Raw genomic sequence first — 66,389 nt, 5'->3', positions numbered from 1 at the left:
TTTGGGAACTCCAGGCCTGGGCCGCCCCAGCCCTTAGTTTTTGGGGGCCCCAGGCCTGGGGCGCCCCAGCCTTTTGACTTTGGGAGTCCCAAGCCTGGGGCACCCCAGCTCTTAGGTTTTGGGAATCCCAGGCCTGGGGCGCCCCAGCCCTTACGCTTTGGGAGCCCCTGGCCTGGGGCGCCCCAGCCCTTCGACTTAGGGAGCCCCTGGCCTGGGGCATCCCAGCCTTAGGCTTTGGGAGCCCCAGGCCACGGCGCCCCAGCCCTAAGGCTTTTGGAGCCCCAGGCCTGTGCGCCCAAGCACTTAGGCTTTGGGAGCCCAAGGCCTGGGGCGCTCCAGCCCTTAGGCTTTGTGAGCCCCAGCCATGGAACGCCCCAGCACTTAGGCTTAGGGAGCCCTTGCCTTGGGCACTCCAGCCCTTAGGTTTTGGAAGCCCCATGCCGGGGGAGCCCCAGTCCTTAGGCGTTGGGAGACCCAGGCCTGTGGCCCCCCAGCCCTTTGGCTTAGGAAGCCCCTGGCCAGGGGCGTCCCAGCCTTAGGCTTTGGGAGCCCCAGGCCGAAGCGCCCCAGCCCTTAGGCATTTGGAGCCCCAGGCCTATGGCGCCCAAGCCCTTAGGCTTTGGGAGACCCAGGCCTGTGAAGCTCCAGCCCTTAAGCTTAGGGAGCCCTGGCCTCAGGTGCCCCAGCCCTTAGGTTTGGGGGCCCTGACCTGGGGCGCAGCAGCCCTTAGGCTTTGGGAGCCCCAGGCCAGGGTGACCCAGCCCTTAGACTTTGGGGGCCCCAGGCAGGGCGCCTCAGCCCTTAGGCTTAGGAAGCCCCAGGTTTTTGGCACCACAGCCCTTAGACTTTGGGGGCCCCAGGCCTGGGGCGCCCCAGACCTTCGGATTAGGGAGCCCCAGGCCTGGAGCGCCCCAGCCCTTAGATTTTGGGAGCCCCAGGCCGGGGTGCCCCAGCCCATAGGCTTAGGAAGCCCCAGGCTTGGGACGCCCGAGTCCTTAGGCTTAGATAGCCCCAGGTATGGTGCGCCCCAGCCCTTAGGTTTAGGGAGCCCCAGGCCTGTGGCGCCCCAGCCCTTAGGTTTGGGAACTCCAGGCCTGGGCCGCCCCAGCCCTTAGTTTTTGGGGGCCCCAGGCCTGGGGCGCCCCAGCCTTTTGACTTTGGGAGTCCCAAGCCTGGGGCACCCCAGCTCTTAGGTTTTGGGAATCCCAGGCCTGGGGCGCCCCAGCCCTTACGCTTTGGGAGCCCCTGGCCTGGGGCGCCCCAGCCCTTCGACTTAGGGAGCCCCTGGCCTGGGGCGTCCCAGCCTTAGGCTTTGGGAGCCCCAGGCCACGGCGCCCCAGCCCTAAGGCTTTTGGAGCCCCAGGCCTGTGCGCCCAAGCACTTAGGCTTTGGGAGCCCAAGGCCTGGGGCGCTCCAGCCCTTAGGCTTAGGGAGCCCCAGGCCTGGGGCGCAACAGAATTAGGTTTAGGGAGCCCATGGCCTGGAACACCCCAGCCCTTCGGCTTAGGGAGCTCCATGCCTGGGGTCCCACAAACCTTTGGGTTAGGGAGCCCATGCCTGGGGCCTCGCAGCCCTTAGATTTAGGGAGCCCCAGGCCGGGGCGCCCCAGCCCTTAGGATTTGGTAGCCCCAGGCCTGGGGCGCCCCAGCCCTTAGGCTTAGGGAGCCCCAGGACTGGGAGGACCCAACACTTCTGCTTAGGGAGCGCCAGGCCTGGGGCACACCAGCCCTTAGGCTTAGGGAGCCCATGGTCTGCGACGCCCCAGCCCTTTGGCTTAGGGCGCGCCAGTCCTAGGGCGCCCCCGCCCTTAGGTTTTGGGAGCCCAAGGCCTGGGGCGCCCCAGCCCTTAGGCTTTGGGAGCACCAGGCCTGGGGCGCTCCAGCCCTTAGGCTTTGGGAGCCCCAGGCCTGTGGCGCCCCAGCCCTTAGGCTTTGGGAGGCCCAGGCCTGGTGCGCCCCAGCCCTTAGGCTTAGGGAGCCACTGGCCTGGGGCGACCCAGCCCTTAGACTTTGGGAGGCTGAGGCCTGGAGGGACCCAGCCCTTAGGCTTTGGGAGCCCCAGCCCTGGGGCGCCCCAGACCTTAGGCTTTGGGAGCCCGAGGCTGGGGGTACCCAGCCCTTAGGTTTTGGAAGCCCTAGGCCTGGGGTGCCCCAGCCCTTAGGCTTAGGAAGCTCCAGGACTTTGGCACCACAGCCCTTAGGATTTGGGGGCCCCAGGCATAGAGCGCCCCAGACCTTCGGATTAGGGAGCCCCAGGCCTGCAGCGCCCCAGCCCTTAGGCATAGGAAGCCCCAGTCTTTGGACGCCCGAGTCCTTAGGCTTAGGTAGCCCCAGCAAGGTGTGCCCCAGCCCTTAGGTTTAGGGAGCCCCAGGCCTGTGGTGCCCCAGCCCTTAGGCTTTGGGGGCCCTGGCCTGGGGCGCCCCAGCCCTTAGGTTTGGGAGCCCCATGCCAGGGTGACCCAGCCCTTAGAATTTGGGAGCCCGAGGCCTGGAGGGACCCAGCCCTAAAGCTTTGGGAGCCCCAGACCTGGGGCGCCCCAGCCCTTAGGCTTAGGAAGCCCCAGGACTTTGGCACCACAGCCCATAGGCTTTGGGAGCACCAGGCCTGGGGCGCTCCAGCCCTTAGGCTTAGGGAGCCCCAGGCCTGTGGCGCCCCAGCCCTTAGCCTTAGGAAGCCCCAGGCTTGGGACGCCCGAGTCCTTAGGCTTAGGTAACCCCAGGCATTGTGCGCCCCAGCCCTTAGGTTTAGGTAGCCCCAGGCCTGTGGCGCCCCAGCCCTTAGGATTGGGAACTCCAGGCCTGGGGCGCCCCAGCCCTTAGGCTTTGGGATCCCTGCCCTGAGGCGCCCCAGTCCTTAGGCTTTGGGAGCCCCAGGCCAGGGTGACCCAGCCCTTAGACTTTGGGAGTCCGAGGCCTGGAGGGACCCAGCCCTTAGGCTTTGTGAGGCCCAGCCCTGGGGCGCCCCAGACCTTAGGCTTTGGGAGCCCGAGTCCTGGGGGGACCCAGCCCTTAGGCTTTGGAAGCCCCAGGGCTGGGGCGCCCCAGCCCTTAGGCTTAGAAAGCCCCAGGACTTTGGCACCACAGCCCTTAGGCTTTGGAGTCCCCAGGCCTAGGGCGCCCCAGACCTTCGGATTAGGGAGCCCCAGGCCTGGAGAGCCCCAGGCCTTAGACTTTGGGAGCCCCAGGCCGGGGCGCCCCAGCCCTTAGGCTTAGGAAGCCCCAGGCTTGGGTCGCCCGAGTCCTTAGGCTTAGGTAGCCCCAGGTATTGTGCGCCCCAGCCCTTAGGTTTAGGGAACCCAAGGCCTGTGGCGACCCAGCCCTTAGGTTTGGGAACTCCAGGCCTGTGGCGGCCCAGCCCTTAGGCTTTGGGGGCCCCAGGCCTGGGGCGCCCCAGCCTTTTGACTTTGGGAGTCCCAAGCCTGGGGCGCCCCAGCTCTTAGGCTTTGGGAACCCCAGGCCTGGGGCGTCCCAGCCCTTACGCTTTGGGAGCCCCTGGCCTGGTGTGCCCCAGCCCTTTTGCTTAGGGAGCCACTGGCCTGGGACGCCCCAGCCTTAGGCTATGTGAGCCCTGGCCTCGGGTGCCCCAGCCCTTAGGCTTTGGGAGCCCCAGCCCGGGGCGACCCAGGCCTTAGACTTTGGGAGCCCGAAGCCTGGAGGGACCCAGCCCTTAGGCTTTGGGAGCCCCAGGCCGGGTACGGCCCAGCCCTTAGACTTTGGGAGCCAGAGGCCTGGAGGGACCCAGCCCTTAGGCTTTGGGAGCCTCAGCCCTGGAGCGCCCCAACCCTTAGGCTTTGGGAGCTCCAGGCCTGGGGCGCCCCAGCCTTTAGGCTTAGGGAGCCCCAGGCCTGTGGTCCCCCAGCCCTTAGACTTAGGGAGCCCCAGGCCTGGGTCGTCCCAGCCTTTAGGCTGTTGGAGCTCCAGCCCTGGGGCACCACAGCCCTTAGGCTTTGGGAGCCCCAGGCATGGTACGCCCCAGCCCTTAGGCTTAGGAAGCCCTTACCCTGGGCACCCCAGCCCTTAGGCTTTGGGAGCCCCATGCCTGGGGCGCCCCAGCCCTTAGGCTTTGGGAGCCCCAGGCCTGTGGCCCCCCAGCCCATTGGCTTAGGGAGCCACTGGCCAGGGGCGCCCCAACCCTTAGGCTTAGAAAGCCCCAGGACTTTGGCACCACAGCCCTTAGGCTTTGGAGTCCCCAGGCCTAGGGCGCCCCAGACCTTCGGATTAGGGAGCCCCAGGCCTGGAGAGCCCCAGGCCTTAGACTTTGGGAGCCCCAGGCCGGGGCGCCCCAGCCCTTAGGCTTAGGAAGCCCCAGGCTTGGGTCGCCCGAGTCCTTAGGCTTAGGTAGCCCCATGTATGGTGCGCCCCAGCCCTTAGGTTTAGGGAACCCAAGGCCTGTGGCGACCCAGCCCTTAGGTTTGGGAACTCCAGGCCTGTGGCGGCCCAGCCCTTAGGCTTTGGGGGCCCCAGGCCTGGGGCGCCCCAGCCTTTTGACTTTGGGAGTCCCAAGCCTGGGGCGCCCCAGCTCTTAGGCTTTGGGAACCCCAGGCCTGGGGCATCCCAGCCCTTACGCTTTGGGAGCCCCTGGCCTGGTGTGCCCCAGCCCTTTTGCTTAGGGAGCCACTGGCCTGGGGCGCCCCAGCCTTAGGCTATGTGAGCCCTGGCCTCGGGTGCCCCAGCCCTTAGGCTTTGGGAGCCCCAGTCCGGGGCGCCCCAGGCCTTAGACTTTGGGAGCCCGAAGCCTGGAGGGACCCAGCCCTTAGGCCTTGGGAGCCCCAGGCCGGGGCGGCCCAGCCCTTAGACTTTGGGAGCCAGAGGCCTGGAGGGACCCAGCCCTTAGGCTTTGGGAGCCTCAGCCCTGGAGCGCCCCAACCCTTAGGCTTTGGGAGCTCCAGGCCTGGGGCGCCCCAGCCTTTAGGCTTAGGGAGCCCCAGGCCTGTGGTCCCCCAGCCCTTAGACTTAGGGAGCCCCAGGCCTGGGTCGTCCCAGCCTTTAGGCTGTTGGAGCTCCAGCCCTGGGGCACCACAGCCCTTAGGCTTTGGGAGCCCCAGGCATGGTACGCCCCAGCCCTTAAGCTTAGGAAGCCCTTACCCTGGGCACCCCAGCCCTTAGGCTTTGGGAGCCCCATGCCTGGGGCGCCCCAGCCCTTAGGCTTTGGGAGCCCCAGGCCTGTGGCCCCCCAGCCCATTGGCTTAGGGAGCCACTGGCCAGGGGCGTCCCAGGCCTTAGGCTTTGGGAGCCCCATGCCTGGGGCGCCACAGTCCTTAGGCTTTGGGAGCCCCAGGCCTGGGGCACCCCAGCCCTTAGGCTTTGTGAGCCCCAGCCATGGAACGCCCCAGCACTTAGGCTTAGGGAGCCCTTGCCTTGGGCACCCCAGCCCTTAGGTTTTGGAAGCCCCATGCCGGGGGAGCCCCAGTCCTTAGGCGTTGGGAGACCCAGGCCTGTGGCCCCCCAGCCCTTTGGCTTAGGAAGCCCCTGGCCAGGGGCGTCCCAGCCTTAGGCTTTGGGAGCCCCAGGCCGAAGCGCCCCAGCCCTTAGGCATTTGGAGCCCCAGGCCTATGGCGCCCAAGCCCTTAGGCTTTGGGAGACCCAGGCCTGTGAAGCTCCAGCCCTTAAGCTTAGGGAGCCCTGGCCTCAGGTGCCCCAGCCCTTAGGTTTGGGGGCCCTGACCTGGGGCGCAGCAGCCCTTAGGCTTTGGGAGCCCCAGGCCAGGGTGACCCAGCCCTTAGACTTTGGGGGCCCCAGGCAGGGCGCCTCAGCCCTTAGGCTTAGGAAGCCCCAGGTTTTTGGCACCACCGCCCTTAGGCTTTGGGGGCCCCAGGCCTGGGGCGCCCCAGACCTTCGGATTAGGGAGCCCCAGGCCTGGAGCGCCCCAGCCCTTAGATTTTGGGAGCCCCAGGCCGGGGTGCCCCAGCCCATAGGCTTAGGAAGCCCCAGGCTTGGGACGCCCGAGTCCTTAGGCTTAGATAGCCCCAGGTATGGTGCGCCCCAGCCCTTAGGTTTAGGGAGCCCCAGGCCTGTGGCGCCCCAGCCCTTAGGTTTGGGAACTCCAGGCCTGGGCCGCCCCAGCCCTTAGTTTTTGGGGGCCCCAGGCCTGGGGCGCCCCAGCCTTTTGACTTTGGGAGTCCCAAGCCTGGGGCACCCCAGCTCTTAGGTTTTGGGAATCCCAGGCCTGGGGCGCCCCAGCCCTTACGCTTTGGGAGCCCCTGGCCTGGGGCGCCCCAGCCCTTCGACTTAGGGAGCCCCTGGCCTGCAGCGCCCCAGCCCTTAGGCTTAGGAAGCCCCAGTCTTTGGACGCCCGAGTCCTTAGGCTTAGGTAGCCCCAGCAAGGTGTGCCCCAGCCCTTAGGTTTAGGGAGCCCCAGGCCTGTGGTGCCCCAGCCCTTAGGCTTTGGGGGCCCTGGCCTGGGGCGCCCCAGCCCTTAGGTTTGGGAGCCCCATGCCAGGGTGACCCAGCCCTTAGAATTTGGGAGCCCGAGGCCTGGAGGGACCCAGCCCTTAAGCTTTGGGAGCCCCAGCCCTGGGGCGCCCCAGCACTTAGGCTTAGGAAGCCCCAGGACTTTGGCACCACAGCCCATAGGCTTTGGGAGCACCAGGCCTGGGGCGCTCCAGCCCTTAGGCTTAGGGAGCCCCAGGCCTGTGGCGCCCCAGCCCTTAGCCTTAGGAAGCCCCAGGCTTGGGACGCCCGAGTCCTTAAGCTTAGGTAACCCCAGGCATTGTGCGCCCCAGCCCTTAGGTTTAGGTAGCCCCAGGCCTGTGGCGCCCCAGCCCTTAGGATTGGGAACTCCAGGCCTGGGGCGCCCCAGCCCTTAGGCTTTGGGATCCCTGCCCTGAGGCGCCCCAGTCCTTAGGCTTTGGGAGCCCCAGGCCAGGGTGACCCAGCCCTTAGACTTTGGGAGCCCGAGGCCTGGAGGGACCCAGCCCTTAGGCTTTGTGAGGCCCAGCCCTGGGGCGCCCCAGACCTTAGGCTTTGGGAGCCCGAGTCCTGGGGGGACCCAGCCCTTAGGCTTTGGAAGCCCCAGGGCTGGGGCGCCCCAGCCCTTAGGCTTAGAAAGCCCCAGGACTTTGGCACCACAGCCCTTAGGCTTTGGAGTCCCCAGGCCTAGGGCGCCCCAGACCTTCGGATTAGGGAGCCCCAGGCCTGGAGAGCCCCAGGCCTTAGACTTTGGGAGCCCCAGGCCGGGGCGCCCCAGCCCTTAGGCTTAGGAAGCCCCAGGCTTGGGTCGCCCGAGTCCTTAGGCTTAGGTAGCCCCAGGTATTGTGCGCCCCAGCCCTTAGGTTTAGGGAACCCAAGGCCTGTGGCGACCCAGCCCTTAGGTTTGGGAACTCCAGGCCTGTGGCGGCCCAGCCCTTAGGCTTTGGGGGCCCCAGGCCTGGGGCGCCCCAGCCTTTTGACTTTGGGAGTCCCAAGCCTGGGGCGCCCCAGCTCTTAGGCTTTGGGAACCCCAGGCCTGGGGCGTCCCAGCCCTTACGCTTTGGGAGCCCCTGGCCTGGTGTGCCCCAGCCCTTTTGCTTAGGGAGCCACTGGCCTGGGACGCCCCAGCCTTAGGCTATGTGAGCCCTGGCCTCGGGTGCCCCAGCCCTTAGGCTTTGGGAGCTCCAGGCCTGGGGCGCCCCAACCTTTAGGCTTAGGGAGCCCCAGGCCTGTGGTCCCCCAGCCCTTAGACTTAGGGAGCCCCAGGCCTGGGTCGTCCCAGCCTTTAGGCTGTTGGAGCTCCAGCCCTGGGGCACCACAGCCCTTAGGCTTTGGGAGCCCCAGGCATGGTACGCCCCAGCCCTTAGGCTTAGGAAGCCCTTACCCTGGGCACCCCAGCCCTTAGGCTTTGGGAGCCCCATGCCTGGGGCGCCCCAGCCCTTAGGCTTTGGGAGCCCCAGGCCTGTGGCCCCCCAGCCCATTGGCTTAGGGAGCCACTGGCCAGGGGCGTCCCAGGCCTTAGGCTTTGGGAGCCCCATGCCTGGGGCGCCACAGTCCTTAGGCTTTGGGAGCCCCAGGCCTGTGGCACCCCAGCCCTTAGGCTTTGTGAGCCCCAGCCATGGTACGCCCCAGCACTTAGGCTTAGGGAGCCCTTGCCTTGGGCACCCCAGCCCTTAGGTTTTGGAAGCCCCATGCCTGGGGCGCCCCAGTCCTTAGGCGTTGGGAGACCCAGGCCTGTGGCCCCCCAGCCCTTTGGCTTAGGAAGCCCCTGGCCAGGGGCGTCCCAGCCTTAGGCTTTGGGAGCCCCAGGCCGAAGCGCCCCAGCCCTTAGGCATTTGGAGCCCCAGGCCTATGGCGCCCAAGCCCTTAGGCTTTGGGAGACCCAGGCCTGTGAAGCTCCAGCCCTTAAGCTTAGGGAGCCCTGGCCTCAGGTGCCCCAGCCCTTAGGTTTGGGGGCCCTGGCCTGGGGCGCAGCAGCCCTTAGGCTTTGGGAGCCCCAGGCCAGGGTGACCCAGCCCTTAGACTTTGGGAGCCCGAGGCCTGGAGGGACCCAGCCCTTAAGCTTTGGGAGCCCCAGCCCTGGGCTGCCCCAGCCCTTAGGCTTTGGAAGCCCCAGGCCAGGGGCGCCCCAGCCCTTAGGCTTAGGAAGCCCTAGGACTTTGGCACCACAGCCCTTAGGCTTTGGGAGCACCAGGCCTGGGGCGTTCCAGCCCTTAGGCTTAGGGAGCCCCAGGCCTGTGGCGCCCCAGCCCTTAGGCTTAGGAAGCCCCAGGCTTGGGACGCCCGAGTCCTTAGGCTACGGTAGCCCCAGGCATGGTGCGCCCCAGCCCTTAAGTTTAGGGAGCCCCAGGCCTGGGGCGCCCCAGCACTTAGGTTTGGGTACTCCACGCCTGGGGCGCCCCAGCCCTTAGGATTTGGGATCCCTGGCCTGGGGCGCCCCAGCCCTTAGGCTTTGGGAGACCCAGGCCTGTGAAGCTCCAGCCCTTAAGCTTAGGGAGCCCTGGCCTCAGTTGCCCCAGCCCTTAGGTTTGGGGGCCCTGGCCTGGGGCGCAGCAGCCCTTAGGCTTTGGGAGCCCCAGGCCAGGGTGACCCAGCCCTTAGACTTTGGGAGCCCGAGGCCTGGAGGGACCCAGCCCTTAGGCTTTGGGAGCCCCAGCCCTGGGGCGCCCCAGACCTTAGGCTTTGGGAGCCCGAGTCCTGGGGGGACCCAGCCCTTAGGCTTTGGAAGCCCCAGGCCTGGGGCGCCCCAGCCCTTAGGCTTAGGAAGCCCCAGGTTTTTGGCACCACAGCCCTTAGGCTTTGTGGGCCCCAGGCCTAGGGAGCCCCAGACCTTCGGATTAGGGAGCCCCAGGCCTGGAGCGCCCCAGCCCATAGGCTTAGGAAGCCCCAGGCTTGGGACGCCCGAGTCCTTAGGCTTAGATAGCCCCAGGTATGGTGCGCCCCAGCCCTTAGGTTTGGGAACTCCAGGCCTGGGCCGCCACAGCCCTTAGGTTTTGGGGGCCCCAGGCCTGGGGCGCCCCAGCCTTTTGACTTTGGGAGTCCCAAGCCTGGGGTGCACCAGCTCTTAGGTTTTGGGAACCCCAGGCCTGGGGCGCCCCAGCCCTTACGCTTTGGGAGCCCTTGGCCTGGGCGCCCCAGCCCTTCAACTTAGGGAGCCCCTGGCCTGGGGCGTCACAACCTTAGGCTTTGGGAGCCCAAGGTCTGGGGCGTTCCAGCCCTTAGGCGTAGGGAGCCCCAGGCCTGGGGCGCACCAGAATTAGGTTTAGGAAGCCCATGGCCTGGGACACCCCAGCCCTTCGGCTTAGGGAGCTCCACGCCTAGTGCGCGCCAGCCCTTATGCTTAGGTTGCCCCAGGCCTGGGGAGACCCAGCTCTTAGGCTTTGGGAACCCCAGGCCTGGGCCACTCCAGCCCTTAGGCTTAGGGAGCCCAAGGGCTGTGACGCCCCTGCCCTTAGGCTGGGAGCCCCAGGCCTGATGCGCCCCAGGCCTTAAGCTTAGGGAGCACCAGGCCTGGGGCCCCACAAACCTAAGGATTAGGGAGCCCATGCCTGGGGCGTCCCAGCCCTTAGGTTTAGGGAGCCCCAGGCCGGGGCGCCCCAGCCCTTAGGCTTCGGTAGCCCCAGGCCTGGGGCGCCCCAGCCCTTAGGCTTTGGAAACCCCAGGCCTGTGGCGCCCCAGCCCTTAGGCTTTGGGAGTTCTTGGCCTGGTACGCCCCAGCCCTTAGGCTTAAGGAGCCCCTGGCCTGGGGCGCCCCAGCCTTAGGCTTTGAGAGCCCCAGGCCAGGGTGACCCAGCCCTTAGGCTTTGGGAGCCCCAGGCCTGGGGCGCTCCAGCCCTTTGGCTTAGGTAGCCCCAACCCTGGGGCACCCAGCAATTAGGCTTTGGGAGCCCCAGTCTTGTGGTGCCCCAGGCCTTTGGCTTTGGGAGCCCCAGTCTTGGGGTGCGCCAGGATTTTGGCTTTGGGAGGCCCAGGTCTGCGGCGCCCCAGCCCTTAGGCTTTGGGAGCCCTAGGCCTGGGGTGCCCCCGCCCTTCAGATTAGGGAGCCCCAGGCCTGGGGTGCCCCCGCCCTTAGGCTTAGGGAGCCCCCGGCCTGGGGCGCCCCAACCCTTAGGCTTAGGGAGCTCTTGGCCTAGGGCGCCACAGCCTTTAGGCTTAGGGAGCCCCAGGCCTTGGGCGCCCCAGCCCTAAGGCTTTGGGAGCTCCAGGCCTGGGTGGCCCCAGCCTTTAGGCTTAGGGAGCCCCAGGCTGTGACCCCCAGCCCTTAGACTTAGGGAGCCCCAGGAATGGGTCGCCCCAGCCCTTAGGCTTTGGGAGCCCCAGGCCTGGGGCGCCCCAGCCCTTAGGTTTTGGGAGCCCCAAGCATGGTACGCCCCAACCCTTAGGCTTAGGGAGCCCTTGCCCTGGGCACCCCAGCCCTTAGGCTTTGGGAGCCCCATGCCTGGGGCGCCCCAGCCCTTAGGCTTTGGGAGCCCCAGGCCTGTGGCCGACCAGCCCTTTGGCTTAGGGAGCCTCTGGCCAGGGGCGTCCCAGCCTTAGGTTTGGGAGCCCCAGGTCGGGGTGCCTCAGACCTTAGGCTTTTGGAGATCCAGGCCCGAGGCGCCCCACACATTTGGCTTTGGGAGACCAAGGCCTGGGGCGCCCCAGTCCTTAGGCTTTGGGTGCCCTAGGCCTGGGGCGCCCAGCCCTTAGGCTTTGGTACCCCAGGCCTGGGGCGCCTCAGCCTTTAGATTTAGGGAGCCCCAGGCCTGGAGGGACCCAGCCCTTCGGCTTAGGGAGCCCCAGACCTGGGGCGCCCCAGCACTTCGGCTTAGGGCGCGCCAGGCCTAGGACTCCCCAGCCCTTAGGCTTTGGGTGCCCCAGGCCTGGGGCGCCCATCCCTTAGAATTAGGGAGCCCCAGGCATGGGGGGACCCAGCCCTTCGGCTTACGGAGCCCCAGGCCTGGGCGTCCCAGCCCTTAGGCTTAGGGAGCCCCAGGCCTTGGGCGCCCCAGCCCTTAGACTTAGGGAGCTCATGGCCTGGGACGGCGCAGCACTTCGGCTTAGGGAGCGCCAGGCCTAGGGCGCCGTAGCACTTAGGTTTTGGGATCCCCAGGCCTGGGGCGCCCCAGGCCTTAAGCTTTGGGAGCTCCAGTCCTGGGTCGCCCCATCCCTTAGGCTTTTGGAGCTCCAGGCCTGGGGCGCCCCAGGCCTTAGGCTTTGGGAGCCCCAGTTCTGGGGCGCTCCAGCCCTTTGGCTTAGGTAGCCGCAACCCTGGGGCACCCAGCACTTAGGCTTTGGGAGCCCCAGTCTTGGGGTGCCCCAGGCCTTTGGCATTGGGAGGCCCAGGTCTGCGGCGCCCCAGTCCTTAGGTGTTGGGAGCCCTAGGCCGGGGCGCCCCCGCCCTTCGGATTAGGAAGCCCCAGGCCTGGGGTGCCCCCGCCCTTAGGCTTAGGGAGCCCCCGGCCTGGGGTGCCCCAACCCTTAGGCTTCGGGAGCTCCTGGCCTAGGGCGCCACAGCCCTTAGGCTTAGGGAGCCCCAGGCCTGGGGCGCCCCAGCCTTTAGGCTTAGAGAGCCCCAAGCCTGTGGCCCTCCAGCCCTTAGACTTAGGGAGCCCCAGGCCTGGGTCGCTCCAGCCTTTAGGCTTTTGGAGCTCCAGCCCTGGGGCACCCCAGCCCTTAGGCTTTGGGAACCCCAGGCCTGGGGCGCCCCAGCCCTTAGGCTTAGGGAGCCCAAGGCATAGTACGCCCCAGCCCTTAGGCTTTGGGAGCCCCAGGCATGGTACGCCCCAGCCCTTAGGCTTAGGGAGCCCCAGGCCTGGGGAGCCCAGGCCTTAGGCTTTTGGAGCACCAGCTCTGGGGCACCCCAGCCCTTATGCTTTGGGAGCCCCAGGCCTGGGGCGCCCCAGACCTTAGGCTTTGGGAGCCCCAGGCCTGGTACGCCTCAGCCCTTAGGATTAGGGAGCCCCTGGCCTGGGGCGCCCCGCACTTAGGCTTTGGGGACCCCAGGCCTGGGGCGCCCCAGCACTTAGTCTTTGGGAGCCCCTGGCCTGGGGCGCCCCAGCCCTTCGGCTTAGGGAGCCCCTGGCATGGGGCGTCCCAGCTTTAGGCTTTGGGAGACCCAGGCATGGGGCGCCCCAGCCCTTAGGCTTTGGGAGCCCAAGGCCTGGGACGCCCCAGCCCTTAGGCTTTGGGTGCCCCAGGCCTGAGGCGCTCCAGCCCTTAGGCAAGGGAGCCCCAGGGCTGGGGCACACAAGCCCTTAGGCTAGTGGAGCCCATGGCCAGGGACGCCCCAGCCCTTAGGCTTAGGGAGCCCCAGGTCTGGGGGGACCCAGCCCTTCGGCTTTGGGAGCCCCAGGCATGGTACGCCCCAGCCCTTAGGCTTTGGGAGCCCTAGGCCTGGGGCGCTCCAGCCCTTATGCTTAGGGAGCCCATGGCCTGGGACGTCCCAGGCCTTCGGCTTAGGGAGTGCCAGGCATAGGGCGCCCCTGCCCTTAGGCTTTGGGAGCCTCAGGCCTGGGGCGCTCCATCCCTTAGGCTTAGGGAGCCCAAGGGCTGTGACGCCCCTGCCCTTAGGCTTTGGGAGCCCCAGGCCTGGGGCGCTCCATCCCTTAGGCTTAGGGTGCCCAAGGGCTGTGACGCCCCTGCCCTTAGGCTTTGGTAACCCCAGGCCTGGGGCGCCCCAGCACTTCGGCTTTGGGAGCCCCTGGCCTGGGGTGCCCCAGCAATTCGGCTTAGTTTGCCCCTCGCATGGGGCGCCCCAGCCTTAGGCTTTGTGAGCCCTAGGTCTAGGGGGACCCAACCCTTCGGCTTTGGGAGCCCCAGGCATGGTACGCCCCAGCCCTTAGGCTTAGGGAGCTCCTGGCCTGGGGCGCCCCAGCCCTTAGCTTTGGGAGCCCCAGGCCTGGGGCGCACCAGCCCTTAGGCTTAGGGAGCCCCAGGCCTGGGGCGAACCAGCCCTTAGGCTTAGGGAGCCCAAGGCCTGGGGCGCCCCAGCCCTTCGGCTTTGGGTGCCCCAGCCCTGGGGCGCCCCAGACCTTAGGCTTTGGGAGCCCGAGGCTGGGGGGACCCAGCCCTTAGGATTTGGAAGCCCTAGCCCTGGGGTGCCCCAGCCCTTAGGCTGAGGAAGCCCCAGGACTTTGGCACCACAGCCCTTAGGCTTTGGGGGCCCCAGGCCTAGGGCGCCCCAGACCTTCGGATTAGGGAGCCCCAGGCCTGGGGCGCACCATCCCTTAGGCTTAGGGAGCCCATGGCCTGGGAGGCCCCAGCCCTTCAGCTTAGGGAGCGCCAGGCCTAGGGCGCCCCAGCCCTTAGACTTTGGGAGCCTCAGGCCTGGGGCGCCCAGCCCTTAGGCTTAGGTTGCCCCAGGCCTGGGGAGCCCCAGCTCTTAGGCTTTGGGAACCCCAGGACTGGTGCACTCCAGCCCTTAGGCTTAGGGAGCATAAGGGCTGTGACCCCCCTGCCCTTAGTCTGGGAGCCCCAGGCCTGATGCGCCCCATCCCTTAGGCTTAGGGAGCACCAGGCCTGGGGCGCCACAAACCTTAGGGTTAGGGAGCCCATGCCTGGGGCGTCCCAGCCGTTAGGTTTAGCGAGCCCCAGGCCTGGGGCACCCCAGCCCTTAGGCTTTGGTAGCCCTAGGCCTGGGGCGCCCCAGCCCTTAGGCTTAGGGAGTCCCAGGCCTGGGAGGGCCCAGCACTTCTGCTTAGGGAGCGCCAGGCCAGGGGCGCACCAGCCCTTAGGCTTAGGGAACCCATGGCCTGGGATGCCCCAGCCCTTCGGCTTAGGGCGCGCCAGTCCCAGGGCGCCCCCGCCTTTAGGCTTTGGGTGCCCCAGGCCTGGGGCGCCCAGCCTTTAGGATTTGGTAGCCCCAGGCTTGGGGCACCTCAGCCCTTAGACTTAGGGAGCCCCAGGCCTGGGGCGACCCAGCCCTTCGGCTTAGGGAGCCCCAGGCCTGGGGCGTTCTAGCCCTCAGGCTTAGGGAGCCCCAGGCCTGGGGTGCCCCAGCCCTTAGGCTTAGGGAGCCCATGGCCTGGGACGCCCCAGCACTTCGGCTTACGGCGCGACAGGCCTAGGACACCCCAGCCCTTAGGCTTTGGGTGCCCCAGCCCTGTGGTGCCCAGCCCTTAGGCTTTGGTAGCCGCAGGCCTAGGGGGACCCAGCCCTTCGGCTTACAGAACCCCAGGCCTGGTGCGTCCCAGCCCTTAGGCTTAGGGAGCCCCAGGCCTTGGGCGCCCCAGCCCTTAGGCTTAGGGAGCCCATGGCCTGGGATGCCCCAGCACTTCGGCTTAGGGCGCGCCAGGCCTAGGACACCCTAGCCCTTAGGCTTTGGGATCCCCAGGCCTGGGGCGCCCCAGCCCTTAGGCTTAGGGAGCCCCAGAACTGTGGCGCCTCAGCCCTTAGACTTAGGGAGCCCCAGGCCTGGGGGGACCCAGCCCTTTGGCTTAGGGGGCCCCAGGCCTGGGGCACCACAGCCCTTAGGCTTTGGGAGCTCCAGTCCTGGGGCGCCCCATCCCTTAGGCTTAGAGAACCGCCGGCCTGGGTCGCCCCAGCTCTTAGGTTTAGGGAGCCCCAGACCTGTGGGGCCCCAGCCTTAGGCTTTCGGAGCTCCAGGCCTGGGGCGCCCCACCCCTTAGGCTTTGGGAGGCCCATGTCTGCGGCACTCCAGCCCTTAGGCGATGAGAGCCCCAGGCCTGGGGCGCCCAGCCCTTCGGATTAGGGAGCCCCAGGCCTGTGGTGCCCCCGCACTTAGGCTTAGGGAGCCCCCGGCCAGGGGTGCCCAAACCCTTAGGCTTAGGGAGCTCCTGGCCTAGGGCGCCACAGCCCTTAAGCTTAGGGAGCCCCAGGCCTGGGGTGCCCCAGCCCTTAGGATTTGGGAGCCCCGGGCATGGTACGCCCCAGCCCTTAGGCTTAGGGAACCCTTGCCCTGGGCACCCCAGCCCTTATGCTTTGGGAGCCCCATGCCTGGGGCGCCCCAGCCTTTAGGCTTTGGGAGCTCCAGTCCTGGGGCGCCCCATCCCTTAGGCTTAGAGAACCGCCGGCCTGGGGCGCACCAGCTCTTAGGCTTAGGGAGCCCCAGACCTGTGGCGCCCCAGCCTTAGGCTTAGGGAGCCCCCGGCCAGGGGCGCCCCAACCCTTAGGCTTAGGGATCTCCTGGCCTAGGGCGCCACAGCCCTTAGGCTTAGGGAGCCCCCAGCCTGGGGCGCCCCAGCCCTTAGGCTCTGGGAGCTCCAGGCCAGGGGCGGCCCAGCCTTTAGGCTTAGGGAGAACCAGGCCTGTGGCCCCCCAGCCCTTAGACTTAGGAAGCCCCAGGACTGGGTCGCCCCAGCCCTTAGGCTTTGGGAGCCCCAGGCCTGGGGCGCCCCAGCCCTTAGGCTTTGGGAGCCCCAGGCATGGTATGACCCAGCCCTTAGGCTTAGGTAGCCCTTGCCCTGGGCACCCCAGCCCTTAGGCTTTGGGAGCCCCATGCATGGGGCGCCCCAACCCTTAGGCTTTGGGAGCCCAAGGCCTGTGGCCCACCAGCCCTTCGGCTTAGGGAGCCCCAGGCCTGGGGGTACCCAGCCCTTCGGCTTAGGGAGCCCCAGACCTGGGGCGCCCCAGTCCTTAGGCTTAGGGGGCGCCAGGCCTAGGACTCCCCAGCCCTTAGGCTTTGGGTGCCCCAGGCCAGGGGCGCCCAGCCCTTAGGCTTTTGGAGCCCCAGGCCTATGGCGACCAAGCCCTTAGGCTTAGGGAGACCCAGGCCGGGGAAGCTCCAGCCCTAAGGCTTAGGGAGCCACAGGCCTGGGGCGCCATAGCCCTTAGGCTTTGGGAGCTCCATTCCTGGGGCGCCCCATCCCTTAGGTTTAGAGAACCGCCGGTCTGGGGCGCCCCCGCCCTTCGGATTAGGGAGCCCCAGGCCAGTGGTGCCCCCGCAATTAGGCTTAGGGAGCCCCCAGCCTGGGGCGCCCAAATCCTTAGGCTTAAGGAGCTCCTGGCCTAGGGCGACACAGCCCTTAGGCTTAGGGTACCCCAGGCCTGGGGCGCCCCAGCCCTTAGGCTTTGGGAGCCCCAGGCCTGCGGGGAGCCCAGCCCTTCGGCTTACGGAGCCCCAGGCCTGGGGCGTCCCAGCCCTTAGGCTTAGGGAGCCCCAGGCCTTGGGCGCCCCAGCACTTCGGCTTAGGTCGCGCCAGGCCTAGGGCGCCCTAGCCCTTAGGCTTTGGGATCCCCAGGCCTGGGGCGCCCCAGCCCTTAGGCTTTGGTAGACCAAGGCCTGGGGCGCCCCAGCCCTTAGGATTTGGGAGACCCAGGCCTGGGGCACTCAAGCCCTTAGGCTTAGGGAGCCCCAGGCCTGGGGCGCACCAGCCCTTAGGCTTAGGGAGCCCATTGCCTGGGACGCCCCAACCCTTCGGCTTAGGGCGCGCAAGGCCTAGGGCTCCCCAGCCCTTAGGCTTTGGGTGCCCCAGGCCTGGGGCGCCCAGCCCTTAGGCTTTGATAGCCCCAGCCTTGGGCGTCCCAGCCCTTAGGCTTAGGGAGCCCCAGGCATGGGGCGCCTCAGCCCTTAGGTTTAGGGAGCCCCTGGCCTTGGACGCCCCAGCACTTAGGCTTAGGGCGCGCCAGTCCTAGGGCGCCCCAGCCCTTAGGCTTTGGGATCCCCAGGCCTGGTGCGTCCCAGCCCGTAGGCTTAGGGAGCCCCAGGCCTAGGGCTTCCCTGCCCGTAGACTTAGGGAGCCCCAGGCCTAGGGCGTCCTAGCCCTTAGGTTTTGGGATCCCCAAGCCTGGGGCGCCACAGCCCTTAGACATAGGGTGCCCCAGGTCTGGGGTGCCCCAGCCCTTATGCTTTGGGAGCCCCAGGCCTGGGGCGCCCCAGCCCTTAGGCTTTTGGGGCCCCATGCCTAGGGTGCCCCCGCCCTTAGGCTTAGGGAGCCCCCGACCTGGGGTGCCCCAACCCTTAGGCTTAGGGAGCCCCAGGCCGGTAGTACCCCAGCCCTTAGACTTAGGGAGCCCCTGGCCTGGGTCGCCCCAGCCTTTAGGCTTTTGGAGCTCCAGCCCTGGGGCACCCCAGCCCTTAGGCTTTGGGAGCCCAAGTCCTGGGGCGCCCCAGCCCTTAGGCTTTGGGAGCCCCAGGCATGGTATGCCCCAGCCCTTAGGCTTAGGGAGCCCATGCCCTGGGAACCCCAGCCCTTAGGCTTTGGGAGCCCCATGCCTGGGGCGCCCCAACCCTTAGGCTTTGGGAGCCCCAGGCCTGTGGCCCCCTAGGCCTTAGGATTTGGGAGCCCCAGGCCGGGGCTCCCCAGGCCTTAGGCTTTGGGAGCCCCAGGCCCGAGGTGCCCCAGCCCTTTGGCTTTGGGAGACCAAGGCCTGGGGCGCCCCAGCCCTTAGGATTTGGGAGCCCCAGGCCTGGGACGCTCCAGCCCTTAGGTTTAGGGAGCCCCAGGCCTGGGGCGCACCAGCCCTTAGGCTTAGGGAGCCCATTGCCTGGGACGCCCAAGCCCTTCGGCTTTGGGCGCGCCAGGCCTAGGGCTCCCCAGCACTTAGGCTTTGGGTGCCCCAGGCCTGGGGCCCCCAGCCTTTAAGCTTTGGTAGCCCCAGGCTTGGGGCGCCTCAGCCCTTAGACTTAGGGAGCCCCAAGCCTGGGGGACCCAGCCCTTCGGCTTAGGGAGCCCCAGGCCTGGGGCGTCCTAGCCCTCAGGCTTAGGGAGCCCCAGGCTTGGGGTGCCCCAGCCCTTAGGCTTAGGGAGCCCATGGCCTGGGACGACACAGCACTTCGGCTTACGGCGCGCCAGGGCTAGGACTCCCCAGCCCTAAGGCTTTGGGTGCCCCAGGCCTGCGGTGCCCAGCCCATAGGCTTTGGTAGTCCCAGGCCTGTGGCGCCTCAGTCCTTAGACTTAGGGAGCCCTAGGCCTGGGGGGAACCAGCCCTTCGGCTTACAGAGCCCCAGGCCTGGGGCGTCCCAGCCCTTAGGCTTAGGGAGCCCCAGGCCTTGGGCGTCCCAGCCCTTAGGCTTAGGGAGCCCATGGCCTGGGATGCCCCAGCACTTCGGCTTAGGGCGCGCCAGGCCTAGGGCACACTAGCCCTTGGGCTTTGGGATCCCCAGGCCTGGGGCGCCCCAGCCCTTAGGCTTAGGGAGCCCCAGACCTGTGGCGCCTCAGCCCTTAGACTTAGGGATCCCCAGGCCTGGGGGGACCCAGCACTTCGGCTTAGGGAGCCACAGGCCTGGGGCGTCCCAGCCCTTAGGCTTAGGGAGCCCATGGCCTGGGACGCACCAGCACTTCGGCTTAGGGCGCGCCTGGCCTAGGACTCCCCAGCCCTTAGGCTTTGGGTGCCCCAGGCCTGGGGCGCCCAGCCCTTAGGCTTAGGGTGCCCCAGGTCTGGGACGCCACAGCCCTTAGGCTTTGGGAGCCTCAGTTCTGGGGCGCCACAGCCCTTAGGCTTTGGGAGCCCCAAGCTTGGGTGCCCCAGCCCTTAGGCTTTTGGAGCCCCAGGCTTTTGGCGCCCAATCCCTTAGGCTTAGGTAGACCCAGGACTGGGAAGCTGCAGCCCTTAGGCTTAGGGAGCCCCAGCCCTGGGGCGGCACAGCCCTTAGGCTTTGGGAGCTCCAGTCCTGGGGTGCCCCATCCCTTAGGCTTAGAGAACCCCCGGCCTGGGGCGCTCCAGCTCTTAAGCTTAGGGAGCCCCAGACCTGTGGCGCCCCAGCCTTAGGCTTTGGGAGCCCCAGGCCTGGGGCGTTCCAGCCCTTTGGCTTAGGTAGCCCCAGCCCTGGGGCACCCAGCACTTAGGCTTTGAGAGCCCCAGTCTTGTTGTTCCCCAGGCCTTTGTCTTTGGGAGCCCCAGTTTTGGGGTGCCCCAGGCTTTGGGCTTTGGGAGGACCCGGCCTGGGGCGCCCAAACCCTTAGGCTTAGGGAGCTCCTGGCTTAGGGCGCCCCAGCCCTTAGGCTTTGGGAGCTCCAGGCCTGGGGCGCCCCATCCTTTAGGCTTAGGTTGCCCCAGGCCTGTGGCCCCCCAACCCTTAGACTTAGGGAGCCCCAGGAATGGGTCGCCCCAGCCCTTAGGCTTTGGGAGCCCCAGGCCTGGGGAGCCCCAGCCCTTAGGCTTTGGGAGCCCAGGGCATGGTATGCCCCAGCCCTTAGGCTTAGGGAGCCCTTGCCCTGGGCACCCCAGCCCTTAGGATTTTGGAGTCCCATGCCTTGGGCGGCTCAGCCCTTAGGCTTTGGTAGCCCCAGGCCTGGGCCGCCTCAGCCCTTAGACTTAGGGAGCCCCAGGCCTGGAGGGACCCAGCCCTTCGGCTTAGGGAGCCCCAGACCTGGGATGCCCCAGCACTTGGGCTTAGGGAGCCCATGGCCTGGGATGCCCAAGCACTTCGGCTTAGGGCGTGCCAGGCCTAGGACTCCCCAGCCCTTAGGCTTTGGGTGCCCCAGGCATGGGGCGCCCAGCCCTTAGGCTTAGGGAGCCCCAGGCCTTGGGCGCCCCAGCCCTTAGGCTTAGTGAGCCCATGGCCTGGGTTGCCCCAGCACTTCGGCTTAGGGAGCGCCAGGCCTAGGGCGCCCCAGGCCTTAGGCTTAGGGTGCCCCAGGTCTGGGGCGTCCCAGCCCTTAGGCATTGGGAGCCCCAGGCCTGGGGCGCCCCAACCCTTAGGCTTTTGGAGCCCCAGGCCTGTGGCGCCCAAGCCCTTAGGTTTAGGGAGACCCAGGCCTGGGAAGCTCCAGCCCTTAGGCTTAGGGAGCCCCAGGCCTGGGGCACCACAGCCCTTAGGCTTTGGGAGCTCCAGTCCTGGGGCGCCCCATCCCTTAGGCTTAGAGAATCCCCGGCCTGGTGCACCCCAGCTCTTAGGCTTAGGGAGCCCCAGACCTGTGGTGCCCCAGCCTTAGGTTTTGGGAGCTCCAGGCCTGGGGCGCCTCAGCCCTTAGGCTTTGGGAGCCCCAGGCCTGTGGCCCCCCAGCCTATCGGCTTAGGGAGCCCCTGGCCGGGGCATCCAAGCCTTAGGCTTTGGTAGCCCCAGGCCGGGGCGCCCCAGGCCTTAGGCTTTGGGAGCCCCAGGTCCGAGGCGCCCCAGTCCTTTGGCTTTTGTTGACCAAGGCCTGAGGCGCCCCAGCCCTTAGGATTTGGGAGCCCCAGGCCTGGGACGTTCCAGCCCTTAGGCTTAGGGAGCCCCAGGCCTGGGGCGCACCAGCCCTTCGGCTTAGGGAGCCCATTGCCTGGGACGCCCCAGCCCTTTGGCTGTGGGAGCCTCAGGCCCGGGCGCCCCAGCCCTTAGGCTTATGGAGCCCCAGGCCTGGGGGGCCCCAGCCCTTCGGCTTTGGGAGCCCCTGGCCTGGGGCGCTCAGCCTTTAGGCTTAGGGAGCCCCAGGCCTGTGGCACCCCAGCCCTTAGACTTAGGGAGTCCCAGTACTGGGTAGCCCCAGCCTGTTTGCTTTTGGAGTTCCAGCCCTGGGGCACCCCAGCCCTTAGGCTTTGGAAACCCCAGGCCTGGGGACCCAGCCCTTAGGCTTTGGGAGCCCCAGGCATGGTACGCCCCAGCCCTTAGGCTAAGGGAGCCCTTGCCCTGGGCACCCCAGCCCTTAGGCTTTGGGAGCCCCATGCCTGGGGCGCCCCAGCCCTTAGGCTTTGGGAGCCCCAGGCCTGTGGTCCCCCAGCCTTTCGGCTTAGGGAGTCCCTGGCCAGGGGCGTCCCAGCCTTAGGCTTTGGGAGCCCCAGGCCGGGGCGACCCAGCATTTGGCTGTGAGAGCCTCAGGCCCGGGCGCCCCAGTCCTTAGGATTTGGGAGCCCCAGGCCTGGGGCGCTCCAACCCTTAGGCTTAGGGAGCCCCAGGCCTGGTGCGCACAAGCCCTTAGACTTAGGGAGCCCATGGCCTTGGACGCCCCAGCACTTCGGCATAGGGCGCACCAGACCTAGGGCGCCCCAGCCCTTAGGCTTTGGGATCCCCAGGCCTGGGGTGCCCCAGCCCTTATGCTTAGGGTGCCCCAGGTCTGGGGCGCCCCAACTCTTAGGCTTTGGGAGCCCCAGGCCTGGGGCACTCCAGCCCTTAGGCTTTGGGAGCCCCAGGCCTGGGTTGCTCCAGCCCTTAGGCTTATGGAGCCCATTGCCTGGGACGCCCCAGCACTTCGGCTTAGTGCGCGCCAGGCCTAGGACTCCCCAGCCCTTAGCCTTTGGGTGCCCCAGGTGAGGGGCGCCACAACCCTTAGGCTTATGGAGGCCCAGGCCTGGGTGGCCTCAGCCCTTCGGCTTTGGGAGCCCCTGGCCTGGGGCCCCCAGCCTTTAGGCTTAGGGAGCCCCAGGCCTGTGGCCCCCCAGCCCTTAGACTTAGGGAGCCCCAGGACTGGGTAGCCTCAGCCTTTTGGCTTTTGGAGTTCCAGCCCTTGGGTACCCCAGCCCTTAGGCTTTGGAAACCCCAGGCCTGGGGCACCCAGCCCTTAGGCTTTGGGAGCCAGAGGCATGGTACGCCCCAGCCCTTAGGCTAAGGGAGCCCTTGCCCTGGGCACCCCAGCCCTTAGGCTTTGGGAGCCCCATGCCTGGGGCGCCCCAGCCCTTAGGCTTTGGGAGCCCCAGGCCTGTGGTCCCCCAGCCTTTCGGCTTAGGGAGCCCCTGGCCAGGGGCGTCCCAGCCTTAGGCTTTGGGAGCCCCAGGCCGGGGCGACCCAGCCCTTTGGCTGTGAGAGCCTCAGGCCCGGGCGCCCCAGTCCTTAGGATTTGGGAGCCCAGGCCTGGGGCGCTCCAACCCTTAGGCTTAGGGAGCCCCAGGCCTGGTGCGCACCAGCCCCTAGACTTAGGGAGCCCATGGCCTTGGACGCCCCAGCACTTGGGCATAGGGCGCGCCAGACCTAGGGCGCCCCAGCCCTTAGGCTTTGGGATCCCCAGGCCTGGGGTGCCCCAGCCCTTATGCTTAGGGTGCCCCAGGTCTGGGGCGCCCCAACTCTTAGGCTTTGGGAGCCCCAGGCCTGGGGCACTCCAGCCCTTAGGCTTTGGGAGCCCCAGGCCTGGGGTGCTCCAGCCCTTAGGCTTATGGAGCCCATGGCCTGGGACGCCCCAGCACTTCGGCTTAGGGCGCGCCAGGCCTAGGACTCCCCAGCCCTTAGCCTTTGGGTGCCCCAGGCGAGGGGCGCCCAGCCCTTAGACTTAGGGAGCTCCAGGCCTGGTCGTACCCAGGCCTTCGGCTTACGGAGCCCCAGGCCTGGAGCGTCCCAGCCCTTAGGCTTAGGGAGCCCCAGGCCTTTGGCGCCCCAGCCCTTAGGCTTAGGGATCCCATGGCCTGGGACGCCCCAGCACATCGGCTTAGGGCGCGCCAGGCCTAGGGCGCCCTAGCCCTTAGGCTTTGGGATCCCCAAGCCTGGGGCGCCCCAGCCTTTAGATTTAGGGTGCCCCAGGTCTGGGGCGCTCCAGCCCTTAGGCTTTGGGAGCCCCAGGCCTGGGGCGCCCCCGCCCTTCAGATTAGGGAGCCCCAGGCCTGTGGTGCCCCCGCCCTTAGGCTTAGGGAGCCCCTGGCCAGGGGCGTCCCAGCCTTAGGCTTTGGGAGCCCTACACCGGAGAGCCCCAGCCCTTTCGCTGTGGGAGCCTCTGGCCCGGGCGCCCCAGCCCTTAGGATTTGGGAGCCCCAGGCCTGGGGCCCTCCAACCCTTAGGCTTAGGGAGCTCCAGGCCTGGGGCGCCCCAGCTCTTAGGCTTAGGGAGCCCCAGACCTGTGGCGCCTCAACCTTAGGCTTTCGGAGCTCCAGACCTGGAGCGCCTAAGCCCTTAGGCTTTGGGAGCCCCAGGCCTGGGGCGCTCCAGCCCTTTGGCTTAGGTAGCCCCAGCCCTGGGGCACCCAGCACTTAGGCTTTGGGAGCCCCAGTCTTGTGGTGCCCCAGGCCTTTGGCTTTGGGATGCTCAGGCCTGCGGCACCCCAGCCCTTAGGCTTTGGGAGCCCCAGGCCTGTGGTGCCCCCGACCTTAGGCTTAGGGAGCCCCCGGGCTGGGGCGCCCCAACCCTTAGGCTTTGGGAGCTCCTGGCCTATGGCGCCACAGCCCTTAGGCTTAGGGAGCCCCAGACCTGAGGGGCCCCAGCCCTTCGGCTTTGGGAGCCCCTGGCCTGGGGCGCCCAGCCTTTAGGCTTAGGGAGCCGCAGGCCTGTGGCCCCCCAGCCCTTAGACTTAGGGAGCCCCAGGACTGGGTCACCCCAGTCTTTAGGCTTTTGTAGTTCCAGCCCTGGGGCACCCCAGCCCTTAGGCTTTGGAAACCCCAGGCCTGGGGCACCCCAGCCCTTAGGCTTTGGGAGCCCCAGGCATGGTACGCCCCAGCCCTTAGGCTTAGGGAGCCCTTGCCCTGGGCACCCCAGCCCTTAGGCTTTGGGATCCCCAGGCCTGGGGCGCCCCAGCCCTTAGGCTCAGGGTACCCCAGGTCTGGGGCGCCCCAGCTCTTAGGCTTTGGGAGCCCCAGACCTGGGGCACTCCAGCCCTTAGGCTTTGGGAGCCCCAGGCCTGGGGTGCCACAGCCCGTAGGCTTATGGAGCCCATGGCCTGGGACGCACCAGCACTTCGGCTTAGGGCGCGCCAGGCCTAGGACTCCCCAGCCCTTAGGCTTTGGGTGCCCCAGGCCAGCGACGCCCAGCCCTCAGACTTAGGGAGCTCCAGGCTTGGTCGTACCCAGCCCTTCGGCTTACGGTGCCCCAGGCCTGGGGCGTCCCAGCCCTTAGGCTTAGGGAGCCCCAGGCCTTGGGCGCCCCAGCCCTTAGGCTTAGGGATCCCATGGCCTGGGACGCCCCAGCACTTCGGCTTAGGGCGCGCCAGGCCTAGGGCGCCCTAGCCCTTAGGCTTTGGGATCCCCAAGCCTGGGGCGCCCCAGCCCTTAGACTTAGGGTGCCCCAGGTCTGGGGTGCCCCAGCCCTTTGGCTTTGGGAGCCCCAGGCCTGGGGCGCACCCGCCCTTCGGATTAGGGAGCCCCAGGCCTGTTGTGCCCCCGCCCTTAGGCTTAGGGAGCCCCCGGCCTCGGGCGCCCCAACCCTTAGGCTTAGGGAGCTCCTGGCCTAGGGCGCCACAGCCCTTAGGCTTAGGGAGCCCCAGGCCTGGGGGGCCCCAGCCCTTCGGCTTTGGGAGCCCCTGGCCTGGGTCGCCCAGCCTTTAGGCTTAGGGAGCCCCAGGCCTGTGGCCCCCCAGCCCTTAGACTTAGGGATCCACAGGACTGGGTCGCCCCAGCCTTTAGGCTTTTGAAGTTCCAGCCCTGGGGCACCCCAGCCCTTAGGCTTTGGAAACCCCAGGCCTGGGGCACCCCAGCCCTTAGGCTTTGGGAACCCCAGGCATGGTACGCCCCAGCCCTTAGGCTTAGGGATCCCTTGCCCTGGGCACCCCAGCCCTTAGGCTTTGGGAGCCCCATGCCTGGGGCGCCCCAGGCCTTAGGCTTTGGGAGCCCCAGGCTTGTGGTCCCCCAGCCCTTCGGCTTAGGGAGCCCCTGGCCAGGGGCGTCCCTGCCTTAGGCTTTGGGAGCCCCAGGCCGGGGCGCCCCAGCCCTTTGGCTGTGGGAGCCCCAGGACCGGGCGCCCCAGCCCTTAGGATTTGGGAGCCCCAGGCCTGGGGCGCTCCAGACCTTAGGCTTAGGGAGCCCCAGGCCTGGTGGGCACCAGCCCTTAGGCTTAGGGAGCCCATGGCCTTGGACGCCCCAGCACTTCGGCATAGGGCACGCCAGACCTAGGGCGGCCCAGCCCTTAGGCTTTGGGATCCCCAGGCCTGGGGCGCCCCAGCCCTTAGGCTTAGGGTGCCCCAGGTCTGGGGCGCCCCAGCTCTTAGGCTTTGGGAGCCCCAGGCCTGGGGCACTTCAGCCCTTAGGCTTAGAGAACTCCCAGCCTGGGGCGCCCCAGCTCTTAGGCTTAGGGAGCCCCAGACATGTGGCGCCCCAGCCTTAGGCTTTGGGAGCTCCAGGCCTGGGGCGCCCCAGCCCTTAGGCTTTGGGAGCCCCAGGCCTGGGGCGTTCCAGCCCTTTGGCTTAGGTAGCCGCAGCCCTGGGGAACCCAGCACTTAGGCTTTGGGAGCCCTATTCTTGGGTGCCCCCGCCCTTCGGATTAGGAAGCCACAGGTCTGCGGTGCCCCAGCCCTTAGGCGTTTGGAGCCCCCGGCCTGGGGCGCCCCAACCCTTAGGCTTAGGGAGCTGCTGTCCTAGGGCGCCACAGCCCTTAGGCTTAGGGAGCTCCAGGCCTGGGGCGCCCCATCCCTTAGGTTTTGAGAACCCCCGGCCTGGGGCGCCCCAGCCTTAGGCTTTAGGAGCTCCAGGCCTGGAGCGCCCCAGCCCTTAGGCTTTGGGAGCCCCAGGCCTGGGGCGCTCCAGCCCTTTGGCTTAGGTAGCCCCAGCCCTGGGGCACCCAGCACTTAGACTTTGGGAGCCCCAGCCTTGGTGTGCCCCAGGCCTTTGGCTTTGGGATCCCCAGGCCTCGGGCGCCCAAGGCTTAGGCTTAGGTGCCCTAAATCTGGGGCGCCCCAGCCCATAGGCTTAGGGAGCCCCAGGCCAGGGGTGTCCCAGCCCTTAGGCTTAGGGAGCCCAAGGCTTGCGACACCCCAACGTTTCGGCTTAGGGAGCCCAAGGCCTGAAGCCCCCAGCCCTTCGGATTAGGGATTACCAGGCCTGGGGGAGTCCCAGTCCTTAGGCTTAGGGAGCCCATGGCCTGGGACGCCACAGTCCTTAAGCTTTGGTAGCCCCAGGACTAGGGCGCCCCAGCCCTTAGGCTTTAGGAGCACCAGGCCTGGGGTGCCCCAGCCCTTATGCTTAGGGAGCCCCAGCCTGGGGTGCCCCAGCCCTTAGGCTTAGGAAGCCCATGGCCTTGAACGCCCCAGCCCTTTGGCTTAAGGCCCGCTTGGCCTAGGGCGCCCTAGCCCATAGGCTTTGGGAGCCCTAGACCTGGGGCGACCCAGCCCTTAAGCTTAGGGTGCCCCAGGCCAGGGCGCCCCACCCCATACGCTTTGGGAGCTCCAGTCCTGAGGCGCCCCAGACTTTAGGCTTCGGAGCCCCAGGACTGTGGCCCCTCAGCCCTTAGGCTTTGGGAGCCCTAGACCTGGGGCGCTCCAGCCCTTAGGCTTAGAGAGCCCCAGGCCTGGGGTGGCCCAGCCCTTAGGCTTTGGGAGTCCCAGACCTGTGGCGCCCCAGCCCTTAGGCTTAGGGAGACGAAGGGCTGCGACGCCCCTGTATTAAGGATTTGGGAGCAACAGGCCTGATGCGCCCCAGCCCTTAGGCTTAGGGAGCCCAAGGCCTGGGGCGCCCTAGCCCTTAGACTTAGGGAGCCACAGGACTGGGTCGCCCCAGCCTTTAGGCTTAGGGAGCCCCAGGCCTGTGGCCCCCCAGCCCTTAGACTTAGGGAGCCACAGGACTGGGTCGCCCCAGCCTTTAGGCTTTTGGAGTTCCAGTCCTGGGGCACCCCAGCCCTTAGGCTTTGGAAACCCCAGGCCTGGGGCACCCCAGCCCTTAGGCTTTGGGAGCCCCAGGCATGGTACGCCCCAGCCCTTAGGCTTAGGGAGCCCTTGCCCTGGGCACCCCAGCCCCTAGGCTTTGGGAGCCCCATGCCTGGGGCGCCCCAGCCCTTAGGCTTTGTGAGCCCCAGGCCTGTGGCCCCCCAGCCCTTCCGCTTAGGGAGCCCCTGGCCAGGGGCGTCCGAGCCTTAGGCTTTGGGAGCCCCAGGCCGGGGCGCCCCAGCCCTTTAGCTTTGGGAGCACCAGGCCCGGGCGCCCCAGCTCTTAGGATTTTGGAGCCTCAGACCTGGGGCGCTACAGCCCTTAGGCTTAGGGAGCCCCAGGCCTGGTGCGCACCAGCCCTTGGGCTTAGGGAGCCCATTGACTGGGACGCCCCAGCACTTCGGCTTAGGGCGCGGCAGACCTAGGGTGCCCCAGCCCTTAGGCTTTGGGATCCCCAGGCCTGGGGCGCCCCAGCCCTTAGGCTTAGGGTGCCCCAGGAATGGGGCGCCCCAGCTCTTAGTCTTTGGGAGCCCCAGGCCTAGGGCACTCCAGCCCTTAGGCTTTGGGAGCCCCAGGGCTGGGGTGCCCCAACCCTTAGGCTTATGGAGCCCATGGCCTGGGACGCCCCAGCACTTCGGCTTAGGGCGCGCCAGGCCTAGGATTCCCCAGGCCTTAGGCTTTGGGATCCCCAAGCCTGGGGCGCCCCAGCCCTTAGACTTAGGGTGCCCCAGGTCTGGGGCGCCCCAGCCCTTAGGCTTTGGGAGCCCCAGGCCTGGGGCGCCACAGCCCTTAGGCTTTTGGAGCCCCAGGCCTATGGCGCCCAAGCCCATAGGCTTAGGGAGACCCAGGCCTGGGAAGCTCCAACCCTTAGGCTTAGGGAGCCCCAGGCCAGGGGCACCACAGCCCTTAGGCTTTGGGAGCTCCGGTCCTGGGGTGCCCCATCGCTTAGGCTTTGGGAGCCCCAGGCCTGGGGCGCCCCAGCCCTTAGGCTTAGGGTGCCCCAGGAATGGGGCGCCCCAGCTCTTAGTCTTTGGGAGCCCCAGGCCTAGGGCACTCCAGCCCTTAGGCTTTGGGAGCCCCAGGGCTGGGGTGCCCCAACCCTTAGGCTTATGGAGCCCATGGCCTGGGACGCCCCAGCACTTCGGCTTAGGGCGCGCCAGGCCTAGGATTCCCCAGGCCTTAGGCTTTGGGATCCCCAAGCCTGGGGCGCCCCAGCCCTTAGACTTAGGGTGCCCCAGGTCTGGGGCGCCCCAGCCCTTAGGCTTTGGGAGCCCCAGGCCTGGGGCGCCACAGCCCTTAGGCTTTTGGAGCCCCAGGCCTATGGCGCCCAAGCCCATAGGCTTAGGGAGACCCAGGCCTGGGAAGCTCCAACCCTTAGGCTTAGGGAGCCCCAGGCCAGGGGCACCACAGCCCTTAGGCTTTGGGAGCTCCGGTCCTGGGGTGCCCCATCGCTTAGGCTTTGGGAGCCCCAGGCCTGGGGCACTCCAGCCATTGCTTAGGGAGCCCCAGGCCTAGGGCGCCCTAGCCCTTAGGCTTTGAGAGCCCCAGACCTGGGGTGCCCCAGCCCTTAGGCTTATGGAGCCCATTGCCTGGGACGCCCCAATACTTCGGCTTACGGCGCACCAGGACTAGGGCGCCCTAGCCCTTAGGCTTTGGGATCCCCAAGCCTGGGGCGCCCCAGCCCTTAGACTTAGGGTGCCCCAGGTCTGGGGCCCCCCAGCCCTTAGGCTTTGGGAACCCCAGGCCTAGGGCTCCCCAGCCCTTAGGCTTTTGGAGCCCCAAGCCTATGGCGCCCAAGCCCTTAGGCTTAGGGAGACCCAGGCCAGAGAAGCTCCATCCCTTAGGCTTTGGGAGCCCCAGGCCTGGGGCGCCCCATCCCTTAGGCTTAGAGAACTCCCGGCCTGGGTCACCCCAGTTCTTAGGCTTAGGGAGCCCCAAACCTGTGGCGCCCCAGCCTCAGGCTTTGGGAGCTCCAGGCCTGGGGCGCCCCAGCCCTTAGGCTTTGGGAGCCCCAGGCCTGAGGCGCTCCAACCCTTTGGCTTACGTAGCCGCAGCCCTGGGGCACCCAGCCCTTAGGCTTTGGGAGCCCCAGTCTTGGGGTGACCCAGGCCTTTGGCTTTGGGAGGCCCATGTCTGCGGCGGCCCAGCCCTTAGGCATTGGGAGCCCCAGCACTGGGGCGCCCCCGCCCTTCGGATTATGGAGCTCCTGGCCTAGGGCGCCACAGCCCTTACGCTTACGGAGCCCCAGGCCTGGGGCGCCCCAGCCCTAGGCTTTTGGAGATCCAGGCCTGGGGCGCCCCAGCCTTTAGGCTTAGGGAGCCCCAGGCCTGTGGCCCCCCAGCCCTTAGACTTAGGGAGCCCCAGGCCTGGGTCGCCCCAGCCTTTAGGCTTTTGGAGCTCCAGCCCTGGGGCACCCCAGCCCTTAGGCTTTTGGAGCCCCAGGCCTGTGGCGCCACAGCCCTTAGGCTTTGGGAGCCCCAGGCATGGTACGCCCCAGCCCATCGGCTTAGGGAGCCCCTGGCCAGGGGCGTCCCAGGCCTTAGGCTTTGGGAGCCCCATGCCTGGGGCGCCCCAGCCCTTAGGCTTTGGGAGCCCCAGGCCTGTGGCCTCCCAGCCCTTAGGCTTTGGGAGCCCCAGGCATGGTACGCCCCAGCTCTTAGGCTTAGGGAGCCCTTGCCCTGGGCACCCCAGCCCTTAGGCTTTGGGAGCCCCATGCCTGGGGCGCCCCAGCCCTTAGGCTTTGGGAGCCCCAGGCCTGTGGCCCCCCAGCCCTTCCGCTTAGGGAGCCCCTGGCCAGGGGCGTCCGAGCCTTAGGCTTTGGGAGCCCCAGGCCAGGGCGCCCCAGCCCTTTGGCTTTGGGAGCACCAGGCCCGGGCGCCCCAGCTCTTAGGATTTTGGAGCCCCAGGCCTGGGGCGCTACAGCCCTTAGACTTAAGGAGCCCCAGGCCTGGTGCGCACCAGCCCTTGGGCTTAGGGAGCCCATTGACTGGGACGCCCCAGCACTTCGGCTTAGGGCGCGGCAGACCTAGGGCGCCCCAGCCCTTAGGCTTTGGGATCCCCAGGCCTGGGGCGCCCCAGCCCTTAGGCTTAGGGTGCCCCAGGAATGGGGCGCCCCAGCTCTTAGGCTTTGGGAGCCCGAGGCCTAGGGCACTCCAGCCCTAAGGCTTTGGGAGCCCCAGGCCTGGGGTGCCCCAACCCTTAGGCTTATGGAGCCAATGGCCTGGGACGCCCCAGCACTTCAGCTTAGGGCGCGCCAGGCCTAGGATTCCCCAGGCCTTAGGCTTTGGGATCCCCAAGCCTGGGGCGCCCCAGCCCTTAGACTTAGGGTTCCCCAGGTCTGGGGCGCCCCAGCCCTTAGGCTTTGGGAGCCCCAGGCCTGGGGCGCCACAGCCCTGAGGCTTTTGGAGCCCCAGGCCTATGGCGCCCAAGCCCATAGGCTTAGGGAGACCCAGGCCTGGGAAGCTCCAACCCTTAGGCTTAGGGAGCCCCAGGCCATGGGCACCACAGCCCTTAGGCTTTAGGAGCTCCGGTCCTGGGGTGCCCCATCGCTTAGGCTTAGAGAACCCCCGGCCCGGGGCGCCCCAGCTCTTAGGCTTAGGGAGCCCCAGACCTGTGGCGCCTCAGCCTTAGGCTTTGGGAGCTCCAGGCCTGGGGCGCCCCAGGCCTTAGGCTTTGGGAGCCCCAGGCCTGGGGCGCTCCAGCCCTTTGGCTTAGGTAGCCGCAGCCCTGGGGCACCCAGCACTTAGCACTTAGCCCCTGGCTTGGGGCGCCCCAGCCCTTAGCTTTGGGAGCCACCGGCCTGGGGCGCCTCTGCTCTTATGCATTGGGAGCCCCAGGCAAGGGGCGCCCCAACCCTTAGGCTTAGGGAGCCCCAGGCCTGGGGCGCCCCAGTCCTTAGGCTTAGCGAGCACAAGAACTGGGGCACCCCATCCCTTAGGCATTGGGAGCCCCAGGCCTGGGGCTCCCGAGCCCTTAGGCTTAGGGAGCCCCAGACATGGGGTGCCCCAGCCCTTAGGCTTTGGGAGACCCAGGCCTGGGGGGCCCCATCCTTTAGGCTTTGGGAGCCCCAGGCTTGGGGCTCCCCAGCCCTTAAGCTTTGGGAACCCCAGCCCTTAGGCTTTGGGAGCCCCAGGCCTGGGGAGCCCCAGCCCTTAGGTTTAGGGAGCCCCAGACCTGGTGCGCACCAGCCCTTAGGCTTTGGGAGCCACAGGCCTGGGGCGCCCCAGCCCTTAGGCTTTGTGAGCCCTAGGCCTTGGGCGCCCGAGCCCTTAGGCTTTGGGAGACCCTGGCCTGGGGCATCACAGCCCTTAACCTTTGGGAACCCCACCCCTTTGGCTTAGGGAGTCCCAGGCCTGAGGTGCCATAGCCCTTAGGCATAGGTAGCCCCAGGCCTGGGGCACCACATCCCTTTGGTTTATGGAGACCCAGACCTGGGGCGCCCAAGCCCTTAGGTTTAGGGAGCCCCAGGCTTGGGGTGCCACAGCCCTTAGGCTTTGAGATCCCCAGGCCTGGGAGGCCCCAACCCTTAGGCTTTGGGAGCCCCAGGCCTGGGGCTCCCCAGCCCTTAGGCCTGGGGAGCCCAAGCCCTTAGGCTTAGAGAGCCCCAGGCCTGGGGTGCCCCAGCCCTTAGGTTTAGGGGGCCCCAGACCAGGGTCGCCCCAGCCCTTAGGCTTTGTGAGCCAAGGCCCTGGGCGCCCCAGCCCTTAGGTTTTGGGAGCCCCAGGCCTGGGGCGCCCCAGGCCTAAAGTTTGGGAGCCGCAGGCCTGGGGCGCCACAGCCATTAGGCATAGGGAGCCCCAAGCCTGGGGCGCCCCAGCCCTTAGGCTTAGGGAGCCCCAGACCTGGAGAGCCCCAGCCCTTTGGTTTTGGGAGCCCCAGGCCTTGGACGCCCCAGCCCTTAGGTTTGGGAGCCCCAGGCCTGGGACGCCCCAGCCCTTAGGTTTGGGAGCCGCAGGCCTGGGGCGCCCCATCCCTTAGGCTTTGGGAGCCCCAGGCCTGGGGCGCCCCAGCCATTAGGCTTAGGGAGCCCCAAGAGTGGGGCATCCCTGCCCTTAGGCTTAGGCAGCCCCAGGCCTGGGGCGCCCCAGCCCTTAGGTTTAGGGAGCCCCAGACATGGAGGGCCCCAGCCCTATGGTTTTGGGAGCCCCAGGCCTTGAACGCCCCAGCCCTTAGGTTTAGGGAGCCCCAGACCTGGAGAGCCCCAGCCCTTTGGTTTTGGGAGCCCCAGGCTTTGGACGCCCCAGCCCTTAGGTTTGGGAGCCCCAGGCCTGGGACGCCCCAGCCCTTAGGTTTGGGAGCCGCAGGCCTGGGGCGCCCCATCCCTTAGGCTTTGGGAGCCCCAGGCCTGGGGCGCCCCAGCCCTTAGGCTTAGGGAACCCCAGGTCTGGGGCGCCCCAGCCCTTAGGCTTTGGGAGCCCCAGGCCTGGGGCGCCACAGCCCTGAGGCTTTTGGAGCCCCAGGCCTATGGCGCCCAAGCCCATAGGCTTAGGGAGACCCAGGCCTGGGAAGCTCCAACCCTTAGGCTTAGGGAGCCCCAGGCCATGTGCACCACAGCCCTTAGGCTTTAGGAGCTCCGGTCCTGGGGTGCCCCATCGCTTAGGCTTAGAGAACCCCCGGCCCGGGGCGCCCCAGCTCTTAGGCTTAGGGAGCCCCAGACCTGTGGCGCCTCAGCCTTAGGCTTTGGGAGCTCCAGGCCTGGGGCGCCCCAGGCCTTAGGCTTTGGGAGCCCCAGGCCTGGGGCGCTCCAGCCCTTTGGCTTAGGTAGCCGCAGCCCTGGGGCACCCAGCACTTAGCACTTAGCCCCTGGCTTGGGGCGCCCCAGCCCTTAGCTTTGGGAGCCACCGGCCTGGGGCGCCTCTGCTCTTATGCATTGGGAGCCCCAGGCAAGGGGCGCCCCAACCCTTAGGCTTAGGGAGCCCCAGGCCTGGGGCGCCCCAGTCCTTAGGCTTAGCGAGCACAAGAACTGGGGCACCCCATCCCTTAGGCATTGGGAGCCCCAGGCCTGGGGCTCCCGAGCCCTAAGGCTTAGGGAGCCCCAGACATGGGGTGCCCCAGCCCTTAGGCTTTGGGAGACCCAGGCCTGGGGGGCCCCATCCTTTAGGCTTTGGGAGCCCCAGGCTTGGGGCTCCCCAGCCCTTAAGCTTTGGGAACCCCAGCCCTTAGGCTTTGGGAGCCCCAGGCCTGGGGAGCCCCAGCCCTTAGGTTTAGGGAGCCCCAGACCTGGTGCGCACCAGCCCTTAGGCTTTGGGAGCCACAGGCCTGGGGCGCCCCAGCCCTTAGGCTTTGTGAGCCCTAGGCCTTGGGCGCCCGAGCCCTTAGGCTTTGGGAGACCCTGGCCTGGGGCATCACAGCCCTTAACCTTTGGGAACCCCACCCCTTTGGCTTAGGGAGTCCCAGGCCTGAGGTGCCATAGCCCTTAGGCATAGGTAGCCCCAGGCCTGGGGCACCACATCCCTTTGGTTTATGGAGACCCAGACCTGGGGCGCCCAAGCCCTTAGGTTTAGGGAGCCCCAGGCTTGGGGTGCCACAGCCCTTAGGCTTTGAGATCCCCAGGCCTGGGAGGCCCCAACCCTTAGGCTTTGGGAGCCCCAGGCCTGGGGCTCCCCAGCCCTTAGGCCTGGGGAGCCCAAGCCCTTAGGCTTAGAGAGCCCCAGGCCTGGGGTGCCCCAGCCCTTAGGTTTAGGGGGCCCCAGACCAGGGTCGCCCCAGCCCTTAGGCTTTGTGAGCCAAGGCCCTGGGCGCCCCAGCCCTTAGGTTTTGGGAGCCCCAGGCCTGGGGCGCCCCAGGCCTAAAGTTTGGGAGCCGCAGGCCTGGGGCGCCACAGCCATTAGGCATAGGGAGCCCCAAGCCTGGGGCGCCCCAGCCCTTAGGCTTAGGAACCCAAGACCTGGAGAGCCTCAGCCCTTTGGTTTTGGGAGCCCCAGGCCTTGGACGCCCCAGCCCTTAGGTTTGGGAGCCCCAGGCCTGGGACGCCCCAGCCCTTAGGTTTGGGAGCCGCAGGCCTGGGGCGCCCCATCCCTTAGGCTTTGGGAGCCCCAGGCCTGGGGCGCCCCAGCCATTAGGCTTAGGGAGCCCCAAGAGTGGGGCATCCCTGCCCTTAGGCTTAGGCAGCCCCAGGCCTGGGGCGCCCCAGCCCTTAGGTTTAGGGAGCCCCAGACATGGAGGGCCCCAGCCCTATGGTTTTGGGAGCCCCAGGCCTTGGACGCCCCAGCCCTTAGGTTTGGGAGCCCCAGGCCTGGGGCGCCCCAGCCCTTAGGCTTTGTGAGCCCTAGGCCTTGGGCGCCCGAGCCCTTAGGCTTTGGGTAACCCTGGCCTGGGGCATCACAGCCCTTAACCTTTGGGAACCCCACCCCTTTGGCTTAGGGAGTCCCAGGCCTGAGGTGCCATAGCCCTTCGGCATAGGTAGCCCCAGGCCTGGGGCACCACATCCCTTTGGTTTATGGAGACCCAGACCTGGGGCGCCCAAGCCCTTAGGTTTAGGGAGCCCCAGGCTTGGGGTGCCACAGCCCTTAGGCTTTGAGATCCCCAGGCCTGGGAGGCCCCAACCCTTAGGCTTTGGGAGCCCCAGGCCTGGGGCTCCCCAGCCCTTAGGCCTGGGGAGCCCAAGCCCTTAGGCTTAGAGAGCCCCAGGCCTGGGGTGCCCCAGCCCTTAGGTTTAGGGGGCCCCAGACCAGGGTCGCCCCAGCCCTTAGGCTTTGTGAGCCAAGGCCCTGGGCGCCCCAGCCCTTAGGTTTTGGGAGCCCCAGGCCTGGGGCGCCCCAGGCCTAAAGTTTGGGAGCCGCAGGCCTGGGGCGCCACAGCCATTAGGCATAGGGAGCCCCAAGCCTGGGGCGCCCCAGCCCTTAGGCTTAGGGAGCCCCAGACCTGGAGAGCCCCAGCCCTTTGGTTTTGGGAGCCCCAGGCCTTGGACGCCCCAGCCCTTAGGTTTGGGAGCCCCAGGCCTGGGACGCCCCAGCCCTTAGGTTTGGGAGCCGCAGGCCTGGGGCGCCCCATCCCTTAGGCTTTGGGAGCCCCAGGCCTGGGGCGCCCCAGCCCTTAGGCTTAGGGAACCCCAAGAGTGGGGCATCCCTGCCCTTAGGCTTAGGCAGCCCCAGGCCTGGGGCGCCCCAGCCCTTAGGTTTAGGGAGCCCCAGACATGGAGCGCCCCAGCCCTATGGTTTTGGGAGCCCCAGGCCTTGGACGCCCCAGCCCTTAGGTTTGGGAGCCCCAGGCCTGGGACGCCCCAGCCCTTAGGTTTGGGAGCCGCAGGCCTGGGGCGCCCCATCCCTTAGGCTTTGGGAGCCCCAGGCCTGGGGTGCCCCAGCATTTAGGCTTAGTCAGTCGCAGGCCTGGGTGCCCCAACCCTTATGCTTAGAGCGCTCCAGGCCTGGGGTCCCACATACCTTAGGCTTCGGGAGCCCCAGGCCTGGGGCACCCAAGTCCTTAAGCTTAGGGAGCCCCTGGACTGCGGCGCCCCAGCCCTTAGGCTTTGGTAGCCACAGGCCTGGGGCGCCCTAGCTCTTAGGCTTTGGGATCCCCAGGCCTGGGGCGCTCCAGCCCTTAGGCTTTGGGAGCCCCAGGCATGGGGCGCCCCAGCCCTTAGGCTTAGGGCACACCAGGCCTTGGGTCCCACATACCTTAGGCTTAGTGACCCCAGGCTTGGGTCGCCCCAGCCCTTAGGCTTAGGGAAGCCCAGGTTTGTGGCTCCCCAGCCCTTAGGCTTTGGGAGCCCGAGGCCTGGGGCACCCCAGCCTTTAGTCCTGGGGCGCCCTATCCCTTAGGCTTAGAGAGTCTTAGACCTGGGGCGCCCCAGCCCTTGGGCTTAGGGAGTCCCAGCCTTGGGGCGCCCCAGCCCTTAGGTTTTGGGAGCCACAGGCCAGGGGCGCCCCAGCCCTTTGGTTTTGGGAGAACCAGACCTGGGGGGCCCCAGCGCTTAGCTTTCGGAGCCCCAGGCCTGGGGCGACCCAGCCCTTAGGCTTAGGGAGGCCCAAGCCTGGGGTACCCCAGCCCTTAGGCTTTGGGAGCCACAGACCTGGGGTGCCCCAGCCCTTAGGCATAGGGAGCCCCAGTCCTGTGGTGCCCCAGCCCTTAGGTTTAGGGAGACCCAGACCTGGGGCGCCCCAGCCCTTAGCCTTAGGGAACCCCAGGCCTGGGGCACCCCTGCCCTTAGGCTTTGGGAGCTCCAGTCCTGGGGTGCCCCATCCCTTAGGCTTAGAGAACCCCCGGACTGGGGCGCCCCAGCTCTTAGGCTTGGGAGCCCCAGACCTGTGGCGCCCCAGCCTTAGGCTTTGGGAGCTCCAGGCCTGGGGCGCCCCAGCCCTTAGGCTTTGGGGGCCCCGGGGCTCTCCAGCCCTTTGGTTTAGGTAGCCGCAGCCCTGGGGCACCCAGCACTTAGTCTTTGGGAGCCCCAGTCTTGGGGTGCCCCAGGCCTTTGGCTTTGGGAAGCCCAGGTCTGCGGCGCCCCAGCCCTTAGGCGTTGGGAGCCGCAGGCCTGGGGCACCCCCGCCCTTTGGATTAGGAAGCCCCAGGACTGGGGTGCCCCCGCCCTTAGGCTTAGGGAGCCCGCGGCCTGGGGCGCCCCAACCCTTAGGCTTAGGGAGCTCCTGGCCTAGGGCCCCACAGCCCATAGGCTTAGGGAGCCCCAGGCCTGTGGCCCCCCAGTCTTCGGCTTAGGGCGCCCCTAGCTAGGGGCGTCCCAGCCTTATGCTTTGAGAGCCCCAGGCCGGGGCGCCCCAGGCCTTAGGCTTTGGGAGCCCCAGGTCCGAGGTGCCCCAGCCCTTTGGCTTTGGGAGACCAAGGCCTGGGGCGTCCTAGCCCTTAGGATTTGGGAGCCCCAGGCCTGGGGCGCCCCAGCCCTTAGGCTTAGGGAGACGAAGGGCTGCGACGCCCTTGTCCTTAGGCTTTGGGAGCCCCAGGCCTGATGCGCCCCAGCCCTTAGGCTTAGGGAGCCAAAGGCCTGGGGCGCCCAAGCCCTTAGGTTTAGGGATCCCTGGCATGGGGCACCACAGCCCTTAGGCTTAGGAAGCCCCAGGCCTGGGGCGCCCCACCCCTTAGGCTTTGGGAGCTCCAGGCCTGGGGCACCCCAACCTTTAGGCTTGGGAACCCCAGGCCTGTGGCACCCCAGCCCTTAGGCTTAGGGAGCCCCAGGCCTGGGTCGCCCCAGCCTTTAGGCTTTGGAGCTCCAGCCCTGGGGCACCCAAGCCCTTAGGCTTTGGGAGCCCCAGGCATGGTACACCCCAGCCCTGAGGCTTTGGGAGCCTCAGGCCTGGGGCACCCCAGCCCTTCGGCTTAGGGAGCTTCTGGCCTGGGCACCCCAGCCCTTCGGCTTAGGGAGACGCTGGCCTGGGGCGTCCCAACCTTAGGCTTTGGGAGCCCCAGGCCGGGGCCCCCCAGCCCTTTGGCTTTGGGAGACCAAGGCCTGGGGTGCCCCAGCCCTTAGGATTTGAGAGCCCCAGTCCTGGGGCGCTCCAGCCCTTAGGCTTAGGGAGTCCCAGGCCTGGGGTGCCCCAGCCCTTAGACTTAGGGAGCCCCAGGTCTGGGGCGCCCCTGCTTTTAGGCTTTGGGAGCACCAGGCCTGGGGCGCCCCAGCCCTTAGGCTTAGGGATACCCACACCTGTGGCACCACACCCTTAGTTTTAGGGAGACCCAGGCCTGGGTTGCCCCAGCCTTTAGGCTTAGGGAGCCCCAGACCTGGGGCGCCAGAGCCCTTAGGCATAGGGAGCCACAAGCCTGGGGCGCCCCAGCCCTTAGGCTTTGGGAGAACCAGGCGTGGGGCGCCCCAGCCCTTAGGCTTAGGGAGCCCCAGGCCTGGGACACCCCCGTCTTAGGCTTAAGGAGCACCAGACCAGGGGCGCCCCAGGCCATAAGCTTTGGGAGCCTCTGGCCTGGGGCGCCCCAAGCCTTAGGCTTAGGAAGCCCCAGTCCTGGGGCGCCTCAGCCCTTAGGCTAGAGAGCCCCAGGCTTTGGGCACCCCAACCCTTAGGCTTTGGGAGACCCAGACATGGGGTGCCCCAGCCCTTAGGCTTTGGAAGCCCCAGGCCTAGGGCTCCCCAGCCCTTGAGCTTTGGGAACCCCAGGCCTTAGGCTTTGGGAGCCCCAGGCATGGGGCCCCGTAGCCCTTAGGCTTAGGGAGCCCCAGACCTGGGGCGCCAGAACACTTAGGCATAGGAAGCCCCAGGCCTGGGCGCCCGGGCCCGTAAGCATTGGGAGCCCCAGGCCTGGGGCACCCAGCACTTAGGCTTAGGGAGCCCCAGACCTGGGGCGCCATAACACTTAGGCATAGGGAGCCCCAGGCCTGGGGTGCCCCAGCCGTTGGGCTTAGGGAGCCCCAGGCCCAGGGCACCCTAGCCCTTAGGCTTAGGGAGCCCCAAGGCTAGGGCACCCCAGTCCTTAAGCTTAGGGAGCCCCAGGCCTGGGGCGCCCCAGCCCTTAGGATTTGGGAGCCCCAGGCCTGGGGTGCCCCAGCCCTTAGGCATAGGGAGCCCTAGGTCTGGGGCACCCCAGCCCTTGGGCTTTGGGAGACCCAGCCATGGGGCGCCCCAACCCTTGGGCTTATGGAGCCCCAGGCCTGGGGTGCCCCAGCCCTTAGGCATAGGGAGCCTCAGGTCTGGGGTGCCCCAGCCCTTAGGTATAGGGAGCCCCAGGCCTGGGGCGCCCCAGCCCATAGGTTTAGCGAGACCCAGACCTGGGGCGCCTCAGCCCTTAGCCTTTGGGAGCCCCAGCCCTTTTGCTTAGGTTGCCCCAGGCCTGGGGCTCCCCCGCCCTTAGGCTTAGTGAGCCCCAGGTCTGTGGCGCCCCAGCCCTTAGGCTTAGGGAGCCGCAACTGGGGCGCCCCAGCCCTTAGGCTTAGGGAGCCCCAACTGGGGCGCCCCAGCCCTTAGGCTTAGGGAGCGCCAGGCCTGGGGCGCCCCAGACATTAGGCTTTGAGAGCCTCTGGCCTGGGGTGCCCCAGCACATAGACTTTGGGAGCCACCGGCCTGGGGCGCCCCTGCTCTTAGGCTTTGGGAGCACCAGGCCTGGGGCGCCCCAGCCCTTAGGCTTAGGGATACCCAGACCTGTGGCACCACACCCTTAGTTTTAGGGAGCCCCAGGCCTTGGTTGCCCCAGCCTTTAGGCTTAGTGAGCCCCAGGTCTGGGGCGCCCCAGCCCTTAGGCTTAGGGAGCCGCAACTGGGGCGCCCCAGCCCTTAGGCTTAGGGAGCCCCAACTGGGGCGCCCCAGCCCTTAGGCTTAGGGAGCCCCAGGCCTGGGGCGCCCCAGACATTAGGCTTTGAGAGCTTCTGGCCTGGGGTGCCCCAGCACATAGACTTTGGGAGCCACCGGCCTGGGGTGCCCCTGCTGTTAGGCTTTGGGAGCACCAGGCCTGGGGCGCCCCAGCCCTTAGGCTTAGGGATACCCAGACCTGTGGCACCACACCCTTAGTTTTAGGGAGCCCCAGGCCTGGGTTGCCCCAGCCTTTAGGCTTAGGGAGCCCCAGACCTGGGGCGCCAGAGCCCTTAGGCATAGGGAGCCACAGGCCTGGGGCGCCCCAGCCCTTAGGCTTTGGGAGAACCAGGCCTGGGGCGCCCCAGCCCTTAGGCATAAGGAGCCCCAGGCCTGGGGAGCCCCAGACATTAGGCTTTGAGAGCACCAGGCCTGGGGCGCCCCAGCCCTTAGGCATAAGGAGCCCCCAGTCTGGGGCACCCCAGCCCTTGGGCTTTGGAAGACCCAGCCATGGGGCGCCCCAACCCTTGGGCTTAGGGAGCCCCAGGCCTGGGGTGCCCCAGCCCTTAGGCATAGGGAGCCTCAGGTCTGGGCTGCCCCAGCACTTGGCATAGGGAGCCCCAGGCCTGGGGCGCCCCAACCCACATGTTTAGCGAGACCCAGACCTGGGGCGCCCCAGCCATTAATTTTGGAGCCCCAGCCCTTAGGCTAAGGTTGCCCCAGGCCTGGGGCCCCCCCGCCCTTAGGCTTAGGGAGCCCCAAGAGTGGGGCACCCCTGCCCTTAGGCTTAGGCAACCCCAGGCCTGAGGCGCCCCAGCCCTTAGGCTTAGGGAGCCCCAGACCTGGAGCGCCCCAGCCCTTTGGTTTTGGGAGAACCAGACTTGGGGCGCCCAGCCCTTAGGCTTAGGGAACCCAGACCTGGGGTGCCCCAGCCCTTAGGTTTTGGGAGCCCCAGGCCTTGGACGCCCCAGCCCTTAGGTTTGGGAGCCGCAGGCCTGGGACGCCCCAGCCCTTAGGTTTGGGAGCCGCAGGCCTGGGGCGCCCCATCCCTTAGGCTTTGGGAGCCCCAGGCCTGGGGAGCCCCAGCATTTAGGCTTAGTCAGCCGCAGGCCTGGGTGCCCCAGCCCTTAGGCTTAGGGTGCTCCATGCCTGGGGTCCCACATACCTTAGGCTTAGTGAGCCCCAGGCCTGGGGCGCCCCAGCCTTTAGGCTTAGGGAAGCCCAGGTTTGAGGCTCCGCAGCCCTTAGGCTTTGGGAGCCCGAGGCCTGGGGCACCCCAGCCCTTAGTCCTGGAGCGCCCTAGCCCTTAGGCTTAGAGAGTCTCAGACCTGGGGCGCCCCAGCCCTTGGGCTTAGGGAGCCCCAGCCTTGGGGCGCCCCACCCATTAGGTTTTGGGAGCCACAGGCCTGGGACGCACCAGCCCTAAGGCTTAGGGAGCCCCAGGCCAGGGGCGCCCCAGCTCTTTGGTTTTGGGAGAACCAGACCTGGGGCGCCCCAGCCCTTAGCTTTCGGAACCCCAGGCCTGGGGCGACCCAGCCCTTAGGCTTAGGGAGGTCCAAGCCTGGGGCGTCCCAGCCTTTAGGCTTTGGGAGCCACCTTCCTGGGGTGCCCCAGCCCTTAGCCTTAGGGAACACCAGGCCTGGGGCGCCCCAGCCCTTAGGCTTTGGGAGCCCCTGGCCTAGGGCGCCCCAGCCCTTAGGCTTAGGGCTCCCCAGGCCTGGGGCTCCCCAGCCCTTAAGCTTTGGGAGCCCCGGGCCTGGGGCTTCCCAGCCCTTAGTCCTGGGGAGCCCAAGCCCTTAGGCTTAGAGAGCCCCATGGCTGGGGTGCCCCAGCCCTTAGGCATAGGGCTCCCCAGGCCTGGGGCGCCCCAGCCCTTAGGTTTAGGGAGACCTTGAACTGGGGCACCCCACATCCTTAGGTTTAGGGAGTCCCAGGCCTGGGGCGCCCCAAATTTTAGGCTTTGAGAGCCCCAGGCCTGGGGCGCCCCAGCCCTTAGGCTTAGGGAACCCCAGGCCTGTGACGCCCCAGTCTTTAGGTTTAGGGAGCACCAGACCTGGGGCGCCCCAGCTTTTTGGCTTTGGAAGCCCCTGGCCTGGGGCGCCCCAGCCCTTAGGCTTTAGAAGCCCCTGGCCTGGGGCGCCCCAGCCCTTAGGTTTAGGGAGACCCAGACCTGGGGCGCCCCAGCCCTTAGGCTTTGGGAGCCCCAGCCCTTAGGCTTTGGGTGCCCCAGGCCTAGGGCTCCCCAGCATTTAGGCTTAGGGCGCTCCAGGCCTGGGGCCCCCCAGCCCTTTGGCTTAGGGAGCCCCAACTCGGGCGCCCCAGCCCTTAGCTTAGGGAGCCCCAGGTCTGGGGCGCCCCAGCCCTTAGGCATAGGGGGCCCAAGGCCTGGGGCGCCCCAGCCCTTAGGTTTAGGGAGACGCAGAGCTGGGGCGCTCCACACTTAGGTTTAGGGAGCCCCAGGCCTTTGGCGCCCCGAATTAGGTTTTCAGAGCCCCAGGCCTGGGGTGCCCCAGCCCTTAGGCTTTGGGAGCCCCAGGCCTGGGGCGCCCCAGTCCTTAGCCTTAGGGAGCACCAGACCTGAGCCATCCCAGCTCTTAGGCATTGGGAGCCCCTGGCCTGGGGCGCACGGGCCCTTAGGCTTTGGGAGCCCCTGGTCTGGGGCGCCCCAGCACATAGGCTTAGGAAGCCCCAATCCTGGGGTGCCTCAGCCCTTATGTTTTGGGAGCCCCAGGCCTGGGGCGCCCCAGCCCATAGGTTTAGCGAGACCCAGACCTGGGGCGCCTCAGCCCTTAACCTTTGGGAGCCCCAGCCCTTAGGCTTAGGTTGCCCCAGGCCTGGGGCTCCCCCGCCCTTAGGCTTAGTGAGCCCCAGGTCTGGGGCGCCCCAGCCCTTAGGCTTAGGGAGCCGCAACTGGGGCGCCCCAGCCCTTAGGCTTAGGGAGCCCCAACTGGGGCGCCCCAGCACTTAGGCTTTGGGAGCACCAGGCCTGGGGCGCCCCAGCCCTTAGGCTTAGGGATACCCAGACCTGTGGCACCACACCCTTAGTTTTAGGGAGCCCCAGGCCTGGGTTGCCCCAGCCTTTAGGCTTAGGGAGCCCCAGACCTGGGGCGCCAGAGCCCTTAGGCATAGGGAGCCACAGGCCTGGGGCGCCCCAGCCCGTAGGCTTTGGGAGAACCAGGCCTGGGACGCCCCAGCCCTTAGGCTTTGGGAGCCACAGGCCTGGGGAACCCCAGCCCTTAGGCTTTGAGAGCCCCTAGCCTGGGGCACCCCAACCCTTAGGCTTTGGGAGCCCTAGGTCTGGGGCGCCTGAGCCCTTAGCCTTTGGGAGACCCTAGCCGGGGCATCATAGCCCTTAAGCTATGGGAACCCCAGCCCTTAGTCTTTGGGAGCCTCAGGCCTGGGGCGCCCAGCCCTTAGTCTTAGGGAGCCCCATACCTGGGGCACCAGCACCCTTAGGCATAGGGAGCCCCAGGCCTGGGGAGCCCCAGATATTAGGCTTTGAGAGCCCCAGGCCTGGCGCGTCCCAGCCCTTAGGCTTAGTGAACCCCATGCTTGGGGCGACCCAGTCCTTAGGCTTAGGGAGCACCAGACCTAGGGCGCCCCAGCCCATAGGCTTTGGGAGCCTCTGTCCTGGGGCGTCACAGCCCTTAGGCTTTGGGAACCCCTGGCCTGGGGAGCCCAAGCCTTTAGACTTTGGGAGCCCCAGGCTTGGGGCGCCCCGGCCCATAGGCTTGGGGAGCCCCAGGCCTGGGGCGCCCCAGTCCTTAGGCTTAGGGAGCACCAGACTTGGGGCGCCCCAGCCCTTAGGCTTTGGGAGCTCCTGGCCTGCGGTGCCACAGCTTTTAGGCTTTGGGAGACCCTGGTCTGTGGCGCCCCAAGCCTTAGGCTTAGGAAGCCCCAGTTCTGGGGTGCCCCAGCCCTAAGGCTAGAGAGGCCCAAGCTTTGGGCCCACCAGCCCTTAGGCTTTGGGAGACCCAGTCCTGGGGTGCCCAGCCCTTAGGCTTTGGAAGCCCCTGGCCTAGGGCTCCCCAGCCCTTAAGCTTTGGGAACCCCAGGCCTTAGGCTTTGGGAGCCCCAGACCTGGGGCGCCAGAACACTTAGGCATAGGAAGCCCCAGGCCTGGGCGCCCGAGCCCTTAGGCTTTGGGAGCCCCAGGCCTGGGGCACCCAGCCCTTAGGCATAAGGAGCCCCCAGTCTGGGGCACCCCAGCCCTTGGGCTTTGGAAGACCCAGCCATGGGGCGCCCCAACCCTTGGGCTTAGGGAGCCCCAGGCCTGGGGTGCCCCAGCCCTTAGGCATAGGGAGCCTCAGGTCTGGGCTGCCCCAGCACTTGGCATAGGGAGCCCCAGGCCTGGGGCGCCCCAACCCACATGTTTAGCGAGACCCAGACCTGGGGCGCCCCAGCCATTAATTTTGGAGCCCCAGCCCTTAGGCTAAGGTTGCCCCAGGCCTGGGGCCCCCCCGCCCTTAGGCTTAGGGAGCCCCAAGAGTGGGGCACCCCTGCCCTTAGGCTTAGGCAGCCCCAGGCCTGAGGCGCCCCAGCCCTTAGGCTTAGGGAGCCCCAGACCTGGAGCGCCCCAGCCCTTTGGTTTTGGGAGAACCAGACTTGGGGCGCCCAGCCCTTAGGCTTAGGGAACCCAGACCTGGGGTGCCCCAGCCCTTAGGTTTTGGGAGCCCCAGGCCTTGGACGCCCCAGCCCTTAGGTTTGGGAGCCGCAGGCCTGGGACGCCCCAGCCCTTAGGTTTGGGAGCCGCAGGCCTGGGGCGCCCCATCCCTTAGGCTTTGGGAGCCCCAGGCCTGGGGAGCCCCAGCATTTAGGCTTAGTCAGCCGCAGGCCTGGGTGCCCCAGCCCTTAGGCTTAGGGTGCTCCATGCCTGGGGTCCCACATACCTTAGGCTTAGTGAGCCCCAGGCCTGGGGCGCCCCAGCCTTTAGGCTTAGGGAAGCCCAGGTTTGAGGCTCCGCAGCCCTTAGGCTTTGGGAGCCCGAGGCCTGGGGCACCCCAGCCCTTAGTCCTGGAGCGCCCTAGCCCTTAGGCTTAGAGAGTCTCAGACCTGGGGCGCCCCAGCCCTTGGGCTTAGGGAGCCCCAGCCTTGGGGCGCCCCACCCATTAGGTTTTGGGAGCCACAGGCCTGGGACGCACCAGCCCTAAGGCTTAGGGAGCCCCAGGCCAGGGGCGCCCCAGCTCTTTGGTTTTGGGAGAACCAGACCTGGGGCGCCCCAGCCCTTAGCTTTCGGAACCCCAGGCCTGGGGCGACCCAGCCCTTAGGCTTAGGGAGGTCCAAGCCTGGGGCGTCCCAGCCTTTAGGCTTTGGGAGCCACCTTCCTGGGGTGCCCCAGCCCTTAGCCTTAGGGAACACCAGGCCTGGGGCGCCCCAGCCCTTAGGCTTTGGGAGCCCCTGGCCTAGGGCGCCCCAGCCCTTAGGCTTAGGGCTCCCCAGGCCTGGGGCTCCCCAGCCCTTAAGCTTTGGGAGCCCCGGGCCTGGGGCTTCCCAGCCCTTAGTCCTGGGGAGCCCAAGCCCTTAGGCTTAGAGAGCCCCATGGCTGGGGTGCCCCAGCCCTTAGGCATAGGGATCCCCAGGCCTGGGGCGCCCCAGCCCTTAGGTTTAGGGAGACCTTGAACTGGGGCACCCCACATCCTTAGGTTTAGGGAGTCCCAGGCCTGGGGCGCCCCAAATTTTAGGCTTTGAGAGCCCCAGGCCTGGGGCGCCCCAGCCCTTAGGCTTAGGGAACCCCAGGCCTGTGACGCCCCAGTCTTTAGGTTTAGGGAGCACCAGACCTGGGGCGCCCCAGCTTTTTGGCTTTGGAAGCCCCTGGCCTGGGGCGCCCCAGCCCTTAAGCTTTAGAAGCCCCTGGCCTGGGGCGCCCCAGCCCTTAGGTTTAGGGAGACCCAGACCTGGGGCGCCCCAGCCCTTAGGCTTTGGGAGCCCCAGCCCTTAGGCTTTGGGTGCCCCAGGCCTAGGGCTCCCCAGCATTTAGGCTTAGGGCGCTCCAGGCCTGGGGCCCCCCAGCCCTTTGGCTTAGGGAGCCCCAACTCGGGCGCCCCAGCCCTTAGCTTAGGGAGCCCCAGGTCTGGGGCGCCCCAGCCCTTAGGCATAGGGGGCCCAAGGCCTGGGGCGCCCCAGCCCTTAGGTTTAGGGAGACGCAGAGCTGGGGCGCTCCACACTTAGGTTTAGGGAGCCCCAGGCCTTTGGCGCCCCGAATTAGGTTTTCAGAGCCCCAGGCCTGGGGTGCCCCAGCCCTTAGGCTTTGGGAGCCCCAGGCCTGGGGCGCCCCAGTCCTTAGCCTTAGGGAGCACCAGACCTGAGCCATCCCAGCTCTTAGGCATTGGGAGCCCCTGGCCTGGGGCGCACGGGCCCTTAGGCTTTGGGAGCCCCTGGTCTGGGGCGCCCCAGCACATAGGCTTAGGAAGCCCCAATCCTGGGGTGCCTCAGCCCTTATGTTTTGGGAGCCCCAGGCCTGGGGCGCCCCAGCCCATAGGTTTAGCGAGACCCAGACCTGGGGCGCCTCAGCCCTTAACCTTTGGGAGCCCCAGCCCTTAGGCTTAGGTTGCCCCAGGCCTGGGGCTCCCCCGCCCTTAGGCTTAGTGAGCCCCAGGTCTGGGGCGCCCCAGCCCTTAGGCTTAGGGAGCCGCAACTGGGGCGCCCCAGCCCTTAGGCTTAGGGAGCCCCAACTGGGGCGCCCCAGCACTTAGGCTTTGGGAGCACCAGGCCTGGGGCGCCCCAGCCCTTAGGCTTAGGGATACCCAGACCTGTGGCACCACACCCTTAGTTTTAGGGAGCCCCAGGCCTGGGTTGCCCCAGCCTTTAGGCTTAGGGAGCCCCAGACCTGGGGCGCCAGAGCCCTTAGGCATAGGGAGCCACAGGCCTGGGGCGCCCCAGCCCGTAGGCTTTGGGAGAACCAGGCCTGGGACGCCCCAGCCCTTAGGCTTTGGGAGCCACAGGCCTGGGGAACCCCAGCCCTTAGGCTTTGAGAGCCCCTAGCCTGGGGCACCCCAACCCTTAGGCTTTGGGAGCCCTAGGTCTGGGGCGCCTGAGCCCTTAGCCTTTGGGAGACCCTAGCCGGGGCATCATAGCCCTTAAGCTATGGGAACCCCAGCCCTTAGTCTTTGGGAGCCTCAGGCCTGGGGCGCCCAGCCCTTAGTCTTAGGGAGCCCCATACCTGGGGCACCAGCACCCTTAGGCATAGGGAGCCCCAGGCCTGGGGAGCCCCAGATATTAGGCTTTGAGAGCCCCAGGCCTGGCGCGTCCCAGCCCTTAGGCTTAGTGAACCCCATGCTTGGGGCGACCCAGTCCTTAGGCTTAGGGAGCACCAGACCTAGGGCGCCCCAGCCCATAGGCTTTGGGAGCCTCTGTCCTGGGGCGTCACAGCCCTTAGGCTTTGGGAACCCCTGGCCTGGGGAGCCCAAGCCTTTAGACTTTGGGAGCCCCAGGCTTGGGGCGCCCCGGCCCATAGGCTTGGGGAGCCCCAGGCCTGGGGCGCCCCAGTCCTTAGGCTTAGGGAGCACCAGACTTGGGGCGCCCCAGCCCTTAGGCTTTGGGAGCTCCTGGCCTGCGGTGCCACAGCTTTTAGGCTTTGGGAGACCCTGGTCTGTGGCGCCCCAAGCCTTAGGCTTAGGAAGCCCCAGTTCTGGGGTGCCCCAGCCCTAAGGCTAGAGAGGCCCAAGCTTTGGGCCCACCAGCCCTTAGGCTTTGGGAGACCCAGTCCTGGGGTGCCCAGCCCTTAGGCTTTGGAAGCCCCTGGCCTAGGGCTCCCCAGCCCTTAAGCTTTGGGAACCCCAGGCCTTAGGCTTTGGGAGCCCCAGACCTGGGGCGCCAGAACACTTAGGCATAGGAAGCCCCAGGCCTGGGCGCCCGAGCCCTTAGGCTTTGGGAGCCCCAGGCCTGGGGCACCCAGCCCTTAGGCTTAGGGAGCCCTAGACCTGGGGCGCCAGAACCCTAAGGTATAGGGAGCCTAGGCCTGGGGTGACCCAGCCGTTAGGCTTAGGGAGCCCCAGGCCCGGGGAACCCTAGCCCTTAGGCTTAGGGAGCCCCAAGGCTAGGGCACCCCAGTCCTTAAGCTTAGGGAGTCCCAGGCCTGGGGCGCTCCAGCCCTTAGGATTTGGGAGCCCCAGGCCTGGGGTGCCCCAGCCCTTAGGCATAGGGAGCCCCAGGTCTGTGGCGCCCCAGCCCTTGGGCTTTGGGAGACCCAGCCATGGGCTTAGGGAGCCCCAGGCCTAGGGTGCCCCTGCCCTTAGGCATAGGGAGCCTCAGGTCTGGGGTGCCCCAGCCCTTAGGTATGGGGAGCCCCAGGCCTGGGGCGCCCCAGCCCATAGGTTTAGCGAGACCCAGAACTGGGGCGCCTCAGCCCTTAGTCTTTGGGAGCCCCAGCCCTTAGGCTTAGGTTGCCCCAGGCCTGGGGCTCCCCTGCCCTTAGGCTTAGGGAGCCGCAACTGGGGCGCCCCAGCCCTTAGGCTTAGGGAGCCCCAACTGGGGCGCCCCAGCCCTTAGGCTTAGGGAGCCCCAGGCCTGGGGCGCCCCAGACATTAGGCTTTGAGAGCCTCTGGCCTGCGGTGCCCCAGCACATAGACTTTGGGAGCCACCGGCCTGGGGCGCCCCTGCTCTTAGGCTTTGGGAGCACCAGGCCTGGGGCGCCCCAGCCCTTAGGCTTAGGGATACCCAGACCTGTGGCACCACACCCTTAGTTTTAGGGAGCCCCAGGCCTTGGTTGCCCCAGCCTTTAGGCTTAGGGAGCCCCAGACCTGGGGTGCCAGAGCCCTTAGGCATAGGGATCCACAGGCCTGGGGCGCCCCAGCCCTTAGGCTTTGGGAGAACCAGGCCTGGGGCGCCCCAGCCCTTAGGCTTTGGGAGCCACAGGCCTGGGGAACCCCAGCCCTTAGGCTTTGGGAGCCCTAGGTCTGGGGCGCCCGAGCCCTTAGGTTTTGGGAGACCCTGGCCGGGGCATCACAGACCTTAAGCTATGGGAAACCCAGCCCTTAGATTTTGGGAGCTTCAGGCCTGGGGCGCCAGACCTTAGGCTTAGGGAGCCCCAGGCCTGGGGAGCCCCAGACATTAGGCTTTGAGAGCACCAGGACTGGAGCGCCCCAGGCTTAGGCATAAGGAGCCCCAGGTCTGGGGCGCCCCAGCCCTTGGGCTTTGGGAGACCCAGCCATGGGGCGCCCCAACCCTTGGGCTTAGGGAGCCCCAGGCCTGGGGTGCCCCAGCCCTTAGGCATAGGGAGCTTCAGGTCTGGGCTGCCCCAGCCCTTATGCATAGGGAGACCCAGGCCTGGGGCGCCCCAGCCCACATGTTTAGCGAGACCCAGACATGGGGCCCCCCAGCCCTTAGTCTTTGGGAGCCCCAGCCCTTAGGCTAAGGTTGCCCCAGGCCTGGGGCGCCCCCGCCCTTAGGCTTAGTGAGCCCCAGGCCTGGGGCGCCCCAGGCCTTAGGCTTAGGGAGCCCCAACTGGGGCGCCCCAACCCTTAGGCTTACTGAGCCCCAGGCCTGGGGTTCCCCAGCCCTTGGAGTTAGGGAGCCCCAAGCCTGGGGCGCCCCAGCACTTAGGCATAGGGAGCCCCAGGCCTGGGGCCCCCCAGCCCTTAGGCATAGGGAGCCCCAGGCCTGGGGCGCCCCAGACCTTAGGTTTAGGGAAACCCAGACCTGGGGCGCCCACACTTAAGTTTAGGGAGCCCCAGGCCTGGGGCGCCCCAGACATTACGCTTTGAGTGCCCCTGGCCTGGGGCGCCCCAGCCCTTAGCTTTGGGAGCCACCGGCCTGGGGCGCCCCTGCTCTTAGGTTTTGGGAGCCCCAGGCCTGGGGTACCCCAGCCCTTAGGCTTAGGGAGCCCCAGGCCTGGGGCGCCCCAGTCCTTAGGCTTAGGGAGCACGAGAACTGGGGCACCCCAGCCCTTAGGCATTGGGAGCCCCAGGCCTGGGGCGCCCGAGCCCTTAGGCTTAGGGAGCCCCAGACATGGGGTGCCCCAGCCCTAGGCTTTGGGAGACCCAGGCCTGGGGGCCCCCATCCCTTAGGCTTTGGGAGCCCCAGGCTTGGGGCTCCCCACCCCTTAAGCTTTGGGAACCCCAGCCCTTAGGCTTTGGGAGCCCCAGACCTGTGGCGCCAGAACACTTAGGCATAGGAAGCCCCAGGCCTGGACGCCCGAGACCTTAGGCTTTGGGAGCCCCATGCCTGGGGCACCCAGCCCTTAGGCTTAGAGAGCCAAAGACCTGGGCCGCCAGAACCCTTAGGCATAGGGAGCCTCAGGCCTGGGGTGGCCCAGTCGTTAGGCTTAGGGAGCCCCAGGCCCGGGGCACCCTATCCCTTAGGCTTAGGGAGCCCAAAGGCTATGGCACCCCAGTCCTTAAGTTTAGGGAGTCCCAGGCTTGGGGCGCCCCAGCCCTTAGGATTTGGGAGCCCCAGGCCTGGGGTGCCCCAGCCCTTAGGCATAGGGGGACCCAGGTCTGGGGCGCCCCAGCCCTTTGGCTTTGGGAGACCCAGCCAGGGGCGCCCCAACCCTTGGGCTTAGGGAGCCCCAGGCCTGGGGTGCCCCAGCCCTTAGGCATAGGGAGCCTCAGGTCTGGGGTGCCCCAGCCCTTAGGTATAGGGAGCCCCAGGCCTGGGGCGCCCCAGCCCATAGGTTTAGCGAGACCCAGACCTGGGGCGCCTCAGCCCTTAGTCTTTGGGAGCCCCAGCCCTTAGGCTTAGGTTGCCCCAGGCCTGGGGCTCCCCCGCCCTTAGGCTTAGTGAGCCCCAAGTCTGGGGCGCCCCAGCCCTTAGGCTTAGGGAGCCGCAACTGGGGCGACCCAGCCCTTTGGCTTAGGGAGCCCCAACTGGGGCGCCCCAGTCCTTAGGATTAGGGAGCCCCAGGCCTGGGGCGCCCCAGACATTAGGCTTTGAGAGCCTCTGGCCTGGGGCGCCCCAGCACATAGACTTTTGGGAGCCACCGGCCTGGGGCGCCCCTGCTCTTAGGCTTTGGGAGCACCAGGCCTGGGGCGCCCCAGCCCTTAGGCTTAGGGATACCCAGACCTGTGGCACCACACCCTTAGGCTTTGTGAGCCCCTAGCCTGGGGTGCCCCAGCCCTTAGGCTTTGGGAGCCCTAGGCCTGGGGCGCCCGAGCCCTTAGGCTTTGGGAGACCCTGGCCTGGGGCATCACAGCCCTTAACCTTTGGGAACCCCACCCCTTTGGCTTAGGGAGTCCCAGGCCTGAGGTGCCATAGCCCTTAGGCATAGGTAGCCCCAGGCCTGGGGCACCGCATCCCTTTGGTTTATGGAGACCCAGACCTGGGGCGCCCAAGCCCTTAGGTTTAGGGAGCCCCAGGCTTGGGGTGCCACAGCCCTTAGGCTTTGAGATCCCCAGGCCTGGGAGGCCCCAACGCTTAGGCTTTGGGAGCCCCAGGCCTGGGACTCCCCAGCCCTTAGGCCTGGGGAGCCCAAGCCCTTAGGCTTAGAGAGCCCCAGGCCTGGGGTGCCCCAGCCCTTAGGCTTAGGGGGCCCCAGACCAGGGTCGCCCCAGCCCTTAGGCTTTGTGAGCCAAGGCTCTGGGCGCCCCAGCCCTTAGGTTTTGGGAGCCCCAGGCATGGGGTGCCCCAGGCCTAAGGTTTGGGAGCCGCAGGCCTGGGGCGCCACAGCCATTAGGCATAGGGAGCCCCAGGCCTGGGGCGCCCCAGCCCTTAGGCTTAGGGAGCCCCAAGATTGGGGCATCCCTGCCCTTAGGCTTAGGCAGCCCCAGGCCTGGGGCGCCCCAGCCCTTAGGCTTAGGGAGCCCCAGACCTGGAGCGCCCCAGCCCTTTGGTTTTGGGAGCCCCAGGCCTTGGACGCCCCAGCCCTTAGGTTTGGGAGCCCCAGGCCTGGGACGCCCCAGTCCTTAATTTTGGGAGCCGCAGGCCTGGGGCGCCCCATCCCTTAGGCTTTGGGAGCCCCAGGCCTGGGGTGCCCCAGCATTTAGGCTTAGTGAGCCGCAGGCCTGGGTGCACCTGCCCTTAGGCTTAGGGCGCTCCAGGCCTGGGGTCCCACATACCTTAGGCTTCGGGAGCCCCAGGCCTGGGGCACCCAAGTCCTTAAGCTTAGGGAGCCCCTGGACTGCGGCGCCCCAGCCCTTAGGCTTTAGTAGCCACAGGCCTGGGGGGCCCTAGCTCTTAGGCTTTGGGATCCCCAGGCCTGGGGCGCTCCAGCCCTTAGGCTTTGGGAGCCCCAGGCATGGGGCGCCCCAGCCCTTAGGCTTAGGGCACACCAAGTCTTGGGTCCCACATACCTTAGGCTTAGTGACCCCAGGCCTGGGTCGCCCCAGCCCTTAGGCTTAGGGAAGCCCAGGTTTGTGGCTCCCCAGCCCTTAGGCTTTGGGAGCCCGAGGCCTGGGGCACACCAGCCCTTAGTCCTGGGGCGCCCTATCCCTTAGGCTTAGAGAGTCTTAGACCTGGGGCGCCCCAGCCCTTGGGCTTAGGGAGCCCCAGCCTTGGGGCGCCCCAGCCCTTAGGTTTTGGGAGCCACAGGCCAGGGGCGCCCCAGCCCTTTGGTTTTGGGAGAACCAGACCTGGGGCACACCAGCGCTTAGCTTTCGGATCCCCAGGCCTGGGGCGACCCAGCCCTTAGGCTTAGGGAGGCCCAAGCCTAGGGTACCCCAGCCCTTAGGCTTTGGGAGCCGCAGACCTGGGGTGCCCCAGCCCTTAGGCATAGGGAGCCCCAGTCCTGTGGTGCCCCAGCCCTTAGGTTTAGGGAGACCCAGACCTGGGGCGCCCCAGCCCTTAGCCTTAGGGAACCCCAGGCCTGGGGCGCCCCAGCCTTTAGGCTTAGGACGCCCCAGGCCTGGGGCTCCCCAGCCCTTAAGCTTTGGGAGCCCCGGGCCTGGGGCTCCCCAGCCCTTAGTCCTGGGGAGCCCAAGCCCTTAGGCTTAGAGAGCCCCATTGCTGGGGTGCCCCAGCCCTTAGGCATAGGGATCCCTAGTCCTGGGGCGCCCCAGCCCTTAGGTTTAGGGAGAACTTGAATTGGGGCACCCCACCCTTAGGTTTAGGGAGCCCCTGCCTGGGGCGCCCCAAATTTTAGGCTTTGAGAGCCCCAGGCCTGGGGCGCCCCAGCCCTTAGGCTTAGCCCTTAGGCTTTGGGAGCCCCAGGCTTGGGGCTCCCCAGCCCTTAAGCTGGGAACCCCAGCCCTTATGGTTTGAGAGCCCCAGGCATGGCGCGCCGAGCCCTTAGGCTTTGGGAGCCCCAGGCCTGTGACGCCCCAGTCTTTAGGTTTAGGGAGCACCAGATCTGGGGCGCCCCAGCTTTTAGGCTTTGAAAGCCCCTGGCCTGGGGCGCCCCAGCCCTTAGGCTTTAGAAGCCCCTGGCCTGGGGCGCCCCAGCCCTTAGGTTTAGGGAGACCCAGACCTGGGGCGCCCCAGCCCTTAGGCTTTGGGAGCCCCAGCCCATAGGCTTTGGGTGCCCCAGGCCTAGGGCACCCCAGCATTTAGGCTTAGGGCGCTCCAGGCCTGGGGCCCCCCAGCCCTTAGGCTTAGGGAGCCCCAACTCGGGCGCCCCAGCCCTTAGCTTAGGGAGCCCCAGGTCTGGGGCGCCCCAGCCCTTAGGCATAGGGGGCCCAAGGCCTGGGGCGCCCCAGCCCTTAGGTTTAGGGAGACGCAGAGCTGGGGCGCTCCACACTTTGGTTTAGGGAGCCCCAGACCTTTGGCGCCCCAGATTAGGTTTTCAGAGCCCCAGGCCTGGGGCGCCCCAGCCCTTAGGCTTATGGAGCCCCAGGCCAGGGGCGCCCCAGCCCTTTGGTTTTGGGAGAACCAGACCTGGGGCGCCCCAGCCCTTAGCTTTCAGAGCCCCAGGCCTGGGGCGACCCAGCCCTTAGGCTTAGGGAGGCCCAAGCCTGGGGCACCCCAGCCCTTAGGCTTTGGGAGCCACAGACCTGGGGTGCCCCAGCCCTTAGGCATAGGGAGCCCCAGTCCTGTGGTGCCCCAGCCCTTAGGTTTAGGGAGACCCAGACCTGGGGCGCCCCAGCCCTTAGCCTTAGGGAACCCCAGGCCTGGGGCATCCCCGCCCTTAGGCTTTGGGAGCCCCAGGCCTACGGCGCCCCAGCACTTAGGCTTAGGGCGCCCCAGGCCTGGGGCTCGCCAGCCCTTAAGCTTTGGCAGCCCTGGGCCTGGGGCTCCCCAGCCCTTAGTCCTGGAGAGCCCAAGCCCTTAGGCTTAGGAGCCCCATGGCTGGGGTGCCCCAGCCCTTAGGCATAGGGATCCCCAGTCCTGGGGCGCCCCAGCCCTTAGGTTTAGGGAGAACTTGAATTGGGGCACCCCACCCTTAGGTTTAGGGAGCCCCAGGCCTGGGGCGCCCCAAATTTTAGGCTTTGAGAGCCCCAGGCCTGGGGCGCCCCAGCCTTTAGGCTTAGCCCTTAGGCTTTGGGAGCCCCAGGCTTGGGGCTCCCCAGCCCTTAAGCTGGGAACCCCAGCCCTTATGGTTTGAGAGCCCCAGGCATGGCGCGCCGAGCCCTTAGGCTTTGGGAGCCCCAGGCCTGGGGCCCCGTAGCCCTTAGGCTTTGGGAGCCCCAGACCTGGGTCACCCCAGCCCTTAGGTTTAGGGAGACCCAGTGCTGGGGCGCCAGAGCCCTTAGGCATATTGAGCCCCAGGCCTGGGGCACCCCAGCCCTTAGGCTTTGGGAGCCACAGGCCTGGGGCGACCCAGCCCTTAGGCTTTGGGAGCCACAGGCCTGGGGCGCCCCAGCCCCTGGCTTTGGGAGCCCCTAGCGTGGGGTTCCCCTGCCCTTAGGTTTTGGGAGCCCTAGGCCTGGGGCGCCCGAGCCCTTAGACTTTGGGAGACCCTGGCTTGGGGCATCACAGCCCTTAAGCTTTGGGAACCCCAGCCCTTAGGCTTTGGGAGTCCCAGGCCTGGGGAGCCCCACTCCTTTGGCTTAGGGAGCCCCAGGACTGGGTTGCCAGAGCCCTTAGGCATAGGGAGCCCCAGGCCTAGGGCACCGCATCCCTTTGGTTTATGGAGACCCAGACCAGGGGCGCCCAAGCCCTTAGATTTAGGGAGCCCCAGTCCTCGGGAACCCCAGCCCTTAGGCTTTGGGAGCCCTAGGTCTGGGGCGCCCAGCCCTTAGTCTTAGGGAGCCCCATACCTGGGGCGCCAGCACCCTTAGGCATAGGGAGCGCCAGGCCTGGGGGGCCCCAGCCGTTAGGCTTAGGGAGCCCCAGGCCTGGGGAGCCCCAGACATTAGGCTTTGAGAGGCCCAGGCCTGGGGCGCCCCAGCCCTTAGGCTTAGGGAGCACCAGACCTGGGGCGCCCCAGCCCATAGGCTTTGGGAGCCTCTGTCCTTGGGCGCCACAGCCCTTAGGCTTTGGGAGCCCCTGGCCTGGGGCGCCCCAGCCCTTAGGCTTAAGAAGCCCCTGGCCTGGGGACCCCAAGCCCTTAGACTTTGGGAACCCCAGGCTTAGTGCGCCCCGGCCTTTAGACTTAGGGAGCCCCAGGCCTGGGGCGCCCCAGTCCTTAGGCTTAGGGAGCACCAGACTTGGTGCGCCCCATCCCTTAGGCTTTGGGAACCCCAGCCCATAGGCTTTGGGAGCCCCAGGCCGGGGCACCCAGCACTTAGGATTAGGGAGCCCCAGACCTGGGGCGCCAGAACCCTTATGCATAGGGAGCCCCAGGCTGGGGTGCCCCAGCCGTTAGGCTTAGGGAGCCCCAAGGCTAGGGCACCCTAGCCCTTAGGCTTAGGGAGCCCCAAGGCTAGGCCACCCCAGCCCTTAGGCTTAGGGAGCCCAAGGCCTGGGGCGCCCCAGCCTTTGGATTTTGGAGTCCCAGGCCTGGGGTGCCCCAGACAATAGGCTTTGAGAGCCCCTGGCCTGGGGCGCCCCAGCCCTTAGGATTAGGGAGCCACAGGCCTGGGGTGCCCCAGCCCTTGGACTTAGGGAGCCCCAAGCCTGGGGCTCCCCAGCACTTAGGCAAAGGGAGCCCAAGGCCTGGCGTGCCCCAGCCCTTAGGGTTAGGGAGACCCAGACCTGGGATGCCCCACACTTAGATTTAGGGAGACCCAGAGCTGGGGCGCCACAGCCCTTAGTTTTAGGGAGCCCCAGGCCTGGGTTGCTTAGGGCGCCCCAGACCTGGGGCGCCAGAACCCTTAGGCATAGGGAGCCCCAGGCCTGGGGCACCCCAGCCCTTAGGCTTTGGGAGCCACAAGCCTGGGGCGCCCCATCCCTTAGGTTTTGTTAGAACCAGGCCTGGGGCGCCCCAGCCCTTAGGCTTTGGGAGAACCAGGCCTGGGGCGCCCCAGCCCTTAGGCTTTGGGAGCCTCTAGCCTGGGGTGCCCCAGCCTTTAGGCTTTGGGAGCCCTAGGCCTGGGGCGCCCGAGCCCTTAGACTTTGGGGGCCACCGGCTTGGGGCACCCCAGCCTTTAGGCTTTGGGAGCCCCACGCCTGGGGCGCCCCAGCCCTTAGGCTTAGGGAGCCCCAGGCCTGGGGCACCCCAGCCCTTAGGCTTAGGGAGCCCCAGGCCTGGGGCACCCCAGCCCTTAGGCTTAGGGAGCCCCAGGCCTGGGGCGCCCCAGTCCTTAGGCTTAGGGAGCACAAGAACTGGGGTACCCCAGCCCTTAGGCATTGGGAGCCCCAGGCCTGGGGCCCCGTAGCCTTTAGGCTTAGGGAGCCCCAGACCTGGGTCGACCCAGCCCTTAGGTTTAGGGAGACCCAGAGCTGGGGCACCACAGCCCTTAGTTTTAGGGACCCCCAGGCCTGGGTTGCTTAGGGCGCCCCAGACCTGGGGCGCCAGAGCCCTTAGGCATAGGGAGCCCCAGGCCTGGGGCACCCCAGCCCTTAGGCTTTTGGAGCCACAGGCCTGGGGCGCCCCATCCCTTAGGCTTTGGGAGCCACAGGCCTCGGGCGCCCCAGCCCTTAGGCTTTGGGAGCCCCTAGCCTGGGGTGCCCCAGCCTTTAGGCTTTGGGAGCCCTAGGCCTGGGGCGCCCGAGCCCTTAGACTTTGGGAGACCCTGGCTTGGGGCATCATAGCCCTTAAGCTTTGGGAACCCCAGCCCTTAGGCTTTGGGAGTCGCAGGCCTGGGGAGCCCCAACCCTTTGGCTTAGGGAGCCCCAGGACTGGGGTGCCAGAGCCCTTAGGCATAGGGAGCCCCAGGCCTGGGGCACCGCATCCCTTTGGTTTGTGGAGACCCAGACCTGGGGCGCCCAAGCCCTTAGGTTTAGGGAGCCCCAGGCCTGGGGAACCCCAGTCCTTAGGCTTTGGGAGCCCAAGGTCTGGGGCGCCCGAGCCCTTAGGCTTGGGAGACCCTAGCCGGGGCATCAGAGCCCTTAAGCTATGTGAACCCCAGCCCTTAGTCTTTGGGAGCCTCAGGCCTGGGGCGCCCAGCCCTTAGTCTTAGGGAGCCCCATACCTGGGGCGCCAGCACCCTTAGGCATCGGGAGCCCCAGGCCAGGGGCACCCCAGCCGATAGGCTTAGGGAGCCCCAGGCCTGGGGAGCCCCAGGCCTTAGGCTTTGAGAAGCCCAGGCCTGGGGTGCCCCAGCCCTTAGGCTTAGGGAGCCTCAGGCCTTGGGCTCCCCATCCTTAGGCTTAGGGAGCACCAGACCTTGGGCGCCCGAGCCCATAGGCTTTGGGAGCCTCTGTCCTTGGGCGCCACAGCCCTTAGGCTTTGGGAGCCCCTGGCCTGGGGCGCCCCAGCCCGTAGGCTTAAGAAGCCCCTGGCCTGGGGAACCCAAGCCCTTAGACTTTGGGAACCCCAGGTTTGGGGCGCCCCAGCCCTTAGGCTTAGGGAGCCCCAGGCCTGGGGCGCCCCACTCCTTAGGCTTAGGGAGCACCAGACTTGGGGCGCCCCATCCCTTAGGCTTTGGTAGCCCCTGTCCTGCGGCGCCACAGCTTTTAGGCATTGGGAGCCCCTGGCCTGGGGCGCCCCAGGCCTTAGGCTTAGGAAGCCCCAGTGCTGGGGCGCCCCAGCCCTTATGCTAGAGAGCCCCAGGCTTTAGGTCCCCCAGCCCTTAGGCTTTGGGAGACCCAGGCCTGGGGTGCCCCAGCCTTTAGGCTTTGGAAGCCCAAGGCCTAGGGCTCCCCAGCCTTAAGCTTTGGAAACCCCAGCACTTAAGCTTTGGGAGCCCCAGGCCTGGGGCACCCAGCCCTTAGACTTAGGGAGCCCCAGACCTGGGGCGCCAGAACCCTTAGGCATAGGGAGCCCCAGGCTGGGGCACCCTAGCCCTTAGGCTTAGGGAGCCCCAAGGCTAGGCCACCCCAGCCCTAAGGCTTAGGGAGCCCCAGGCCTGGGGCGCCCCAGCCCTTAGGATTTGGGAGTCCCAGGCCTGGGGTGCCCCAGCCCTTAGGCATATGGAGCCCCAGGTCTGGGGCACCCCAGCCCTTGGGCTTTGGGAGACCCAGCCATGGGGCGCCCCAAACCTTGGGCTTAGGGAGCCCCAGGCCTGGGGTGCCCCAGCTCTTAGGCATAGGGAGCCCCAGGTCTGGGGCGCCCCAGTCCTTAGGCTTAGGGAGTAAAAGAACTGGGGCACCCCAGCCCTTAGGCATTGGGAGCCCCTGGCCTGGGGCGCCTGAGCCCTTAGGCTTAGGGAGCCCCAGCATTTGGGCGCCCCAGCCTTTAGGCTTTGGGAGACCCAGGCCTGGGGGGCCCCATACCTTAGGCTTTGGGAGCCCCAGGCTTGGGTCTCCCCAGCCCTTAAGCTTTGGGAACCCCAGCCCTTATTCTTTGGGAGCCCCAGGCGTGGGGCGCCCGAGCCCTTAGGCTTTGGGAGCCCCAGGCTTGGGGCACCCAGCCCTTAGGCTTAGGGAGCCCCAAGGCTAGGGCACCCTAGCCCTTAGGATTAGGGAACCCCACGGCTAGGCCACCCCAGCTCTTAGGCTTAGGGAGCCCCAGGCTTGGGGCGCCCCAGCCCTTAGGAATTGGGAGTCCCAGGACTGGGTTGCCCCAGCCCTTAGGCATATGGAGCCCCAGGTCTGGGGCGCCCCAGCCCTTGGGCTATGGGAGACCCAGCCATGGGGCACCCTAAACCTTGGGCTTAGGGAGCCCCAGGCCTGGGGTGCTCCAGCTCTTAGGCATAGGTGGCCCCAGGTCTGGTGCGCCCCAGCCCTTAGGCATAGGGAGCCCGATGCCTGGGGCGCCCCAGCCCATAGGTTTTGGGAGACCCAGACCTGGGGCGCCCCAGCCCTTAGTCTTTGGGAGCCCCAGACCTTAGACTTTGGGAGCCCCAGGTCTAGGGAGCCCCAGCCTTGAGCTTAGGTTGCCCCAGGCCTTGGGCCCCCCCGCCCTTAGGCTTAGGGAGCCTCAGGCCTGGGGTGCCCCAGCCCTTGGACTTAGGGAGCCCCAAGCCTGCAGCTCCTCAGCACTTAGGCAAAGGGAGCCCCAGGCCTGGGGCGCCCCAGCCCTTAGGTTTAGGGAGACCCAGACCTGGGGCGCCCCACACTTAGGTTTAGGGAGCCCCAGGCCTGGGGTGCCCCAGACATTAGGCTTTAAGAGCCCCTGGCCTGGGGCGCCACAGCCCTTAGACTTTGGGGGCCACCGGCCTGGGGCCCCCCAGCCTTTAGGCTTAGGGAGCCCCAGGCCTGAGGCGCCCCAGTCCTTAGGCTTAGGGAGCACAAGAACTGGGGCACCCCAGCCCTTAGGCATAGGGAGCCCCTGGCCTGGGGCGCCCGAGCCCTTAGGCTTAGGGAGCCCCAGAATTGGGGCGCCCCAGCCCTTAGGCTTTGGGAGACCCAGGCCTGGGGGGCACCATCCCTTAGGCTTTGGGAGCCCCAGGCTTGGGTCTCCCCAGCCCTTAAGCTTTGGGAACCCCAGCCCTTATGCTTTGGGAGCCCCAGGCATGGGGCGCCCAGCCCTTAGGCTTTGGGAGCCCCAGGCCTGGGGCCCCGTAGCCTTTAGGCTTAGGGAGCCCCAGACCTGGGTCTAACCAGCCCTTACATTGAGGGAGACCCAGAGCTGGGGCGCCACAGCCCTTAGTTTTAGGGAGCCCCAGGCCTGGGTTGCCCCAGCCATTAGACTTAGGGAGCCCCAGACCTGTGGCGCCAGAGCCCTTAGGCATAGGGAGCCCCAGGCCTGGGGGGCCCCAGCCCTTAGGCTTTGGGAGCCACAGGCCTGGGTAGCCCCAGCCCTTAGGCTTTGGGAAACCCTGGCCTGGGGCATCACAGCCCTTAAGCTTTGGGAACCCCAGCCCTTAGGCTTTGGGAGCCCCAGGCCTGGGGAGCCCCACCCCTTTGGCTTAGGGAGCCCCAGGCCTGGGGTGCCAGAGCCCTTAGGCATAGGGAGCCCCAGGCCTGGGGCACCGCATCCCTTTGGTTTATGGAGACCCTGACCTGGGGCGCGCAAGCCCTTAGGTTTAGGGAGCCCCAGGCTTGGTGTGCCACAGCCCTTAGGCTTTGAGATCCCCAGGCCTGGGGGGCCCCAACCCTTAGGCTTTGGGAGCCCCAGGCTTGGGGCTCCCCAGCCCTTAAGCTGGGAACCCCAGCCCTTATGCTTTGGGAGCCCCAGGCATGGGGTGCCGAGCCCTTAGGCTTTGGGAGCCCCAGGCCTGGGGCCCCGTAGCCCTTAGGCTTTGGGAGCCCCAGACCTGGGTCGCCCCAGCCCTTAGGTTTAGGGAGACCCAGAGCTGGGGCGCCACAGCCCTTAGTTTTAGGGACCCCCAGGCCTGGGTTGCTTAGGGCGCCCCAGACCTGGGGCGCCAGAGCCCTTAGGCATAGGGAGCCCCAGGCCTGGGGCACCCCAGCCCTTAGGCTTTGGGAGCCACAGGCCTGGGGCGCCCCATCCCTTAGGCTTTGGGAGCCACAGGCCTGGGGCGCCCCAGCCCTTAGGCTTTGGGAGCCCCTAGCCTGGGGTGCCCCAGCCTTTAGGCTTTGGGAGCCCTGGGCCTGGGGCGCCCGAGCCCTTAGACTTTGGGAGACCCTGGCTTGGGGCATCATAGCCCTTAAGCTTTGGGAACCCCAGCCCTTAGGATTTGGGAGTCGCAGGCCTGGGGAGCCCCAACCCTTTGTCTTAGGGAGCCCCAGGACTGGGGTGCCAGAGCCCTTAGGCATAGGGAGCCCCAGGCCTGGGGCACCGCATCCCTTTGGTTTCTGGAGACCCAGACCTGGGGCGCCCAAGCCCTTAGGTTTAGGGAGCCCCAGGCCTGGGGAACCCCAGTCCTTAGGCTTTGGGAGCCCTAGGTCTGGGGCGCCCGAGCCCTTAGGCTTGGGAGACCCTAGCCGGGGCATCAGAGCCCTTAAGCTATGTGAACCCCAGCCCTTAGACTTTGGGAGCCTCAGGCCTGTGGCGCCCAGCCCTTAGTCTTAGGGAGCCCCATACCTGGGGCGCCAGCACCCTTAGGCTTAGGGAGCCCCAGGCCTGGGGAGCCCCAGACCTTAGGCTTTGAGAAGCCTAGGCCTGGGGTGCCCCAGCCCTTAGGCTTAGGGAGCCTCAGGCCTTGGGCTCCCCATCCTTAGGCTTAGGGAGCACCAGACCTGGGGCGCCCGAGCCCATAGGCTTTGGGAGCCTCTGTCCTTGGGCGCCACAGCCCTTAGGCTTTGGGAGCTCCTGGCCTGGGGCGCCCCAGCCCGTAGGCTTAAGAAGCCCCTGGCCTGGGGAACCCAAGCCCTTAGACTTTGGGAACCCCAGGCTTGGGGCGCCCCAGCCCTTAGGCTTAGGGAGCCCCAGGCCTGGGGCGCCCCACTCCTTAGGCTTAGGGAGCACCAGACTTGGGGCGCCCCATCCCTTAGGTTTTGGGAGCCCCTGGCCTGCGGCGCCACAGCTTTTAGGCATTGGGAGCCCCTGGCCTGGGGTGCCCCAGGCCTTAGGCTTAGGAAGCCCCAGTGCTGGGGCGCCCAAGCCCTTATGCTAGAGAGCCCCAGGCTTTAGGTCCCCAAGCCCTCAGGCTTTGGGAGACCCAGGCCTGGGGTGCCCCAGCCTTTAGGCTTTGGAAGCCCAAGGCCTAGGGCTCCCCAGCCTTAAGCTTTGGGAACCCCAGCCCTTAGGCTTTGGGAGCCCCAGGCCTGGGGCACCCAGCCCTTAGGCTTAGGGAGCCCCAGGCTTGGGCGCCCCAGCCGTTAGGCTTAGGGAGCCCCAAGGTTAGGGCACCCTAGCCCTTAGGCTTAGGGAGCCCCAAGGCTAGGCCACCCCATCCCTTAGGCTTAGGGAGCCCCAGGCCTGGGGCGCCCCAGCCTTTAGGCTTTGGGAGACCCAGGCCTGGGGGGCCCCATACCTTAGGCTTTGGGAGCCCCAGGCTTGGGACTCCCCAGCCCTTAAGCTTTGGGAACCCCAGCACTTATTCTTTGGGAGCCCCAGGCGTGGGGCGCCCAGCCCTTAGGCTTTGGGATCCCCAGGCCTGGGGCCCCGTAGCCCTTAGGCATAGGAAGCCCCAGGCCTGGGCGCCCGAGCCCTTAGGCTTTGGGAGCCCCAGGCCTGGGGCACCCAGCCCTTAGGCTTAGGGAGCCCCAAGGTTAGGGCACCCTAGCCCTAAGGATTAGGGAACCCCACGGCTAGGCCACCCCAGCCCTTAGGCTTAGGGAGCCCCAGGCTTGGGGCGCCCCAGCCCTTAGGAATTGGAAGTCCCAGGCCTGGGGTGCCCCAGCCCTTAGGCATATGGAGCCCCAGGTCTGGGGCGCCCCAGCCCTTGGGCTATGGGAGACCCAGCCATGGGGCACCCTAAACCTTGGGCTTAGGGAGCCCCAGGCCTGGGGTGCTCCAGCTCTTAGGCATAGGTGGCCCCAGGTCTGGTGCGCCCCAGCCCTTAGGCATAGGGAGCCCGATGCTGGGGCGCCCCAGCCCATAGGTTTAGGGAGACCCAGACCTGGGGCGCCCCAGCCCTTAGTCTTTGGGAGCCCCAGACCTTAGACTTTGGGAGCCCCAGGTCTAGGGAGCCCCAGCCTTGAGCTTAGGTTGCCCCAGGCCTTGGGCTCCCCCGCCCTTAGGCTTAGGGAGCCTCAGGCCTGGGGTGCCCCAGCCCTTGGACTTAGGGAGCCCCAAGCCAGGGGCTCCTCAGCACTTAGGCAAAGGGAGCCCCAGGCCTGGGGCGCCCCAGCCCTTAGGTTTAGGGAGACCCAGACCTGGGGCGCCCCACACTTAGGTTAGGGAGCCCCTGGCCTGGGGCGCCCCAGCCCTTAGACTTTGGGGGCCACCGGCCAGGGGCCCCCCAGCCCTTAGGCTTAGGAAGCCCAAGGCCTGAGGCGCCCCAGTCCTTAGGCTTAGGGAGCACAAGAACTGAGGCACCCCAGCCCTTAGGCATTGGGAGCCCCTGGCCTGGGGCGCCCGATTCCTTAGGCTTAGGGAGCCCCAGAATTGGGGCGCCCCAGCCCTTAGGCTTTGGGAGACCCAGGCCTGGGGGGCCCATCCCTTAGGCTTTGGGAGCCCCAGGCTTGGGGCTCCCCAGCCCTTAAGCTTTGGGAACCTCAGCCCTTATGCTTTGGGAGCCCCAGGCATGGGGCGCCCAGCCCTTAGGCTTTGGGAGCCCCAGGCCTGGGGCCCCGTAGCCTTTAGGCTTAGGGAGCCCCAGACCTGGGTCGACCCAGCCCTTACGTTTAGGGAGACCCAGAGCTGGGGCGCCACAGCCCTTAGTTTTAGGGAGCCCCAGGCCTGGGTTGCCCCAGCCATTAGACTCAGGGAGCCCCAGACCTGTGGCGCCAGAGCCCTTAGGCATAGGGAGCCCCAGGCCTGGGGCGCCCCAGCCCTTAGGCTTTGGGAACCACAGGGCTGGGTAGCCCCAGCCCTTAGGCTTTGGGAGCCTCTAGCCTGGGGTGCCCAAGCCCTTAGGCTTTGGGAGCCCTAGGCCTGGGGCACCCGAGCCCTTAGACTTAGGGAAACCCTGGCCTGGGGCATCACAGCCCTTAAGCTTTGGGAACCCCAGCCCTTAGGCTTTGCGAGCCCCAGGCCTGGGGAGCCCCACCCCTTTGGCTTTAGGAGCCCCAGGCCTGGGGTGCCAGAGCCCTTAGGCATAGGGAGCCCCAGGCCTGGGGCACCGCATCCCTTTGGTTTATGGAGACCCTGACCTGGGGCGCGCAAGCCCTTAGGTTTAGGGAGCCCCAGGCTTGGGGTGCCACAGCCCTTAGGCTTTGAGATCCCCAGGCCTGGGGGGCCCCAACCCTTAGGCTTTGGGAGCCCCAGGCTTGGGGCTCCCCAGCCCTTAAGCTGGGAACCCCAGCCCTTATACTTTGGGATCCCCAGGCATGGGGCGCCGAGCCCTTAGGCTTTGGGAGCCCCAGGCTTGGGGCCCCGTAGCCCTTAGGCTTTGGGAGCCCCAGACCTGGGTCGCCCCAGCCCTTAGGTTTAGGGAGACCCAGAGCTGGGGCGCCAGAGCCCTTAGGCATACTGAGCCCCAGGCCTGGGGCAACCCAGCCCTTAGGCTTTGGGAGCCACAGGCCTGGGGTGACCCAGCCCTTAGGCTTTGGGAGCCACAGGCCTGGGGCGCCCCAGACCTTAGGTTTGGGAGCCCCTAGCCTGGGGTGCCCCTGCCCTTAAGTTTTGGGAGCCCTAGGCCTGGGGCGCCCGAGTCCTTAGACATTGGGAGACCCTGGCTTGGGGCATCACAGCCCTTAAGCTTTGGGAACCCCAGCCCTTAGGCTTTGGGAGTCCCAGGCCTGGGGAGCCCCACCCTTTTGGCTTAGGGAGCCCCAGGACTGGGGTGCCAGAGCCCTTAGGCATAGGGAGCCCCAGGACTAGGGCACCGCATCCCTTTGGTTTATGGAGACCCAGACCTGGGGCGCCCAAGCCCTTAGGTTTAGGGAGCCCCAGGCCTGGTGAACCCCAGCCCTTAGGCTTTGGGAGCCCTAGGTCTGGGGCACCCGGCCCTTAGGCTTTGGGAGACCCTTGCCGGGGCATCAGAGCCCTTAAGCTATGGGAACCCCAGCCCTTAGTCTTTGGGAGCCTCAGGCCTGTGGCGCCCAGCCCTTAGTCTTAGGGAGCCCCATACCTGGCGCGCCAGCACCCTTAGGCATATGGAGCCCCAGGTCTGGGGCACCCCAGCCCTTGGGCTTTGGGAGACCCAGCCATGGGGCGCCCCAAACCTTGGGCTTAGGGAGCCCCAGGCCTGGGGTGCCCCAGCTCTTAGGCATAGGGAGCCCCAGGTCTGGGGCGCCCCAGTCCTTAGGCTTAGGGAGCAAAAGAACTGGGGCACCCCAGCCCTTAGGCATTGGGAGCCCCTGGCCTGGGGAGCCCGAGCCCTTAGGCTTAGGGAGCCCCAGCATTTGGGCGCCCCAGCCTTTAGGCTTTGGGAGACCCAGGCCTGGGGGGCCCCATAACTTAGGCTTTGGGAGCCCCAGGCTCGGGGCTCCCCAGCCCTTAAGCTTTGGGAACCCCAACCCTTAATCTTTGGGAGCCCCAGGCATGGGGCGCCCAGCCCTTAGGCTTTGGGATTCCCAGGCCTGGGGCCCCGTAGCCCTTAAGCATAGGAAGCCCCAGGCCTGGGCGCCCGAGCCCTTAGGCTTTGGGAGCCCCAGGCCTGGGGCACCCAGGCCTTAGGCTTAGGGAGCCCCAAGGCTAGGGCACCCTAGCCCTTAGGCTTAGGGAGCCCCAGGCTTGTGGCGCCCCAGCCCTTAGGAATTGGGAGTCCCAGGCCTGGGGTGCCCCAGCCCTTAGGCATATGGAGCCCCAGGTCTGGGGCGCCCCAGCCCTTGGGCTATGAGAGACCCAGCCATGGGGCGCCCTAAACCTTGGGCTTAGGGAGCCCCAGGCCTGGGGTGCTCCAGCTCTTAGGCATAGGTGGCCCCAGGTCTGGTGCGCCCCAGCCCTTAGGCATAGGGAGCCCGATGCCTGGGGCGCCCCAGCCAATAGGTTTAGGGAGACCCAGACCTGGGGCGCCCCAGCCCTTAGTCTTTGGGAGCCCCAGACCTTAGACTTTGGGAGCCCCAGGTCTAGGGAGCCCCAGCCTTGAGCTTAGGTTGCCCCAGGCCTGGGGCCCCCCCGCCCTTAGGCTTAGGGAGCCCCAGGCTTGGGTGCCCCAGCCCTTGGACTTAGGGAGCCCCAAGCCTGGGACTCCTCAGCACTTAGGCAAAGGGAGCCCCAGGCCTGGGGCGCCCCAGCCCTTAGGATTAGGGAGACCCAGACCTGGGGCGCCCCACACTTAGGTTTAGGGAGCCCCAGGCCTGGGGTGCCCCAGACATTAGGCTTTGAGAGCCCCTGGACTGGGGCGCCCCAGCCCTTAGACTTTGGGGGCCACCGGCCTGGGGCCCCCCAGCCCTTAGGCTTAGGTAGCCCCAGGCCTGAGGCGCCCCAGTCCTTAGGCTTAGGGAGCACAAGAACTGGGGCACCCCAGCCCTTAGGCATTGGGAGCCCCTGGCCTGGGGCGCCCGAGCCCTTAGGCTTAGGGAGCCCCAGAATTGGGGCGCCCCAGCCCTTAGGCTTTGGGAGACCCAGGCCTGGGGGCCCCATCCCTTAGGCTTTGGGAGCGCCAGGCTTGGGGCTCCCCAGCCCTTAAACTTTGGGGACCCCAGCCCTTACGCTTTGGGAGCCCCAGGCATGGGGCGCCCAGCCCTTAGGCTTTGGGAGCCCCAGGCCTGGGGCCCCGTAGCCTTTAGGCTTAGGGAGCCCCAGACCTGGGTCGACCCAGCCCTTAAGTGTAGGGAGACCCAGAGCTGGGGCGCCACAGCCCTTAGTATTAGGGAGCCCCAGGCCTGGGTTGCCCCAGCCATTAGACTTAGGGAGCCCCAGACCTGTGGCGCCACAGCCCTTAGGCATAGGGAGCCCCAAGCCTGGGGCGCCCATGCCCTTAGGCTTTGGGAACCACAGGCCTGGGTAACACCAGCCCTTAGGCTTTGGGAGCCTCTAGCCTGGGGTGCCCCAGCCCTTAGACTTTGGGAGCCTAGGCCTGGGGCACCCGAGCCCTTAGATTTTGGGAAACCCTGGCCTGGGGCATCACAGCCCTTAAGCTTTGGGAACCCCAGCCCTTAGGCTTTGGGAGCCCCAGGCCTGGGGAGTCCCACCCCTTTGGCTTAGGGAGCCCCAGGCCTGGGGTGCCAGAGCCCTTAGGCATAGGGAGCCCCAGGCCTGGGGCACCGCATCCCTTTGGTTTATGGAGACCCTGACCTGGGGCGCGCAAGCCCTTAGGTTTAGGGAGCCCCAGGCTTGGGGTGCCACAGCCCTTAGGCTTTGAGATCCCCAGGCCTGGGGGGCCCCAACCCTTAGGCTTTGGGAGCCCCAGGCTAGGGGCTCCCCAGCCCTTAAGCTTTGGGGACCCCAGCCCTTATGCTTTGGGAGCCCCAGGCATGGGGCGCCGAGCCCTTAGGCTTTGGGAGCCCCAGGCCTGGGGCCGCGAAGCCCTTAGGCTTTGGGAGCCCCAGACCTGGGTCGCCCCAGCCCTTAGGTTTAGGGAGACCCAGAGCTGGGGCGCCAGAGCCCTTAGGCATAGTGAGCCCCAGGCCTGGGGCACCCCATCCCTTAGGCTTTGGGAGCCACAGGCCTGGGGCGCCCGAGCCCTTAGACTTTGGGAGACCCTGACTTGGGGCATCACAGCCCTTAAGCTTTGGGAACCCCAGCCCTTAGGCTTTGGGAGTCCCAGGCCTGGGGTGCCAGAGCCCTTAGCCTTAGGGAGCCCCAGGCCTGGGGCACCGCATCC

The sequence above is a fragment of the Tenrec ecaudatus genome, chromosome 11 (genome assembly GCF_050624435.1).
Source record: "Tenrec ecaudatus isolate mTenEca1 chromosome 11, mTenEca1.hap1, whole genome shotgun sequence".
NCBI classification, from domain to species: Eukaryota; Metazoa; Chordata; class Mammalia; order Afrosoricida; family Tenrecidae; genus Tenrec; species Tenrec ecaudatus.
This window is presented reverse-complemented; position numbering follows the sequence as displayed.